The 62,714-nt window shown below is 39.6% G+C and overlaps 1 protein-coding gene across 1 annotated transcript; it reads right to left on the bottom strand.

Moving 5' to 3' along the window:
- Positions 1 to 2,387: 2,387 nt before the first annotated feature.
- On the bottom strand, positions 2,388 to 53,078 carry FAM171A1 (family with sequence similarity 171, member A1). The gene is made up of 12 exons (XM_010084045.1): positions 52,952 to 53,078; positions 52,531 to 52,599; positions 51,892 to 51,940; positions 41,641 to 41,666; positions 38,038 to 38,262; positions 32,522 to 32,614; positions 26,604 to 26,762; positions 21,632 to 21,808; positions 8,119 to 8,235; positions 5,562 to 5,676; positions 2,624 to 4,928; positions 2,388 to 2,550 (listed from the first exon to the last, which is right to left on the bottom strand). The coding sequence occupies exons 1-11, from the start codon at positions 53,076 to 53,078 to the stop codon at positions 3,236 to 3,238; spliced, it is 2,850 nt and encodes a 949-aa protein (XP_010082347.1). The 3' UTR covers positions 2,388 to 2,550; positions 2,624 to 3,235.
- Between the last annotated feature and the right edge of the window lie 9,636 nt (positions 53,079 to 62,714).

The raw sequence follows: 62,714 nt of genomic DNA, 5'->3' as shown, positions 1-62,714 counted from the left end.
AGGAACAAAGTAGGAGCTGGGGGAAAACCATGAAGTGAATGGACTCTTCATAACTACCAACAGGCCCTATGATATAAATGGACTTTGGAAAATATAAGTTTTAAAAATTATCTTTACTCTTTCACTCATTAGCAATCTGAAAATCCTGACTGCTGATAGATTAATTGAAGAGCTGTCCCTAGTATTTTGTAGAGTCCAATATATTTTCATTAGTTTTGTAAGCTTTGTCATTATGATATTTTATATCTTTTTCCCTGTTAATATTTGCCATCAAAAAATAAGAAAACGACTGCTTTTCTAGGTTATCTTCTACATGGACTAAGATCACTTGGAGCTCCTGATGCCAAGACCTACCTATTCAAGTTATACTTTGCTCTCTGTGTTTTATTACCTTTATTGGTAGTTGCTTCACTGTACAACTGCAAAATATAAGCAAAAAATTTCTTCATATTTTACCAAAGTATCTTCTTCAGTATGTTTTTGAAAATTAAAACACAGAACTTGTCACTGGACTGTAAGATTAAACAAAGTGTGTACAATGGACACACCCTAATCTCAACCCATCTGATTGGTGTTACTCTCTTCCAGTTTCACTCAACATGTGGCTCAGATGTGTTGGATATACTGAGAATTACATTCCATAAACTATATATTCTGCAGAATTAAACTACTACATGGCTGATGATATCACAGCAACTTAAAAAATGCTTTTTTAAAGAAGATTTGCAAAATACCCACATTGTGTTTGTTCAAATGTATTTGCTGTATTAGGGACACAAATCATCAAACCATCAAACTATGTGTTTCGAACACAAAACCAACACAAGTAAAGAAACAAACCACTGCAATTTAATAGCAACAATCTCACTTTACAAGATAATAATGATGGAAACTTTGCAAAGGAATCTGAAAAAGAATGTAATTAAAAATAACAGATTTAAGACAACAAAAAGTTGAAAATTAAACAGCACAATAATTCTAGTATGCGGAAATTTTAACCAGAACGTTTACTTGATTCTGATTGCAGCTTTCTGATTAATAAGTGACACTTTATTACGAGCACTTACTGACATCTGATAAATACTATTCCTTTAAAGCAGTATTTTTCTGTTCAGTGACCTTGCACAGACTGACAATAAGTAACCCAGACCCCAGAGCCAGTTCACGTGTGGTCAGTAGCAAAATTCCTACACAGAACAGGAAAGGACCTGGAATGCGTGTGATTACTAAAACTTAACTTACTGCTAATATGGTGGTTTCAATATTCAATGCACTTCACAAATATTATTTTAGATTTAAGACATATACCACTTCCAAGCATGAAACAAAGCAAAACAGAGGCAGTGTGGCTTTGTGGATGGAGGGGAGCACTGGACTGGGAACTAGGAAACTGGGATTCAGTTCATGGCTTGAGGCCAGACTCCCAGGTAAGACATTCAATAAGATGGAAATTACAACACTGACCTCCTAAGAAAACTTTGAAATCTACCGAAAAAAAGAACAGTGAATCCAAGTCAGGGCTTACTATTAAAAATTAAACAGAAACTGTATAACACTTTCCCTAATCACTTTAGAGATTACATAATAATTAACTTTATTAAGCATGACTGCTGCTAATGCTGCATAAAAATAATTGAATGAAAGATGATAAACTGAATGTATATGAAGGATTCCTCAAGAGTGGAGGTCACATACTTTCTCTTCTTGGAACCCAATTCATGAAGAAGTCAGAAGTGTGCAATAAGTGCGGGTACCTGCAGAAATCTCAGAAAGAAAACTGGTCCCACAGTAAGTGTGACTCCATAGAGAATTTTGGTGATATTAGGTTTTCATTTCCAAAGTCTTCAGTGATACTTAAGCAAATAGTTATGTATTTATCGAGACAGGAAGGGGTCTGAAAAGGGGTCTAAATTCCAGTATTGACTGAAGCTCATGAGAACTGCATAGGAAAGTGTGCTCGTAAGTCACACAAGCATAAATATGCACAGCAAAAGTGAAACCGAAGTATTTTTCTTATTAAATAATATAAAATAATTTGATGACCACCAACAGAGGAAAAAATCCACAAAGATATTTTTTGCAGTTTATTTTCAATTATAATTTTTGGATAACCAAGCAGCTCTGTATGGAGAAAGCACAGAAGAGTCATTCTGGCACTTTTGGATAGTACTTTTTTTTTTTTTTTTCCCAAAATTTTTCTAGACACATTCAGTCCACTTGCTCGGTCTATAGTCCATTTTATATGAGCATGATTAGCTCATATGATTCCAGAGGAAACTAACAATATATACAGTCAATGAAACTAGCTTCTTGGCTACTCTGGGCCGTTTAAAATGTCTTCTAAGTCTACCCTGGCTAAACAGAATCCACAATATACATGATAGCTACAGAATACACTGTACTGAAATGAGAAATGCTCAGCACAAAATGGGACTCTTGGCATGCAGCTTAAAATAAAAGGTAGAAGTTCAGAAGTTTATAAAATCCCAAATGGGGTTAATTAAAAGGAGTTAGCAAAAGAAGGGTCTGTTCATTGTTACTGTAAAAAAGGCACTTTGAGTAAATGGGACCAGAATTGGAGGAATCTTAGTCGACACAAAGTTCAGTTTGGTTTCATAAAAAGGCTTCAATGCTAAGGGATGCTACTCAAGTTTCCTGCAGTTTTACATTAAAATAAATTGCTGAGTAGTTTATAATAAAAGACATAAAATGTTTACAACCAACTCGTAAAATTAAGAAAAGCATAGTATAAGCAAAATATTACTAAAAGCAGCAATGCATAGCCTTTCATTGAGATAATGCACAATTTTGGACACCAAGTGTCAAACGCTTGTTTTTAAGATACTTTCAGTAGCATTATCAACATAAAATTGGCCTACAAAACAAAAGCTTTACCAGCTCCCATTCATAAGGAGATTGAGGTCATAAACCAACCAAAACAATTTGTCAGTATTTTCAACATCCTGGATGACCAATATCAAGTATATGGAATAACAATCACACTCTTTGTACAGCTATCTCACTGGAGGCAGCTGTTAAATCAGAGGAATGATTTTAATTCTTTTCTAACATTTACACAGTAATGCTTTTAAGTTCTTTCAAATGTTGCTCACTACAGTTTGTTTTTCTCTTTTCTCTCAACAACAAAAAAAAAAAAGAAAAAAAATCAAGCACTTCCACAGAAAGAATATTTGGCAATTTTATACTCCACTGAATGGTGGATTTTCACAATAGCTCACTTTAGATTGAAAGTCATTAGTGGTCTTTCCTCTCGTTTCTGCCAAGGACTCTTCTTATCTTCACCTTGGTCATCTTCCTCATCCTCCTCATCATCTTGAACTGATGTTCTGTGTTCAGGACTAGTTAATGGCTCTGGTTTGGTATCCACAGTTCTTGTTTCCTCCTGCAGGCTGGGCAGCTGCACGCCACTTCTCTTACTAGTGCCTTCTAGTAGGCATCGTAGAGCATTGTCCTCAGGGCTACAAACTGCTGTTCCACACTCGCTGCCACTTTGGTCCATATCATCCAAGTACACAAGTTGTGTGTAAGCTGTGCTATCGGAAACCTTCCGCTCTCTCTGCTGGTGCTCCTGCACTGGTGGGTGACTCTGTGGTGCAGACAGATGATCTCCTCTTCCCTTTCGGGCAGATTTTGGTTCATTCATGTCAACACCAGAGTCCAAACTGGCATCATTACTCCCATTCCTACCAGCTCTTTGGAGATCGATGTATGAATGTCTAACATGAGCATTTGAACGTCCATCTAGAGAAACAAACCATGCTCGAGGATGAGGCAATGGCTTTCCACCTCCTAATTCCATCAAAGCCTTTTCTGTAAGAAGCTGCACTTCACTATTCATTTGAGCCAAGGACGCATCATTAAGTGAGGCAGGAATGGAAATAGATTCAGACATGGAAGCGTTTTGTTGACTCCACTCAGCTGCACCTGCATCTTGCAAATGTTGCTGAGATATTGCTTGGGATGCTAACTGTTGGGGTTGCAGCTGTTGTGGGGGGTGTGGAAAAAGCCGTGCATGAGGGTTAGGGAGCTCAGCTTGAAGTCTTTCTATATCAATCTGCTGGTCAGCTGGGACAACCAGTGGCTGGCTAACAAAAGGGTGTTCTCCTGGCAATTTCATGTAATGACCTGGGATGACCAAAGCAGGCAAAACTTTTCTGTAAACACTGTCATTGACTTGGTCAACAGAATTGCAGCAGATTAACTGGCCTGGTCGAGGGAAGGATGTAGGTCTTTCAAGGTGATCAACTGAACGAGACATCATACAATCAGTAGGTCTGCAGTCCAGCAGCTCTTTTTCAGGGGCTGAAGGTGTGGGGTATATTTGTTCCTGAATATTGTATTTACTTCCAGTAGCAATATGGTTCATAGATACTTGAATTTCTCTCTCTTGCTTTTCAAATAAAGGCTGAGACAGCATAGCATTGTAACTTCTCCTATACTCATCTTTGATAGGGGACTCATAGCCTTCAGCTGCTTCTGTAGATGTTCTTGGCTTTAAAGGAAAACTATCTGCTGATTTGTGGTAGTCTTTTCTTAGAGACCCGCTGGGAGTCAGGTCATCCAAGGAAATTCTGCTCTTGTCTTTCTCCTTGTCAGAGAGCAGTTCCTCTCGGGAGCTAAACTCCTGGGAAGTACTGAATGAGTGTTTGAGCATAGGTGTATGCATATCTGCTTCTCCACTAGGTGACACCATCTCCATGTGGACAGCGCTGATTAATTCTTTTGCACCTGAGTTTTCAGGCTGTCCATTGCTTGCAACGGACAGACCACCAGGAAATTCTGACTCGCGACGTGAAAATATTAAATTTATATGGGACATAGAGGTTGCTTGATCCTTCTTAGAAGTGTCCAGTGCTGTGGAAAGTTGCAATTTCTTATGATGCTGACGTGGTCTTAAACATTTTCTTCTATAAAAGCCAGTAACAAAAGAAGTTACACATTTATGACTGTTGTACACAGAAACAAGAGCAGCAAGTGTGTCTTAATGGGAGATTTTAAAGCAGTGATCAGTATTAGGGGAATTGAGCTTCTATTACATAACCTAACAATTAAAAGCTTATCCCAGCAGTGTAGATAAAATTAAAGAACAACTAATGTCAATTGGGAAATATCTCCAGCACCAATTACAAATTGGAGCAAATGCCTGGAGGAGGCAAACACAAAATCACTCATTAATATACCCTTGCTGATAAAAGTTTAACATCCATTTTAATATGAGAGTAATAAAAAGATTACATGCAAGTGCAGAACATGTACAGTGACACGAGATCTTGGACCTATGCCCACCTTTGACAGGAGGTTTTAGAACATCTTACAAGGGAAACACAGGTACACGTGTGTGTGATTCATTCAGCTACCATCCCACCAAAGGCAGGGATTGTATATGCTCCATGCAACCAGGAACATATGAAAATCTGATCTCACTGTTTCTTTCTCCTTCAAGCGCTTGTTTGCTTTCCCTCCCCCCAAAGCAAAAAAGTTTCAGTACAAAAGCTTTGAATTTCATAAGCACAAAAAAAGCCTTTATGGTGAAATCTTACCTGCAATAATACAAAAGCAGACACAGCAAGACTAGAAGTATGAGAGCCATCCCTCCCAAAATTGCCAAAAGAAACATTGTGTGATAGCTGGTAATGTCATGTGTTACAACGGGACCTGGAAGGCCAGAAAAGATAATTTAGACCTGTAAAACCTGCAAACAGGAAGAGGAACAACACTTAAACAAATACAGGGACATCGTCCTCTGTTATCAGGGTGCTAAGTGAGCAATGCTGCCACTCATAGCTCTGGTGCCTATTGAGCAGACCGCCTCTGGAGAAGGGAGCAAGTTGTGCAGAAAGCATGTGCTGGTTTTCATTACTGCAAGTCCAAATAGATCCCTCTGTGGAAGAGCAGTTAGTTTCAATGGGAGCATGCATCAGTGAATGCTGCCTTCCAGGTTCTGCTGCTGACACAGTGTGCCAAAGCTCTCATCAGTGGAGAAAAGCCATCACAGCATCTTCCAGCACTGTAATGCATGTAGCAGCACTGCGGCCAACTATTTCTCTTTAACAACATTTGTGGTGCTTTGCACTAAACAGTACATACAGTGCAGTACAGGATTAATTGGAGGATGCACTGGTGTTCTTAAGTCTATCAAGCGAAGCCAAGCAGATCTTCAGTAGCTTTAAACAACAAGCCACCAGTGAAAGTGTTGTGACTCCAGGATTCAATAATGCTTAGTACATGTTCTAACATACAAAGGAATGCACACATGTGGACAGCATCTGTTCACAATTAAGCACGTGTAACCCTCTTGGTTTGTAAAATCCTTATCAGGATTTTGAAGTAAAGGCCCAAATTTTCATCTGCAGGCAAGGAGGTACAGCACCAGCTGATAGAGTAACATGCGTGTACTGTGACGGACAGCAAACTTGGCCAGCATTGAGGTTCTAGATCACGAGGTTTGTAAAACTGTATCTGTGGATCTTGAGTGGTCTGTAGAGCCACTGCTAGGAACACCAAGTTTATTTTTTTCAATTTTTTTTGATAAAGAAATCAAATAGATTCAATGAGGAGAGAAGCAAAAAGTCAGGAACCTGATTAAAAATAACATCAAGCATTGGGGAAATCTAAATATTTATACATTCTGTCCTGCCACTACCTTTATATAATAGATTGATACTGTTGCTTCAGGACATTAAGCAAAAAAGAGATAAATCACTTCAATTTTTCATGGAAATGTTGTTCCTGTTGCAACAGAGTTGCAGATCTAGACAGATCTAGCCCTCAGAAAGAAGCAAGAGTAAAATACAAGTAGAAATTCTGCCATGCAAGTTAAACGGCAAGGACAAATAAGCCTTCTCCTGTTAGAGTTACAGGCACAATTTCATGACTCGTGTAACTTCCTTGCAGTTTGGGGCAGAGCTGTACTGGGAAACGTTTGTCTCAGAGCAGTTACTTTTTCTTGAAGCACAATTATTTTGTAAAATTCCATTGAATTCAATATGATAGCTTATTCAGATCTGCACCTGCCTCTAATCTCCGTTCCACAATGAATCAGCTGAATATTACAGCAGTTTCATTTAATATAACTGCAAATAAAAAGCTTGCGTAAGGTATAACGCAGCAAAACCCTCCAAATGCTCTGCATATCATGAAACAACTTCCTGGCATATACAAGTAGACTTTAAAAACAGTACTCGTGTTAGAGTTTGTTTTTTTGGTTAGATGTAGTTTATTTAGCTTGCACAGCCAAGGCAAGATTGTTTTCATTTCTACTGTATTTGGTTTTTCATCCAGAAAACCTAATAAAAAAAATCTGTAAGAGGAATTTTTTGTTTGATCAATTGGCTCTTTTATACACAGAGGCATCTCTGATTATTGGTGGCTGAAGGACTAATACTAAGAAGTATGAGGCAGCCACAGACAGAAAAAGGGAAGAGCAAGCTGCAACATTAATAATCTCCACAGGCACAAAAGTACAAAGTGATTTTCTACATTTATGCCAGGAGGCTTGCAGATGGCAACCAGTGAGCTCATCTAGCAATGCCACTCTGCTAATACACTTCCTAGAACTTCTACGCGGAGTTAATCGCAGTGTAAATTAATCAGTCACCAAGATGATGCAAAGCATACGTCAGGGCAAAATGGGCATCTCCAGTGTAAAAGAAAAAAGTTATGATCAATTAATTCATTAGTAAATGTCTAAACCACGACAATGGTGGTCTTAGATCAATACTTTTCTTTGGGAGACTCTGTACAGAAACTTCACAGCACATATTTTTCTACCTGCTGGAACAGCAATACACTGATGTTGTAACTCCCCTCATTTTCTAGCAATGGCTCTACCAGGTAGTGGTGACATAAATGCATCAAATCAGGAACATTTTAGAAAGTTTCACATTGAAATGACTCAGAGATTTTGAGCACAAGAGTTGCCCCCCACAAGCCCCAAAAGATTTTAGCCCTTTACTTTCAGCTTTCTGTTTTCTAATAATCCATTATTGATCAAGCTGTGGCATCTCAGATGAGGTCATTCTGAAAAATATAAATGTTATATATGAATAAATAATTACTTAATGCTGGGAATATCAATGAAATTAAATTTCATCTTACCTGGGATAGTAGGTGACATAGCTGCAACCCAGTAGCCCAGCTGAGGTGCAATATAAGTCCAAGTCAACTGATTTCCTTCTTGTTGTACAAGGCCCAAACTACTCTTCAGCCATGTCCCTGTAAATAAAAAGGTTGTAGGAAGATGTTACAGATACACCCACACCTTCCTCTGCAAACAAGTGGAAAACCGAACAGTAACAAGACCTATCAATGTGCTCTAGGGCTTGCGTGCACTGCTGTGAAGTGGGAGATCATGCCTTTTTGTCACCGGCATCTGAGGGCTCCCAAAAGCAATCATCCCTGTGGCCTTCTCAGAAGCTTTGTACACAAAAAAAACCCATTTAAGATTAAATAAAACTAATAAAGCTTCAAAAAGAGTTAAAGAAAATAATTAGAATAATTATAGATTCCTCTTTGCCAAGGATTCTCCTGAAGCTGATTATATGTAGACGGCCTACTTAAAAACTGCCTTTGAAGAGGCATCACATCTCCCAGACCACACTTGAGTTATGCACACCACCTTTCTATCAGCTCTGGCTGTCAACTTCTGGAAGGCTGAAGAAAATGCTTCCTCAAAATGTTGTCTTTCCTATAGAGAAAACAAGCTTATGAAGGCTACTGCCAATAAATACATAATTAAGTTGCACCATCACTTCGATTCAGCAACGACAGTCATTCAGAATACGTATACATCCAGGAATACTGTTTGGTAATGGATGATGAGTTTTAAAAAACATGTTTCTCAAAGGAAATAAAACAGATTTTTCAGAATTATCTAATATCACTCCAAAATAAGTAAGAATGACAATTTTAAAGGACTGCGTTCAAGTTAACAAAACTCCTAAACAGTCCGGAATGACAATCTGCACTACTTGAGAGTTGTTCTATTTGCAGAAGATACATTTTGTTGCAAGAATTGGGCTACAAAAAAACCTTTACAACTGAATCAGCTGGACTGGACACTGAGAGCGGCTGCTGAGAAGCCACCCCAGCACCAAGCACGTCCCAAAGCCGCAGCCCTGGCTTGGCATCACCAGTGGGTGCCGTAACAAAGGGCATCAACTCTCTAAGGAGGTTCTTCACACACTTTGGTGGCCACTACCAGTATGGCTGATCTGTGTACAGAGAAGGGATAAAACCCTCAGTGCTTCTGCAGAGCAGCTCTGTACTTCTGTGCAAAGGCAGGACAGAATGCTGCATTTACCTTAGCTTCAAATGCTCGCTTTAAAGGGAAGTTGCATCTTGCATCTGTGATTCCCTTTCCTTTAAATAGCCTCCTGCACGAAATTCCCCAACGGGAGATTTTAATCAGACGTTGCTCAGGTCTAAGCATGAGAATTTGTGGATGACAGTCATCTGTACAGTTAGCAGTGAGTGCAGAGCACACAGAGATGCTGTTCGGGTGGGGTTTTTTCAATACCACTGAGATCCTGATTATTTCCTCTGTGTTTCTTGAGTATTGCTCTGTGCAAACCCTGTGCATAAGAGAATGGCTTTTCTGAGTATTTATTATCTCTCTACTACTGATTTTTCCTATGTAAGTACACTCTTAAAGTCCACCACTGTCAGCTAAATAATAAACCCATCTGTATATAAAGGTGACGTCTGAGAAAACGTCTAGATCTAGGTGATTATCACTGCCACATAGAGACTCTATTTGAAACCAATCTGAACTTGTGGGCAACAGGGGTAAGGAATTGCTGACATAATTTTCAGTTTTCCAAGTATCATTTCCAGTCTATAGCAATAATCTGTTATTAGATCTGTTAGACCAAAACATGTATGCACAGATTTGCACATATGACATCTGTAATTGTCATATCAGAACACTGTGATGTGGCTATTAGTTTACGTCTTTTAGGGCAGCATTATCAAGAAGAATAGAACTGAATTGTCCAGTTATGTGTGAAGTTTCTGGAAAAACTAGGAAAAGTAGATTAATTTTCTCCTCCAAGACGGCCACCTTCCCTTCATGTTTTCTACCCATATATTTTTGAGGAAAATGTCATACTAATAGCCCTGAACCACAAGGTGAAAAATAGCCCATGGGGTCAAAACCTGCTTCTATTTTGTGCCTAAAAAAGCCATTTGGTAGGAAAACTCCTGTTAGCTTAAACCTCACTTTTTTTTTTTTCTTTTTTTTTTTTTCCCTGCAAGGTCTGTTCACCAAATAATCTAGGCCGAGATACAGGGACTGAGAAAATTGCTGCTTCAGGCAGTGCGCATATGCACCAACTATTCAAATACACAACTGCGTGGAACGACTAAAAGAGTTATAAAAATCCCTGATTTAAAAAAAGAATGGAAAGACCTGGGTGGTGAATTCATCATACTTCCTATACTTTCCCATCTCTAAGCCCTTTAAATTCACACACAAACAGAAGCACATACAGATGTAATATAGCAAAGTTCCTTCTCTTCACAGTCTATTTTTAGTTACCTCCTTGATTAGAAGCTATTATTGATTCCCTCACTAGGGGGAACTTGTGTCCAGCTTGCCTTATTCACACCACACTGCATTCTAATGAACACCGCCCTCCTAATGCCTCTTTAAAAGCCTTTGCTCAGTAATACGCTGCTTGCATAATGCAGTGATCAAGAAGCTAACAGAGGTTGCACTCTTATCGCTGTGGGCAGAGCTCAGCTGCCATCCTGCCAAACAAGCAGCAGCTCAGATTGCTCATATTTTAGCAATGAAAGGAATCTCTGTATTTGCAATGGGATCAAACAATAGACTCTACTGCACAAGGTCAGTCAGGTTTCATGCTTGTCTTCTGCTCATTTTGGTTATCCGTTTTTGCAAACCATTGGATATACTTGAGAAAATGTACTGGTCTGTAGAACACTAGGGGAAAATGTAATTCTCTCTCTCTATTATGGACAGTTAAGAATTTCAAAAGCGTAACAGATATATATGATATCGGTCAGAAGAGTAATGAAGCTTTTGTTGACCATACTCTACACATCAGCATATGATGACAGCCAGAAAATATTTACATGTTAAAAGGCACTGTCCCAAATTCCTTCACCCGGACAGGTTTCACGGGTTTCTGGGAACCACGGGTACACCATCTCAGCAGCTACCTTGTTTAATATTTTCCTGGTCCAACATGTTGGTGATAAACTCACCTCTTATATTTCCACTATCTCTTACCAATAGTCCAGTAATAAAACAGAGCATTCTTTTGCATGGTGGGACGAAGAGAATAGAGAACTCCATCCTTCACTGGATGCAAAAGCAGGCTGGAGTGGAAACAGTTGAAACACAAAGTCCTGTATTGTTTCTTGTGCAATCAAATAGCTGAAAGCCAACATAGTGTTACTGGGAGGGAACTGATGGGTCTTCAGTATTCCACAAATCCATCCAGGTGCTTCCAGGTCTCTTTCACATTTCATCCTTTACAGGTTCTAATATCCTGGTCACTTTTCAACTATCATTAAACACCCAGTAGTGTTCTTGTAGCTCCCTACATCCAATGCCTTGCTGAAATGACTAATGTTGGACTTTCTACCAAGCAAAACCCAATCACATTGCACTTACTGGCTATGCTCCTCCTAGTGTTTCAAGCTGCTTTGAGTAAGCAAGAGTTCATTGCTGCGCAACCTTGAGAATGAACTCCCTGTCTCTTCCCAGATTCTTCCTTGCAGTGGGAAATAAAATGTTTTCCTGTTCTAAAAATGCAGCTAATTATTCTCTGTGTCCTCACATATTTCCTCTTGCAAGCAAGGGAGGAGACTAAGGGGCAGTGAATAAAGACCTTAATCCATTTTTCTATCCTTTCATGTCCACTAGTTTGCAGACGGAGTAAGGGCAAGCAGCATTCATTTTTTTCTGTGCTGGCAGGATTACAACTGCAGAAGAACTAAGCAGAAGGATTAGGAGAGAAGAGAGGTCTCGGTTGTTATGATAATTTAATTCGTTATTCTCCAAATATCCTATAACATCTACTTCCTCCCCCCACCCAAGTCAGCACAACCAACTAGCTTCACTACTTATTAAGTTTTATACATGATCTGCAATAATTGTTAAGTAACAAGCAATAGAGGATTATAAATAAAAAGCAGTACAGATAACTGGATGTAATGGAACTGATAATTTTTCTTCAAGACTGATTGTGCAGTTCCAAAGAAAACATGTCAATGCATCTTTGGAGCAGAAACAGCACATTCAGTATAGTTTGTAAGCACTGCACGATTTGGGCCAATTTGCCATTAATTCTTAAAGAGTGTCTGGTGCTTCATGGAAAACTTCTATATATAGAGACGTTCTTGCTTATAGATCATTTTTACATTTCTCTTCCTCTTTTTCCTCTATTACTGCTTAGTGGAGCCAACACACTGATCCAGAATTCAAGTCAGGGGAGCTGTCTCCTGGCTCAAACTAATGGCAGGGGGAAAACTGAGAAGCTTCTTAACTCTTTCCTCACCAAAATTTTATTTAGTGTTACTGACTTTTTGGGATAAATGGCATCATTTAACAAATTTCTTCTTAAAAACCCGTTAAAACAGCTGCCCAGCACTCCTTCATACATATAACTTAAAAGCAAGGTAAGAGAACTGTCATTATTGAAACTACGAAGAATATAAAAATGAGAGTACTTTAAAAGAAATACAAATCAAAAATAATCAGATAAAGCAAGCTGAGCTCCATCTGGCTGCAAAAATACACAAATATCAGAGTCAAGTTGAAGATTTCAGCAGTGCAGGGAAAATAAATTCTGCTAGAGAGATGCATCTTATTACTTCGCAGTAACCGTGATTCTGATGAACACGCTTATTTATCTCAGGCAGTTTTTAGGACATGTCCCCTTGCAAGCAGGGGTTATCATGAGTAAATTTAACAGCAAAAGGCTTGCACGTTAAATCTCTGTTTCAACACACATTTTGCACTAAAAATGCTGTTTTGTAATTTAATTTTGCTTACTCCTAAACCAGACTGAAAAATGGCACTTCCAGTAAGGAGTGTCCAGATGGGCAGCTATTGCAGAAAAGCCCTTTCAGAACAGCTACTCTAGACTATTTCTCTGCACAATCAGGTCACTGCTCATACAGCCAGTCTGCCCAGAAAAGAGACGTCCTATTGTCTTCAAAGACACTACTCAATGTGACAAGTTTGCTGTATCCAGGCTGCATGAACGGATCTGCTTTTGTAATCTAGATGCACGATGCCTCTGAGTAAGGCATTACTTCCATACATTTAAAGCTAGACCCTATTATTTTAAATTAATCAGTAGTGAAAAATCCAGGGAATCTTATGCCTCTCTGGCATCCACGTGTGTGACCGTGCATGCTGACAGTCCTGCGCTGCTCCAGCTGAAGCAAATGGCAAACTTCCTACTGGCCTACGTGAGGCAGGACTGCTGCATCGGCCGTCTGCTCCAGAGATACGCACGTGACTCCTACAAAAGTCAAGAATAAAGGAGACAAATTCCCCTCTCAGCCGTGTGCGCTGGCTGTGAGGGGAGTTGGCAGGGTGGCACCCCAGTGCAGAACTCGTCTCTCTGGGAGGATGTATACTGCTTACTTCAGGTTTAACTTTCCAAGCTGACCATTTCAGAGTCTCTCAAATCATTACTGCTACAGTGACTTCTGCTGGCTTTGATTGTGTGTTCTTCCTATCACTGATCAAAACACTTTAGTAAATGACTGTCAGAAGAGTGTGCTGTAGCCAACAGCTTCCCCTCACGACAGTCATAAAGTCTAAATATTGCTAGTGTTTAAATACATGGTAGCTATGTTAGTTTTTCTCCATAAATTACTTTTATGTGTGAGCTTCCATTGACCAAATACTGTTTTCTTTTGTTTCTTTTAACTGGCAATAGGATCATCCAGTCCTACTCAATCAGGGAACCAAAATTATGCTATTGAAAGCATGAATTATTTCCATCCAACAGGTTTGACAAATAAGAAGATTTAATTAGCCAGAGAACAAATTAAGCATAATCCCATTATATTAATTGATTTTTATTCACAAGATTATCTTCCATGGACAAAAGAGTTTTGGAAAGAAAAGAAAGATACTTTTAATTGTACTACTTAATAGCATCGATGTTTAAAATAAATATTCCTTAATGAGAAGTAGTTTTCCTTCAGTACCGATCTCTTCAGTGATGTCTATGATGTCTTACAAGATTGGCCTGCTTAGGCAGAGATTCACAGTTAAATGGATACATGTGTCAAAAAGAATGAAGCTGGTTGTTATCAGACAGGGTATGGGACAGCAAAGGATATTCAAAACATTCTAGAAGTAATTGATTTAGACATGTCAAATGGCAATGTTATTATGGAGAGTTAATCAAGGGCAAGTTTGTGAAAATAACTTCCTAAAGCATGTTCTGACATACACAAATTGTAGCTTTTCATTCTATCAGCCAAAAGCTGCTTATCAGATTTCTTCTCCCAACCAAAAATCACCTCTAATCTGCATCAGCATGGGAAGTTTTACTACAAAAGCGTGGATTTTTGGGTGTTAGTTTTTTTCATTTTCTAAAAAGCTAGAAGTCACTGAAAGTGGAAGTTGAAAAATTCCTTCCTAAATATTGGTAGAGATTACTCTCCCCCAAAACACATGGGTTTAAAAATTCACAGTATTTAAGTAAATATTACAATTTTGGTTTTGGAGTTGCTAGGCAACACCAAAAAAGAAATGTCCCTGCTCTGAGCTCATACTGTCATTATTCTTCCACTCTTACACAATTTGTTACACAAGCCTTCCAGGGCTAAATCCTGCTACTGATTCAGCAGCAGCACCATTATTTAGTATACTGTAAGGGAAATTTTTTAACATCATACCTTGAAGATTTTTGCAAGGAAGTCTAACAGTTCAGTTTATTAGAAGTGTCTCAGAAACTGTAGTTTTTGCTATCTTTACTCATTTTTCCTCTTAAATCACCTGTCAAGTGTTTAACAAAAGAACACACCAGTTTTCATTATTTAATAATTTTAATTACATCTGGGCAGAAGGCAGGGCACATTGTCCAGAGAACTGCTTGCTCTCCTTTTGGTCCCCTCAGCATTTCCTTCCAGAATGCCAGAACAGAAGAGACTCATTAAAGAAAATGACTTCCATATGTAATTACTGGTTAATAATTATATTTCAAAAGGGAAAGCTTAGTTATGTTTGCTGGACCACCATCAATAGTTAACAGTGTACGTGAAAGATACTGCCTTTAATATTCGCTTTATCACATTATTAAATCACGTTCAGTCAGTTATTGACAAAATTATTAGAACAAGTAATAAATAAAAGCACAAGGCAATTCAAAACACTGCATGCCTTTTCCTTCATTCAGCCTCACATCACACTCATGTTCAGTTTCTATGTTTCAATCTAGAAGTGGAAGCAGATGCACACTAGGATATGATCTACCACCCCAAGGCCACAGAGGTAGGTTGTCCCAGGTCTTCCTTGACCTCTTCCAGCCCCACCCAGACACTTCACACTCTTGCTCTATGCACTCCTCCCTGTATTTCCATTGATCTCCAAGTCCTGTCCAACTCAAGCAGCTGCACAAGGACAGTAGTCTTTTCTGCACTTCCTGAAATTTTGATGCACACCTTCCGTAGGTGAAGATACAGGGCCATCTCCACGATACACTGTTTAGTCCATTATCAAAATCTGTTCCCAAAAGGCATACTATTTGTTTCCAGTTTTATTTTCTTGACCACATAATAGTAGATTATTTGCATATATCACTACACTTTAGCATCAATCTGATTCCTTCAACATCCTCTCAAGCTCCACCATCATGCCATACCATCTGCTTTGCCACAAATGCAACTCAGACAGTATATGAAATAGGCAGAGGATCAAACAATCCATTCACACCAGTTTCACACGTCTAAGCCACAACATCTATTTTAAAAACAACATACATATTAACAAACAAGCACAACTGCCTCCTGTGATCCACTCACTACACCTCTCCAGAGTAATCATGATAGTGAGAACGTACCTCCATGAGCTACACTGTGAAGCACTGGAGGAAGAGCTTTTTTTCCTTTCAATGCTGAGGTCTGTCTACTACTCTGCAATTATATTTGCACCTATTATGTAGACATCATATATGGTAAAAAGCTGGGTTTTATAGCTGCCATTTCTATGGCAACACACGAATTACAAAATTCTTTGAGAGCAGTTAGTTAAAAATCTGTATTCCTCCGTGTATTTAGTCTTTAAGAATAATTTAACCTTCATAGCTGAGATAAAAAATGAAGTAAAAATCAAATTGTCAAGGAACTTGTAAACTACAGAAATAGTGTAACTACAAACTTCGCAGAGGCTTGGTTCTCTCCTTGCAATTTGCAAATAAATCTCCATATTACCAGGGAATCTGATCTAGAACCATATGTTTTGGATCTGATCATATTAAGTTCAAACTCTGGGGGGCAGGGTGTGTGTTTTCCTGAACACGTCTATGTCTCACACGTAGAAAACCCAGGAAAACCCATGGAGAAGTGCATGAAGGCCCAGGCCAGGCGCGCAGCTGCGTGTAGTCCAAATGCCGGCCATCTATCCAAGTTCAGAGGCAGGTACTCATGCCCAGTGTCATATCAAGCAACAGACAGCAAAAGGTTTTGTTAAATGATTATCTTCTGTCTGTCATGCAGTGTATGAATGTGGTGGCAATAAGTTAGCCGAATTCACAACAAAATGGAAGACATTTTACTTTTACACCATGAAAATATAAGTCAGTCTTTTCTTTGGGCAGATTATCATTGACACCTAATGGGAAGCTTAAATCAGAGACTTTTACAAATAATCTTATTTACAAATAATGTGCCGTGAACTAGGCAGGTAGATGTACAGTAACCCACTTACATTTTTTGCCTGACAGTAGCTGTCGCTCTCCCTACAAACATTATGGACAAAACCCAAACATCATTTCACCCCCATGAAATACAGCAAAACCATACTGCAGTAAAGTTTAAGTAGGGACTGATACAATTTATACATAAGTATATTCTCATGACTTCTTTTGAGTGCAGAAAAGATTATTTTCATTTTGCTGAGGAAAGAACACCAGGAAATTCTGACTCTACAAAAATCAATGGAAATTTTACCACTGAAGGCAGGACGTCACCCAGAAAAAGTAAGTACCAGACTTTCAAGTGTATTTAGAAATCTATTATGGCATTAAATGAGAAAGCATTGACCAAGCACAGCAGAGTACATAAAGTATTGTGCTTTATAAAGCTATAAAGATGGTTCCCCAAGATACTCTTCTCCATATTCTGCCATCACTTTGCATTAATACATGGTTGAGATTTCAGGCACTGGGGAAACATTCTGCTCTGTGAAGAAGCTAGTAATTTAAAGACAACAAGGTCACGTCAAAGATGTACATGAAGTGTTCAGGGAGGAGGAAGAACAGAGAAACAGTAGTCTCAACTTCATTTACACATAGTTCACAAGAAATAACACATTTTAAGGAGGAGGAGCAAAAGGGTAGAGGTTTAACCCCTTCACTACAGAGTCCTTTGCCACATAAGGATGAAAACAGTGTTGAAAATATTTTCCTGTTATTCGGTGGGATTAATAAACTAGCAGATGCATTGACATTGTCACTGAAAAATAAATCCAATTTCTACATTATGAATTCTGGAATATTTGTTAATATTTAAGTCCTTCATACAGATCTAGATGTGGATCTAGAGGTCTAGGCGCAACATGGGATAAAACTGAGGACTTAAAATGGAGAATGCTAGTCTTACAGTTTTGCTCACTGAATTAAATGAAAAACAGGCACCTTAACATAAAGCATAAACCATTTAAATGGGGGCAGAGGAGAATACAGCTGAGCAAGTGCTGTGTTATTCAGCCCAGCTGGCAGGAGTTGGAAACCATACAGGAGGTACAAAGTTTCATTTCTTCTGGGACCTGTAGTATTCATTTCTGACTGAAGAGGACAAGGCTAGAAATAGGTCTTGGACAGAAATATGGTATCCAAGAATAAAAGAGACTTATTATATTGCTGTAAATCCTACTGACATAAAGGCAAATATAGAGTGAGGAAGTAATGATCCCAACCATTTGTTTACAGATAAACAAAAAAAAAAGAAAAAAAAAAAAAAAGGTTTTTCAGCCCCTTCAGATTTTGAGGAAAACAAGACAGCACTTGGGAAAAAAACAAGGACAAGAACCCAGAAAACCCCCTGAGCAATCCTGATTATAAAAATAAGAATCCATCTCTCTTCATGTTCAAAGTTTTAAGTGTGTGCTACGAAATAAAACCCCTACAGTTGTGTGAAACACAAGAGAAATGGGTATGTCAACAGCATGGAATGATTAAGTTGCGTGTTAGTGTATATGTCTCCATAACATCAGTGCATCTGTGCCTATTACTACCAACACTAAGCAATGCTGTAGAGAAAGGTGGTGGAGTGCATCTCCAACACAAGAACAAGGTTGGACACATTCATTTATCCTAAAACTTCTCCAGGGCATAGTTAGTTGCTTATCATTTTATTACTTATTCAAAAAGGTATTACTGCTTTAATTTGCTTGCTGTGCACGCAGGGTAGTAAGTTTTTTTTGTAATGAAAAAAATCTCTGGAACAGTATAAAATAGATGGAACAGATTGTCTTATTTTGACGTCAGCCTGCTTCTTCTGGCTGTGTGTTTCATCAGTGTCAATGGAGCCACCCTCAGCCTTAAGTAGACTATGCTGCTTCTCCCCCTTCTCTCCCCAGTTCTCTCTCAAGGACAGAAACCGTGGTAATGAAAATACAGATTGTTTATGGTAAACATCCTAAAAAGCTATTCATTATTTTTGGCTCACATAACACGCAAATATGTGTAATTTCTGTAGAAACTATGAAAATCTCCACTTCCAATCAGAAGCCACTGGATTTATATTAGTAAATCATGATTTCAGCAAAATGTATGCGATTCTAAGGTTTAAAACATACTTGCAGTATTTCTGTCCCTTCTCCACTCCCTCCTCTAAAAGTGAAAAGTATTTCTGCTTTTTAGAGCAGAAATTATACTTCATTCAGTAATGACAACAACCACATGGCCTCTGAACACAAATAATGGCTTGCATGAACGAGTACCCACTGTACTATCAATATGCTAGAGAGAAGCGCTGCATTATTGCCTGGTAACAGTCATAGCTTTCCATCTCTGGCATTTACCCAATTTTCAGAAATAGATGTGAAAATTTAAGCCACCAAAAATCTATTAAGGAGAGACCACAACATAACTAGCACTGAAAAAAAGACACTCCTGAATTGAAAGACAAAATTAGAGTAATGAGGTTAGAGGTCCTATCCTGACTAGGCACAGATCTGGCAGTGCAAATGGGTTACAACAACTTATTTGCCAGTTAAAGATTTCTCCAGCATGGAGCCATCCCAGTCATCCATTCTTCTCCCTTCACAGTCCAAGCACAAAAGGGATGGGAAACGACAGGGTACCACCACGTTCATGCTACGTACAGCTAGTTTGACAGCCCTTAGGGTGCTAATGTAGCCTGCATAAGATAAGAGTGGCCGCTCTATTTATTATATCAGGCTACTCTTAATTTAAATTGGTTGGGATGTGGCCAAAATTCTGCTAGAACTGGCATGCTGCAGTCAGGGCTTAAATGTATCTTTGTTCAACATCTTTGGTTGCATGGAAAGATGCTTTCTTCAGCTCAAGTGTGAGCTGGAGCCTACGCATGACATCTTCAATACCTTCCTCTCCATGGCTTTGTGAAGCCAAGTGGCCTGTCAAAGGCTCATTTTGTTCAGTGGTCCTCATGCTTTCCCCTCCCAATAACACAAGTGCTCCAGCAGTTTGTCATGAAGCAAACAAGGTTGGACTTGTCTCAAGATTGGGAGCCTTAAGCTTGCAACACTAATTAAGTAACCCATATTGATCTATACTAATAAATACTGCACGCAATAGGGTAACTAGCTCTTTATATACAAAAGTAAAAACCATAATCCATACTAAGAGAGAGCTTTTGTGGCCCCACCACAGGGGCATGGAAATTTGGCCATAAATGAGAAAGCTCCATAATCAAAATCAGAACCATTTCACTAGCAGTGAGGAACTGGCAATGAGGCAGGCTGCAGCTATAACACAGCTGACAGGAAGAGTTGGGGATGGACTGCTTCTTTTAGAGAAAGTAAACGTGAGTCAGTCTTCTGTGTCTTTTTTTTTTTTTTTTAACAAGGGAAAACAAAATAGTTTTTAGAATCACAAATCAAAACCAGTTTCAGTAAGAATGTAGAGAAATTTACTGCCAGGGCACCACAGGAAAAAGTGCCATTTCCACAGCTAAGGGAAACACCGAATCCATTAATTGTGCTCTTTTTCTACTCAATTTTATATCATATTCAAGTTTATTCTTAATTAAATCCTACTGCTTTACTCTCTAATACAGCCAACTTCTGACAAGAGATTTATAGGCATGCTATTTCAAAATACATCACCTTTTTCAGCAAACAGAGGCAGGAAGGAAGCAAAAATGTTATCCCCCCTCCCCTCCCTTCCTCCAACATGCTGGTTTCATGCTCGTTGCTCTACTTCTGGATGTGATCATAAACTGGCTCAAAACATTTGCCTTGCAGTGACAAAACCCCACCGACTGTCCAGGCAGATCCACATTTCTGGCTCCTTTTTCTTCCTCTCTTCCTCACAGCTTCTACCTTTCTCCCCTTCCATTCTTCTTTTTTCACTTCTTTTTCTTAACAACCATCTGGTAGATACTGGAAGGCACAGTGCAATAACTGAAAGGGAATCACCATGACAAGACTTACGTACCCCTTAATCCTTTACACTGCGGAGGTGTAAAGGCCAGCATGGTATACCAGCTAGCAATGAAAAAACAAACCAAAACAAAAATAGAGAACTTAAACCACATATTTCTGGAAAAAATCCTATTCACAATAGCAAATGTTATCCTGCAATGTAAAAAACTGAGTGCATTTTACAGCTTATGTTGATTGGTCATTCTGTCCTTTCAAAATACTCCATGGATTTTGCTTGCTTCTATTTTTTTGTTTTTAAATCATTTACCTGTACTTTCCTTCTTCATAGTATTAGTTAATCTCAAAGTGATTTACAAAGGAAGTCAGTATTACGTTTCCTATCTGACAGGCAGGAAAACGAGTTAGAGACAAGAGACTGACCAAAGGTCAGATAGCTGGCTGCTGGCAAAGATAAGGCTAGTTTCCATTTCTCCAGACTTCCAATTCAATGTCACAGTGAATATGTCTCTCTGCTTCTGTCTCTGGGTGAAATAAAATTCTCTCAAGGTAGGTTTTACATAAAGTATTTAATAATTGCAAATGGTACATTTACAAAAAAATTTGTCTGGAAGTGGCACACAATGCTACTCAAGTATATTTGCAGATATATATTACTTGATTAATAAAACTCGGACTTCTCTCTTTTTAGAGAGAAAACAGATTTCTGTACACTCCAGTTAAGACCTCACTATATTAACATAATAAATACAGTGACACATTAGTTTCAGACAAATTAAGCCATCTAGGGAATCACCATTAGATGTTACCTACCAAATTTTTGGTCAAACCTCCATGCTGGAACGTGTGCATTGTGCTTCAAGTTGCTGTTTGTTGGCAGAGGCACTGTTACATAGATGGGGCCATTCACGGCGATTGGAGTCCCATCGCTGTTGAGGAGATGAACACTGACTGCAGTGACGGGGGTGAGGTCATACCTAGTGCTGTTTCCTCCTGAGAGAATGAATGAACATTGCGACTACAGAATTTCACTGAATTTAAGATACACCCAGGTGGTTCAACGCTGCAGTACTGGACCAACACACTTCCCAAGGGATGGTAGTAGCAATCTTCCCTACCTCACAAAATTGACCACAACCAAGACATCTACACTTCTGGATTTTTCACAAGAAAACTACAATGCAAAAATCTCCTGCATATATTTTCTCATCTTTATTCATCTTAAACTAAATACGTGAGTATCGAAGCCATAATCACAGATAAAAATATATCTCACAAGCCTTTATTTGTATAAGCCCGTATCATAACTAACAAACACCCAAACATGCAGTGATACTGCAAGGATTATTGGTAGTATCTTCAAGAACGCCAGTATATATTTCCTTTGGCCTTTCACGGGAATAAACCAAGCTAAATGGATTATTAGGATGCACACTGTTATCTTCTTGTCTATGTAAGATAATTCTTTACTTTTAAACTGCACGCCAATGGACACTACTTCATGACAGCAAGATTAAAAAAAAAAGTTTTAATCCTTCAACTATTTAACCAAGTGAATCAATGACAGGGAAGAATAACAGAGACATATACGTGCATTCAGGGGAAAAAAAGCTTTAGGTTTAAAACCAAGAAGATCTGCAGCTCAAAACAATAGGTGTAGTGGTTTGAAACGGAGCTTCCAGTTTCGCAAGGAGCCTGAGCTGACCCAGGTCCATGCCGCTGCTAAGAGCAGCTGCAGCCCTTGAGCCTCCTTCACTGTGGCTCTGGGGATTCTGCAGATGCTCATCCTGCTGCGGCACTAATCTGAGAGAAGGGACAGGGGCACCTGGCTGGCAGAGAGCGGGGTACTGCCCATCCTGTAATCCTGTAAAACCACATTGGCACCCAGCAGTGCAGGTAGTATACCACCTGCTACTCCAAGACACAACAAGGTTAAAAAGGTGTAAAAAAGAAAACAAGGTTTAAGAAAGACAAAACTCCTCAAAACTCTGAATTTTAAATTCTTTTAATTTTGCAAGAGGCTCCAAACTGAAGACATGGAAAATAACTGGAAGTAACTTTGCACGTGGCTTATTTACTATAGCATCTACTCTGATGCACATTTTCCCCAGTTCTCAAGGACAGTGTCACTGTTGCACAGCTGACAGGCCAAGGATGGATGAAAGCACACGCAAGGGGCACACAAAATGCTTTGAACTACTGTGAACTGCGGAGCAGAAGCCTATCTTCCAGAAGGATTAAAGTGCTGAGAAAAGAGGCACTCTGACGGTTCCCATATAAGATAGCCACAGAAGAAACTGCGAGAAAAACCAGAAAAATAAGGTTTGGGAATTCAACTAGGGCATAGGGGAAGGTTCCCAGCATACTCGAGCATTAATATTACAGGCTCCAATGGTGCATAGTATCATCCCTTACAGCTTTAATGTACAAAGCAGAGAGATAGAGGACGGAACCAGTGGGGAAAAGGTTGTTCTTTATTCCTGATTGTTCAATCCACTGCCTCCGCCATGCACCCATAACTTTCACCAGATTGATTCCTGTCCCCAGGTCACTGGACTTGGGTCACTGAGTTTCTCAGGCTGGTATGAGAGAAACAAATTCCCATTGCTAAGTATCATAACCCAACCACATTCTGTCATATACAAAGTCCTAATGATAAAAGGTATAACTTCAGATTCTAGAAACATTAATATTAAAGATTAAATTATGTTTTACATTTTACTTATTTTTAGATGGTGAATGTTTTGAATTTTGCTGTCTTGATAAAGCAACCTGCCTAACACCTGTAAAAACGAGTTTTCAGCCCCAAAAGCAGCACTCCCATGGTGAAACACTGTTTGCATCTATTTACTTAAGAAGCACTGACACTTTGTTCAGTACTGAGTTGAACAAGTTATATTAGAAGATGAAAAAATTTCTGACATCCAGTGACCTCTGGTTAAGAAGAAATAATCCTTCAGTTTGCCATCTTGCACAGCATGTAAATGCTCATTAAAAAGATAAATTTTTCTCTTTTCTGTTGTGAAGGTTAATTAAAATCAGTGCTTATGAAACTCTCACATGCTATAAAACTGATAAACACATGCACAGATTAAGTGGGAATGGACTTCAATAAATGTCAGCTTTCGTTTATTTCTTGTCATATTTGACATCTGGTGACCTGTAAAGAGCTCTACAAGTAATCAGAGAAAAATCCACTGTGACTTAGACTTGACTCTTTATAAAGAAACAAACAGCCTACAAAACCAGCAGGAGTAATGGTTATTAGCCAGCTTGCTCCATTAATGCAGACGATGGAAAGTTTTGTTTAGTTTGGTTAAAAGGACAAGATTTTGTGAAACTATCTTACTGCTCTCCAACTAGTGATTAATACAAACAATAAGCTAACACTATACAGGCTTGTCACTACTTGCAGCTAAATTATTTGAATTTTTATGTTTGGAACATGCTGATTCATGCAATGAATTTTCACTGCTCCATATTACTACTTCAACACCCAGATGGGATTTTGTGAAAACTGTTAAACTCATAGAGAATAGGTTTTAGCTAAAACAACTGTAAAGTCATTCTGGATAAATACTAGCCAGAGAACTCAGCTGACTGAAACAAATGGGAGGACCTTTCCAAAACTCTACAGACATATTAAAAAAACAGTGAAAGAATAAAGGAGTAACGGAGGGGGAGGAGAGGTGGGAGATGGAAGAAGGTGCAGCGTTCGCAAACACTCCAAAATTTCACATGCAATTAACGCTAAGTTTTTTTTAGAATTCTACAATTTGTACGTATTTCCCTTTTTCTCTTGGGAGAAGAAATATTAAAAAATCCCCAGGAGATGGTGATCTAATTTTTTACTCCTTCAAAAGTTTTTTGAGTGAAATTTTCAACAAGTCACTTGGAGATGAAGAAAAGGAAGTCAATACAAGCTTAGAATTTTAAAGTTTTATGTTTCCACAGCAGAAGAAACTTCTACTAAAAACAGAGAATATTTCACCTATAGTACAGTGCACATACAAATATATTGTATTTGTAGTCTGTATTATACCATACTGAATACTACCGTGTTCAGAAAACAAAGCTCTTCTTAGTCTCTTAAACTCCATTTCCTTGCTGGTCATTTTAGTGTTTTGTGACATACTTTTACTTGAAGGCTAACACAAGTCAAATCCAGGCCCCTATGCTCAAGCAGGAAAGTTCCTGTCATGCAAGTGTACAGAAGACTAAAAAAAATCAAGGGTGCATTAATCTGTTTTGTAGGCTAGGAGGTAAAACAGGAGAAAGATGATGTCCTGGTTGTGCAGTTCCCAAGGGAGGTGATAATCTGAAATCTTGGCAAGACCTGTTTTCGTTAAATAAATGCAAGGGTGGAAAGCTGTGTTGCAGCATACTAAGGAAAGATTTGGGAGAGAGGAATCCCACACACATTGTCAACAGTTTGTTCAGTGGGTTTAAAGATAAAAAGAAAGGGGATGAGGAAGTAGACAGACGAGTGAGATCAAGTGCATTCCTTTGTTTTTAAAAAGATAAAAAGATAATTGATCATGTCTGAGTATGAAGAGCCAGAGAAAACTAAAGGTTGAAGATGAGAACAGGAAAATGACAAAGAAAGAATAAGACAGGATGAGATGTACTCACTGGAGCAGACAGGATTGGAGTAAGGTAGCAGCCACATTTCTAATTGTCATAGAAAAGGAGATATTCAGATTTCTACAAAGGGCAGGGGAAGTTTATTTTGCTTTTGTTTTTTTAAGGAAAAGCTAGCAAGCTCAGTACATACCATTTATACACACAACCTAGCATTCAAAGTCACCTAGATCAACACATCACAGGTAAATGCATCTTAAGAAACAGCAGGGAGGGACCTCAAGGGGTTATTCAGCCTGCTTCAAAGCAGGCTCAGCTATGCCTATGCCATCCTCACAGGTGATTGTCTAACTCTGTCCAACACCCTCAAGCAATTGATTCTACAGTTTAAACTATCATCACCACAGCAAGGTTCTCCTAATCACTAGCCTGAATCTTTCTTGCTGCACTGCAAGTCCACTGCTTGCTTTCTAACCCAACACGGACAGAGAACTTATTATTCTCCTTTTCAAACCAGTATTTTAAGAATTTGAAGACTTCTATGCCAAATTCTTCTATTTTTCTCTACACAACACCAATTATTTCAATCAAGACTAAATGAGAAGTGGAAGAAGAGTAACAGGCACTTACCATCACAAAAACGTATTACAGCTTTGAACTTAACACTGGTTGTGTTTCTACTATGAATTTTCATTGTTCTCCCTTTGGTGCTAGATAAATTCGTGCATTTTTGGCTGAAGCTAGATTCAAAAGTATTAACAAAGCCATTGAAACAACACTTAGCTGAAACAACAGAGTGTTAAATCCTTGCTATAGAGGCATTTTATCTATTTTTAGAAAAAAAACTGAACAAGAGTTCAATTGGCATCCTCAAGTTCTCTTTTGTCCCTTCACATTAATCCCCACTCTTGTACATGCGTGTGTGACACATTTGGAGACTTAGCTCTAAACTACAAGCGTAACAAACTTTGCTGATCTCCCAAGGCCAAGGAGTCTTCAACTTTGCTATCCAGGGGCCTCATTTAAGGGATAGCGGACCTTGCTCTCTTGCTTATTGGAACAGCATTTTGATAGGGAAGTTGAACCTACCACGTCTCCCAAATTTTAAAGAATGTTTGCCAGAATGGGGAATGGAAAAAATGATGGTCAAAAGTCAGTCCCTGAACCAATATGAAATCAGAAGAAAACCGAAGTAGTGGGTTACCTGTTCCATTTCCATCTAATCCCTGCAAATAAGGAAAACTGTCCACTTCCCAGGGTGAACTGGCTGCAGTCAGATATGCTGTCAAATCACTGTAGCTAGTGTTCTCTGGTAATTTCACAGATCTTCTCTGAAAGTGAACTTGTGGCTGAGTCCGTGCACCTAAAAAAATTAAAAGTTACTTTATATCCAAGGTGGGCAGAATGTTTAGGTGTTCATATTTATGGAGACACATTTACAGGTTTTTTTAAAATTTATAAATTGCAAGACAGAGACATCAGAAGGCTATTACGGAAGAGGGGGAAAACCAGTATTTTTACATTTACTTTGCAGTTGCCATTATTTTTCCCATGTATCACACAGCAAAATTGTGAAGGCACCTAATATCAGAAGCTTTTCTGACTATGTTATTTTCCCAGATCACCTCTAATTTCATTACATACCTCTTTTAATGAATATAACTGAAACTAAAACTGAGCTCAGAGGTAAGGTATGTGAAAGCTTAGAAAAACACCCAGTTCACCATATTTGTTTAAATTTTGTTTTTCCTAAAACAGCAAGATAAATGTAGTTTATACTCTTTAAAGTTATTTTCTAAGAGACAATTCTACCTGTAGTCCCAATTAACTTGTGCAATTTCTGTATTTAATTTTTATGAAGCTTCGGCCACATTAACTATCTCTAGTACTGAGATTAGACTCACTTTATTTAAATCACTGTATAAAAAGATTCATTTGACAAAGCGTGGATGACAAGAGGTTCCATATTTTCCCACGCAAACACCACATCTAAGCAGAACCAGATTGCTTGGCATGTAAGATTTCTGTCTTTTCCTCTGTCTTGTACAGTTTTAGTGTTTTTTTTCAAGATCACTAGGTGTTAATTTGAAGAATCTTTGCTGCAACATGATTTAAGTCTGTTTCATGTACTATGGCACTTTGTGTCTCATTTGAATCCCAGTTCATAAAGCCAAGAGTCTCTTTCAGCGGATGCTCACCGTTAATACTGTTTAGCAACACACAGCAAAACTCCATCTGCAAGTTTGTGTGTGCAAAACGCAAATTATTTTTTAAATCAAAAGCTTTTGTATTCTCCAGGGCTCATCTTGAATACTCACAGAACACTCCCCACACAGCACAAAAACAAGAGGCAAGCAGTTTTTTTCTTAATTCATATTTGACTACGCAGTTCAAAGATGTTAACTCAAAACAATTTTGCTTCTTTTCCCCTATTAGTTTCTGACAGCACTTTTAGGTTACATGTAACTTCACTGCAAGAAAGATTAAAGAGCTTCACTCAAGACTCCTAAGCTTTATAACTGCCAATGTCATTAACTGGGAGACTAGAATCTTTTCGTGCAGCATTTTCTAAGAGGAGCTCTAGCTATGAGAAAACATACAATTCCACAGAACTAATTTTGTATTGGCCAACAAAAATTGCTGTGTAGGTGGTCAATTATCACCAAAGAGCTGATCATTGTTCAGCTGTCATTTCTTCGGTAATTCTGCAAGAAAAAGCAATAACACCATTTTTTGGTTTTAATTTCTGAAACATTTAAATATTTACAGCAGGCTCTCAAGACTAGCAGTATCCTTAAGTGTTTAAGACAGTCATTAAACAACACCTGTATGATATGGGAAGAAATCTTCCTTGCCGAATTTCTACGTCTAAACGGAAAACAACGTAAAAGACTACATAAATTGACTGCAACAAACTTGGGGAAGATCTATCTCCTGTGTACTCTGCAATACCGTAGTCGTTTGCTGTATGTACCTCAGGGACAGATCTGCTCAAGCACTCAGGAACCTCTGACTGCACTGCTGGGCGGGCTCCTCCGGCCCGCAGGGATCAGCGCCCACAGTAACAAAACAGAAAAACAAAACATAACAAAGAAACTGACATTAGGATTATCACTAGCAGCTCAGTGTACAACTGTAGGATTTTCTGCTGTCTGAATCTTTGGTTAAAACTAATTATTCAAGTTGCTAAGAACTAGTATTATATTTCTGAATAATAAGATTTAAAACCAAAGTAACTGTTGTTGAGCCTGTAACACTGTAATTTACGGTGAGGCTCTGGTGTTTTCTATTAAAAATTGGTTGTTTTGTAGCACCGGGAGAGCCATGAGATGCAAATTTTAACCAGATAGGGAGGACTCAGGAAGCCAACCTCAGTTTCTTCAATCCTACAGGCAATGTAAAGCACTCCTATGACTAAGCCCCAAACCTGGCAGCAATCAACTCGGATAAAATTTTTAAGATAGAAGAAACAGCTTCCTCCATAGATAGTGCACATACATACAATACATCAGTGCAGAGTAGTTAATTCACACCCTAGACTAACAAACTCCTTGATATTGATATCCACCCGAAACCTGCCCCTCAGCTCACCTCCTCTCTTAGCTCCTCAGCTGGGTCTCCCCAAACCCACCAAGAGACTTAAAAGGGGCAGAAGATCAGGAGCTACCAGCAAAAGGCTTGTGAGGGAGGCAGCTATCAATGCTTTCGTCTTCTCTCACCACCTTGTTTTTTAAGACAGTCCAAAGTACTCCTTTAGCAGAGGTCATTAAGCATTCTGGGGCTTGTTTGGGAACAGACTTATTGGAGGGAATTGGAAATGGTACAATGGAGAGAAAGACTTTTACTGACCAGACTCTTAAGAGTATTTTTCCACAAGTCACCACTTGCCGCTGGGAGTAGATTATTACTGTTTCTTCTGTTATTGAAGATACCCAGTTTTGACTTACAAAACCCAAATGCATTCAAGTATAAAATTGGCATGTGAGCTCCCTCCCCTTGCCATGAGGGGTGCCTTGGTTTCAGCTGGGACAGAGTTAATTTTTTTTCATAGCAGCTGGTAAGAGGCTATGTTTTGTATTTGTGCTGAGAAGAAGGCTGGTAACATACTGATGTTTATAGTTGCTGCCAGGATAATCAAGGACTTTTCAGCTTCTCTGCTGTTCTCATCTGCAGGTGCCAGAGAAGTGGGGAGGGAGCACAGCCCCAATTATTAGCCTAGGATTTGACCTTATGTTTAAGATTGAGACCCAAATTGGCCAATGGTATATTCCACATCATAGACATCATGCCATAATAAGAGAGAGAGAACTTCAGGCAATCCTTACTCTCTGGGTTGCCCCTCTCTTGGGGTCAGCCCTTGATCTCTTAGTTGCTGCTTGTTCTCTCGGACACTCAGACTCTTACGTCTTTTCTGAGATTGTGGTTTCTGGACTCTCCCTGCTCCAAAATCATCAACCAAGAACAGGCTGAACCTTGGTCATCAGATGGTGAGCAGTTTCATGGTTATAATTAATATATAAAAATATACAAATACATAGATTACTGTTATTATTATTTTCTGTTTTGCTGTAGTTTAGTTATTAAATTGTTCTTATCTCAACCCACAAGTGTCTTTTTCCTTTACCCCTTTAACTGTCTCCCCCATCCCCCAGAGGGGGAAGGGTGAATGAGTGGCTGTGTGGTGTTTGCTGCCAGCTGGGTTTAAAACCACAACAGGGGAAGAACTTCTGAGCACTGATCTTATCTTCTTTAAACATCCCCTTGTCAACAGACTGGCCATGATTCAAATGCCATCAGCTCCAGTTTGCCAGCATGCAGCTGAACATGCAACCACCTCAAGGAGGTCCTGTAAGGCATCTCCTGCCATGCTGGATGTGCGACTTGTGGCACCACACCAGTATTTGAGCTTCAGTCTATGAAGTAACATCAGAAGTATAATGAATTTGTGCTCTGATTGCTCATATGTCACAGGCAGACAGAGGGTACCAGTACAGCGCCCATCGACTGAACACTGAACTTCAGCTCATCACTGTGCCAATATTAAATAACATAAATGACCCAGAGGCTGGCAAGCTCCATCCCTCGCAATTACGGACAGAGCGCAGCAGTGGATTGTAATGCCATCATGAAAATTAAGCTGGTTGCATCAACTCAGACAAACATCTCAGTTCCATAGTAAGTCCCTTGCTCGATTAATTATTCAAAAGCAATTGGTAACTTATTATACTAGACAGGCCTTTCTTTCCCTTTGACTGGTGCTTCAAACACCAGTGTTCCCAGTCTGTTCCTGGTATAATGAGTTTGTTTTGCTCTTGTTTTTGCACTAAGGTTACTCCTGATCAGTTCTCTTCATAAAAGCTCAAAGTCACTGGGAAATAAATTGGAGAAGTAACAGAGAAAAACTAGGTCACAAGGATTTTGGATCAAGACTAGAAAGGCTCCATTCAAATGCTGGTACAATATACAGGCTGCCTTTCATTTAAGTTTCATCACAAGAGAATTCCCAAGAAAAAGAGCGTGGGCTGGTCCCATAAAATTGTTTTTACTGTGCAAGACAAAGAGTCCAAATTCCAACTCTTAGAATACTATGGGTACCGTTTTCTTCCTTTATCCTCTTTCTCTGCTACACCAGCAGAACCAGTTATACTATTCTAATTTAAATATGTTTGGAACGCTCTAGATCAGTTCACTGAAGGGAGCAAGACTATGTAGAAAATATTTGTAAGTGCCACTTGGCTGTTAATGTCCCTCTAGCCCTTTAAGATCTCCTGCTTTTTTTGAAGAAGGGAAGTAGTAAACATGAAAAGATTGTTCTTTTTAAGTTAATTGCACAATATTAGCATATTGGCATAAGAATAAAAGTATTTAATACACCATGCTCACAGAATACTGTGGGTAAACAATGCTTCGTGTTTTGTGCAATGGAATCCCTTGTGGTTTAACACAATTCACCGTCCATCTAATTTATCCCATTAGATAATGTCAGCTCTCAAATTGCAGAATATACATACAGCAGCTGTGCTGTTCTCCAGCTCCTTCTGAGTGTTCCATCAGCTACTTAATCTGTTTAGTGTTTTTTCAGCTCCAGTCATATCTAGTGCTATCATTAATGAAAAGCCTGTTGTGTCTGGATGGTTTCTAACTGTAAAAAAAGATGTCAGGAAGGCATCATTGTATTATATTCCCTCAGATAAAACAAGGTTATCTTAGAATATTATTGTAAATAGTATTCCTCTGTTTATTAATTATCTGTTAGTTTAAAATGATAGTAATCATAATACATGTGAATAAGACACAGTTTATGCATAATAAGAGTGTTCATTCACAGGAAGGACGTCCCCTTGTTTTGGTTCAAAGTATCTTTAAAAACTTCTGTTCTTTTGTTAACAGACTTACCTCAGCTACCACATCAATTGGGCTAAGTTAGGTTCAGATGCCTAGGTCAGATGAACATTTCTTTACCGTGCAATTTAGAAAACACAGCATTCATCTGACACTACAGTTGCTTTAACTTCTGTGTTTGTATTAATGAAAAAGTGATTCAAACTTTATTCTTTTAATGCAATGGGTTTCATCCTGTAGTATGTGGGTTTGCAGGCAATCTGATAAGGGCTCCACAGGAAGTAATTGAGAAAAGCAAGATTATGTAAGGTACACAACAATGCAGATATGAGAATTTTTTTAGTTTTTCTATGCCATAAATTTCTAAGGCATTCACAGTAGGAAGCAAGAAACAAAATAAAACCAGATAAAATTCTTAGACCAATAAGAACAGCAGAAAATATTTACTGCAAGGATGGTTAAATGAGGGTAGATGAAAGAAACACCCAACAGATAGCAAAAGAAATTTAATCTCTAGCTCTCAAATGACACACTGAAGTCCAAACTTATTTATTACCAAGTAACTTTATTTCCCTAGTCACAGCAGTTATGGATGAATTTAGCTATTAACCAATTTGGTAAAACAATCCCACAGAGGAGCATTCTTCAGGGAACTCAGAGGAACTCCACACAAAATACAAGTCTCACCCATGGGACAGTGTTCAGAAAGCACCGGGCTGTCCACATTTTTGTTTAAAGTGTCATTCAAATTTCAATTCTGGCTTCCAAAAACCAGCATACCTTGAAATCCTGAGACTATCTGGACTACATCATCATAGACCATTAGAGTAGCTGAACGTTCAGGAAGAAGGCCGAGACTCAGTGAAGAGAACACTGTGGGAGAGAAGTGGTTTAAGTGGGATGTATTTGAATTCTTACAAACATAACTCAACAACAACAGCACTTACTTTTTTCTAAATTTTTGCAAAAGCAGGCCACCCAAACTATTACAATAATACTTTATACATGACAGAAACCATGTGCATTTTCTAAACCAAATAATTAAATTGCCAGGGTAATTATTATTGAACTAAACATTACATTTGATGCTTTGACTCCTGATAAAGTCATGCATGGTAGCTCAAAGTACAGAAGAGTGCAGTGGAAAGCAGGGTTTCAAGTTATAATTCCCAGCTCTGCAGAAAGACTTGTCATTACATAAAGAGGAGTGAAATGCTAACTCAGTCTGACTGAATTATCTTTTCTGCAAAACAGTTATACTTCCTACTTCAGGAACATTTTAATGAAATTTAAATTTAAATACTTTGAGATGCTTACATAAAAAGTTATAGAGAAAGGCAAAGTATGATGAATAAGTCTGAGTAATTTGCTTTAAAATACAGCATGTTCTTACTGAGTCACCACCCATACTACAGAAGTGCTATATATAGCAGAACTACCGTCATTCTACCAGTGGTGCAAAAGGGGACAGATAAACAGTATTTGCTGCAAGAAATCTATCTGCAAGGGCCTCCCCTGCCACTGGGTACTGACATTCCTTACAGGGGGATGTGTAGGTATGCACACACATCTTTGGAGAGTAAAGAACATTATATAATTTAATTACAAATTTTTCAGATCCAGAAGACCAGAAATACGTATGGAATTAGCCATTAACACCCATCAAAACAGTGAGTAGATCCGCTTGCAGTCCATGCATGGCTTTCAAAGATAGAAGGAGAGGAGGAGATTAATGCAGTCTAGTAATTTTTGGTAACTGGGCAGCATCTCACATTTTCACCTGGAAAGTATTAATCTCATTTTGAAGTGACCACAAGCTGAGGAAGATATTTCCAGAACTGATTAATAAAAGAACAGTACCAGCTCTTCTTCTGATTTTTGGGAGATTTTTAAGTTTCCTCTAAATTAATACGTATTACTTGATCCAAGAGACCACACAGATGTTAGAAATTTTTCCCCAGAGATGTTAGAAACCAATCCCAAGACTGTACACTCTTTCTGTTTTAAGAAATCTATTCCCCCTTTAAAGATCAGAAATTTTAGTATCTGGGAGAAATACAGGAGAAAGGAGAATAAACTTAAGAGAAACACACTGATAAGAACCATAATGTAGAAGATGGTCTTAACAGTATATAACAGCATTAGAAAAACTAAAATAAAAAAATCATGTTATTGTAATTACAGCTGAGAATTTTCTTTCAAATGCTTTACATGTGAAACTGATCTATACACCAGACAACATAAGTAAGAGTGCCTACTGTGTAAGTAGCACTAAGGCCACAATTACAAAATTAGTTTGTCTTTACTCCAATAACTTAATTTCTATGAAGAAAGCTAATATAATTCAGACATCCTGGGGAGCTCAATACAATAAACCCTGCCAACATCTTGTTCCATATATGCCAGACTATAATGCATATATAACCCCTAAACTTCCCTTGGACTTGTCTGCACAATCTTTTCTCAGCAGGACAAAGGCAGAAAGTCAGTTTTTAAGGCCAGAAGGCTGACTATGATGATCTGGTCTTTCTGCTGTATAACTACAGCCTTCCTTGAATTAATTATTGCTTCAGATCCAATAGCTGTGCTTAAACTAGAAAATACGTTGTAGAAAAACAATCCAATTTTCTTTTAAAGGTGTCCAATGCCGAAGACTACCCCACAACATGAATGTTCTAGTAAATAATTATGAGGGCAGTTAAACTATATGTCTTTCTACCCATCAAAATTTATTGAGGTTAGACTTCCAGCCATTTGATCTTCTTTTTATACAAGCCTGCTAGACAGAAGAACTCTCTCTTACCCCTTTCCTGTTCTCTATGCAGGTACTGATGGACTATGATCAAATTACCCCATGAACTTTCTCTCTGGTGAACAAAATAAATTAAGCACTTCCAGGTCTTTCCCTGTAAACTGTATTTTCCAATCTTTTAATCACTCCTCATATAACCCTGCAGTTTCAAACATTTTTCTTGAAGCATATATCCAGAACTGGACACACATTTCTGTGAGTGGCTACACTGAGGACAAGTTCTGAAATACCATACTCTGCCTTCTCAGTCTTTACCTTATTTTACAGCTACGGATCAGACTACTCCTCTTTCTTGCAGTGCTGCATTGAGGGGTTATTTTCAAGTGTTCATCTACCATGTCTCACATCTTCTGCAGAGTCACTGCTTTCCAGTGACTCCTCTCCCAGAAATACCACGAGCATCCTCTGCTAGAACTACATTTCACTGCAGTGAATACCACAGTTTGCTTTGACTGACCCTACCAGCTAGTCTGAACTGTGCTGCCTCAGCAACTTCCCTCGCTTCATTGCACACACATCTCCAAAAATGTCTTCTTAAATACGGACTACCACTCACAAATTTTTTTTCTTACAAATTATTTACAAGGAAAAATATATGCATAGCTAAGAGCAGAGAGAAGTGCACATCTTCCATCATGAACACGTCAACAACTCAAGTGACGTTAAATTAATGAACTGTTAATAAGTGGAGTCATGGCTCTGCTGATAAATAGGTTAATGGAAAAAGAGATCTTAATCTTTTCCTCCTACCATTTATCACTATATAAACAACTAATCCTCCTGCATAATAAGACTTAAAGAGTTATTAATTATTTTGGTTAATATAAGAAAAGTTCATTTCTGCCTAATTATGAGAAAAGAAAACCCTCGATGCTTACTCCTGCTATTACGATAATATCACAAGTTCCATGGCTGCACAGCTTTTCAGCATGAGATTGTAACTAATGAACATTGACCGTGATGGAAGAATCGTGATCCTTTGGCTAAGTCTATTACAGCACTTTAAACATTACCACCCTACAGCTTTCAAACCTACTCCCCACTTGTGGTTATCATTTCCACATTGAGGTGTTTGAAGTAAATGTGTCCATACTTCATTCACCACAACACACAGGACAGCACATTAGCTTAAACCAGTGCTGTGGGTGGACTGCTGCTCAGAATGGCGTATCTGCTTTGTGGCTTGACAACTACTTGTACTGTTAAAAAGCATTTTTGGGAAATGAGGATCCCACCGTATGCACATGCCCAGAGTGCACACTGCAAAATCAGGATTTAAATATGCTGCCTGTTCCCCAATATTCAATCTGGTTAAAAATAACAGCAGCAAAACTCCCATGGATTTCAAAACTTCTGTATTGTGCTGGTTCCAAGCACGACAGGTATTTAAATACAAACAGCTCTTGGAAAGTTTATTTTAAAGACTATAGGCATCTTAGCTAATACAAAAAATAACCGCCTAGGTATTTTGGGCCTGAACTTTCATGTCATGTCCCTCTCAAGGAGTAATTCAAAGAACAACCCTATTAAATTTACATGGGGCATATCAAGTTGTAACTTGTTGTTTCTTTAATCAAAGAAAGGATTATGTTTAAGGTACAGAAAGCGAAAGAAAGGATTCTACTTCAAATTAAATCAATGGCAAACTATCTACCAGTTCAACGGGGGAAGATCAGAGGTGAAAGGAATCTATTTTCTGAGTTAAGCTCACATTTCAGCCGTGGAAATAAAGATTTTGTGGAAACTGTATAACATTACTGCTCTTTAAACTTCAATGACTTACCAAAACAATAATGCCATGTTTGATTCCCTTCCCTCAAAATCAATATTTAAGAAAAAGCACAAAACCTAACCAAACAAACTCCAGACCCTGGAAGAGTAGGTCACATTCAAAAGATCTAGAATACACGTCAGAAAGATATGAGACACAAGGCAAGAAAAGGTTCAGGCAAGATAAGGTTATTGCATGCTTTAATCGTACAAGATTGTGTCTTAACGAAGTACATGAAGTATGCTGAAGAAGCTGCACTTCATCTTATTTAAACAGAAAAAAACATAATGGAAATTTCTAAACAGAGTCACAGGACAATTATATTTGGAAGGGACTTCTGGACATAGCTTGCTTCAAGCAAGCAGGGGGTGTCCACCTGAGTTTTGAATATCTTTTAAGACAGAGATTTCACAACCTTTCTGGGCAACATGCTCCAATCTTTCACTATTGCTGCTGGAAAGAGTTGTTCCCTTTTATTTATTTGAAACTCTCCTTGCTGCAACTCATTTCAGTTGCTTCTTATTCTTTCACTATGCACCTAAGAGCCTGGCTTTGACTTCACTACAGCTCCATTTAGTATCTGGAAAGTGTGGCAGAATACAGTTGGGGAAATGTGGAAGAAGTCAGTCTATCTCATCTGAAGCAAGTGAACGCAAATAAGTAAAGAGCATGTTGAAATGCCCAAAGCATAATTCTGGGTTTGAAGAAATTCAAGTTCCTTTCCCCATCTGAAAATACATTTGCTGCTTGACCTTGTGGCAAGTCAAACAGTCCCTCTGGCTATGTTGATATTAATAAATAAAATGGAGCCAAGGCATGGGATTGAACATTGCCCTATGATAATTTATACTATTCAAATATTAGTGCACTTAAAATCTGGCATGGCTTTTGTCTGGGCTAATTACCAAATCTGAGGTGATATTTAGGTATGATTCGGGTATAATACAAGCCTGGGACCATTCCCAAACTACTTGGAACCTAATTGTGGCTGGGGATTAGAGGAAAGGCAGATGAAAACTGACAATAGGACATTCATCTAGATCTCAAGGTCTGAAAGCCACCCCCAATCTGTTCTATCTAGCAGTACAGAAATACTCTTCACGACTCAGTTTCCCCTCCTGTACAACAGTCTCCCACTTCCCATAAAATTTTGAGGCTTTCTGATAAAAACTAACATGCAAGTATTATTGTCATATTTGTTTGTCTCCAGAAGAAACAAACCATGTTAATTAAGTTAGAAAAAATTCTTATATCTGGATAACATAACTGCAGATTAAAACTGTTCTATGGACATGGCCAAGAAGCAAAAGGCCAGGACTTGTTTTGTATACTACTGCCTATGGTGCAAGAGTTGTTGCTACACCTTGGGAGAGAAAGCTGCTGAAACAAAGAACTTGAAAATAGAGTTCCCATAAAGAAAAAGATCAGGAATAGATTTGTATTTTCTGTGGAGCTGTAAGAGCACCAACAGTTGTTTGAAAACTGACACAGCACTGTATGAAGGACAGCCAGGAGGAGAACAAGTCTCTGCACAGCTCTGATGCCACAGTGTAACTGAGAAAGAAACATTGCCTTTTTTTTTTTTTTTTTTTTTTTGAAACGCACAGATGTTCTTCCATCCAGGATCACAAGCATTAAAACACACCATACAAAATTGTGTAACTTCCTTTAGATGCAAAATCTTACCTCAGAACAAAAATAAAGATCTCTTACCAGGCAATCTTACAGGTTTCCATGGTGCAGAATTTGGCACATATGCATGTTTACTAGCAGTCACTATCAGCTGATTGCCCAACTTATACTGAAACTTGAGGAAGGCAGTGCCATCTGCTCCTGAGGTTCCAGATGCAATGGAGATCTGGTTGGTAAAAATCTCAATGAAGGCTTCGGTTACTGGCTGATGTGTGGTGGCATCGCTTACATGGACCTTCAGTGTTACTTCTGTAATGACAAACAACCGCAGCAATTATCATCCAAAAAACTTCTGCAGGAGGCAGCAGTTAGAACATGCTAGCACACCAATGACCAAAAACACACAGAGCTCAGGGCTAATCTCTGACACCGGTGCCAAGTACAACCTCTTGTCCTGGCCTGCAGTTCTCCATCTTGCTCTTTAGAGACACTGCAGATTCTGCCACAAGCCTGACCAGGTCCTGAATTATTGCCCTACTGGTAACTCCAGGTCTGAAGACATGTATATTCCACCTACGACCCACATGCAGACGGGCAGCACATTGCCAGGGGCATGCAATATTCCCTTCGATGGGGAACATGTCAGTCTCACAGTAGCATCATAATTCTAAATGCATGTGCTACCAAACATCACAGAAGTCACTGACAGCATGGTATTGCAACTCTCCATAAGGTCCCTGCCTTGCCGTATCTCTGCTACAGCCAGCCTTCTCCACCAGCGGTAGGGAGAGGGAAAGGCTGGAAGCAGGCTGTGCTCCCTAACCCCTTCCCCAAAACATTTCTCTCTTTGTGTGGTAAAGGAACAAAGGAAATCTGCTGTGACGGAAGCCCAGGAAGAAAGTGGGCAACAGAGCAGGCTGTGTTACAGCTGGAGTTTTTGAACCCTGGTGGAAGAGACTGCCCCAGCTGGTCCAGGACTTCTCTGGTGATGTCTTAACCAAGGTGCTGAAATCTCACAGGATCAGGTTCTTCTCAAAGCACAGGATAACCAGGCAGGACACGGAGTGCTAGCAGTGAGCGAGAGAGGAACACCTCCCTCAGCCCCCCTGTTCACTGGTTCTTTTTCCAAAGGGGCAAAAATGCCACTGCACCTAGTGATATCTCCTTGTCAGTCCTGACACTACTGTATTACTTGTTCCCACATACAACTGGAGGGTATAAGAAGCAAAGAAGGGATGGTTAAGGCAGTCAGGAGAATCATACATCTTGTAGACACGCAATCAGAAGCTAACACAATGGACTACATTTTCCTTGAGTAATTTTTTCCAGAAACTAATTACTTGCTTAAATGTTTCCAGATGTACAAGATTTGTCCACTCCAGGGCACTCCTATGACTAAACCACGCATTGTGTCACCAGGCTTTTGTTACATAAAATGCAGCAGCTTGTGCAAGACAGTCCCTCTGGAAGGCATTCCTCCATATCTATAATTATTTTTCTGCCCCTCCAATAGTTCCTCTGCTTCATGCTCTAAAGTAGCAGCTGTTGTCTTTCTTCAACAAGTATGACTTAAATGCAATGCTGTTGAAAAGACCCAGCAATGGTCCAACGCCTCCACCAAGCCACTCCTTGGATTTTTTCATTTACAGTCACTTTGTTCTCCTAAACGAGTACCTACCTCCCTCTTTGTTCTCCCACTCTCCCCTTTCTCTTGTTCTTGCCCTCATATTTGGAAATTCTGTTGTTCGTGCATGACGTCCCCTACCTCAGCTTACTCCATTCCCCACGGTAATACAGGATATTTTGCCAACACCCTTTTTGTGTCAGGGAAATTCAGCCGCTAACAAGCAAGACGCTCACATTCCACATGCAACTCACTTCTTCATGTGCTGCCCAGAAGAGTGCATGATGGCCTCTTCATATTTATTTAAAAACAATACATTAGTTTCTACAGAGCATCACTGGTGATACAGTTCTGTTATTTTACCACTGTGCGTTAGGATTTTAAGAACTTATTTTGGTGTAAGCCCTGAGCCAGCAAGACATAACACCAAGAACAACACAGAACTTAACAAAATCTCTGTTGTAAATTTCAATACTGCAATGACATAACTGAGTATGCTGAGAAACATACTGTAACAATATAAAATTCCAAAAGGATGTCAGGATCTAATACAAAAATATCAGCACCTCTGTCCTAAGGGCATTTCATCCAGAAAGATATCAGGCCCTTTTATAAGTGTAGACCTTCTGTCTGAATTCTACAACACAGAAAATACAAATATCAGGCAGTCCTGAACAAAAACCCCATTAGAGAAATTCATCATCATCGCAGCCCTCACTTTAGAACTTGGCAATGGAGGATGCCAATTTAGAAGGGATCAGCATGAAATACATTCTAGCTATTAAAGATTCTGGACTTGTTCCCAGTTTTGCATTTAGTAGTCAAAGAAAACAATGTATACTGAACAATAGTGTCCATACACTGGTGTACATGTACAGAATGCCTCCTCAGAAACCTTGCCTTGACTACTAAGCAACTTGTGAAATCTTGTGCATGTGAAAGGCAGCCACACTAATCAAAGGAGGAATGCATGTGTTCATGTATTTAGAAACCGTACAAGTATTTACAAACGTGAGGGCAAAAAGCAATATAAGTTTTTATTTTCAAAATGGGCAGGAACAATACACTTAGATCCAAAGCCAGATAGTTGTGCTGTTAATGTCTCCCACTTTGAATTGCCTAGTAAAGAATGCTGATGAACAGATGCGGTTAAGAATAATGGGTCATGCATTAAAGAAAAAGCAAGGAAGCAGGACAAGCTGAACATTGTGGTTAGCAATTTCAGTAACATGAAAGTTTAGCCTTTTCTAAAACAGCCCCATATAAGAAGGAACCAAGAGGATCTGCAATATTAAATACTAATAAGAGGACAAGAAGTATCAAGTCTACTTAATTCCTTATAGTCATCCAAAATTATAGAAAAGAGAGTACTACTAAAATTGATTGAGAGACAAAGACTGATAAACAAAAAGTTTTCTGTATACACAAATCCAGCTCTCTCTTTCCAAAAAGGAGAGCTAGCCATCGGTACGTCCTGCAGGAAATTCCTTTATCCTTCACTCTACAGCTATATAAGGGCTTCTGTCTGCATCTTCCTCTCTTTCTGATAAGGATGGATAAGGGCTTCCAAAATCCCGTTTCCAAACAGAAACAACAAAGGCCATCACCCAAGATGGAAGACTGATGTTCTGAAAGGCAACAGATTTGAACTGCTGTTCCAAACCACCGTCCCTAGATCAGACACTGGGCTTCTTTTCTCCTCCTTTAACATTTAGACTTCTTTTTTTCCTGAGAAGATAGAGAAAATCCTAGCAGCCTTAACAACCCTAATTCCTTTTCATGTGTTATCTTCCCTAACATACATGTGAAATGTATACAGCTTGTTTAATTCAGGGCTTTCTCCTACGCAACAGCTCCTTTTTCTTCTTATCTAATGCAGCAGTGAAGTAATGAACACTAAACCTGCATTATCACAATAATTTCCACACCAACAGAATGATTACAAGCTTTAAACTGGAGGGAAATTGTTGAAGAAAACCTCCTCTCAAACAGTGAGTGAGAACAATCTACAAAGAGACTACTATGAAAACTTAAAGCTGTACAGTAAGTTTCAGAATTGCTAAGCACTTCTTGAGGAACAGGAGGACTGAAGAAGGGAAAGAAGAGAGCAGAGTAAGGACATCAAGTGATACAAGATCTGTCTGACCTCAAATTAATAGGGAAGTCTTAGACTGAAGCATTAGGTATACTAGAAGTACTAGAGAAAGCTGCTCACAAGACTCATTATTAGCTAAGGAATAGAGTCTTTAAAATGTCCGGCAAACTTTTTAGCTGGTAGTCTCAGCAAAACTGGGGGGATAAAGCAGATACGTTATTCTTGAGTTTTACAGCCTACCACAGCAAGGAGTTCACACAGAATTAAAGACACATGGACTCAGAAAAGGAAGAACATCTGCAGTACATGGGGAACACGATGGAGGCAGGGAACTGAAAGCACTGCAGAAGATGAACTCTGAGAACACAAAGCATGAATGTGAACATGAAAAAGAAGCGTGCTTTATTCTTCTGCAGATTTGTGACACCATTGTGCTTTTTATTATTTACTACAGCGGGAATATTCAGTTACTTTGCTCTATCCTGCTAGTGAGGTCCTGAAGGAAGGAAGGGGATGTAACGGTGCACAATGCTGATGTTTCCTCACCACAAAGCAAAGCAGAGAGGGCTGAGGTGACAGACCCTGGGCTGACCAATTCACCAGGTCAGCTGTGATCTCTCTCACCTCCCCAAACAGGCCACCCACATTCAGGACAGCCTACACTCAAGCTGACAGCCCTGTCTCATATACTCAGCTCCTGACTAGCCTGGTTGGAATGTGCTTCTTTCAGACCTGGGCTGTCTGGCACGTGGCTCCCTGTTGGCTTGCAGTGCCACCCAGGCAGGCACAGGTAGAACCGGGGGAATTTGCCTGCACCACTAGCATGTGCCCTGCCATTATGTTCCTACAGGAACGTTTCATGTCCAAAGCAAGATCTACTTACGGTAACTTAATTTCTAGCACAAACCACAGGCAAAGATATCCTGTCTGGATGGGCAAAAAGACTTTGCGTCCCTGTCAAAAAGTACAGCTAGGAATGGACCACTTGCAAACATTAAACAGTGTGAGCCATCTGGGAAACCCTGCAACTCTATTTCAAGAATCCCAAAGCACCACGGGAAAAGGTTAGTGGGAAAACAGCAAATATAGGGTTACATTCCACAAAGAGATCAAGGTTGCTGTATGTGTATGCTCGAGCAAGTAAGTCTAGCCTAAATCACTTTTCTTATAGATATATTTCTTTGTCTTCTTTCTGCAATCACATCTAACTTGTTTTTCAAATGAGCACAAACCAAAACTACTAGTTACAGTGAAAACAGCTGTCTAACTGTAACTCCCTCCCAGTTTTCTACTACTAAATTTATTGTCAGCTATGTAAAAAACCCCAGCATCTCCAAGGTTATGATTTGGGAAAGTGAAATAAAAAAAGACAAAAAAACCCCTTACATGTTAGCATTCCAATCCAGAATCCCATCTGTCTTCTTAATGCGATTTCTGATACTTTACTAAGTCTAAACTTTGTCTGAGCAATCCTTCCTGTGCCATCTGCTTTATGAACCATACTGACTCTTCTGAAATACAAGTAACCTTAAGACAACTATTTCTACCATCACAACCCCTCTTCTTAGACTCATAACTGTTCTTTATACTGCTGTAAACTCCCAGTTTGGTTTCCTTCAGAACCGGTATCATCAGCACTGTCTTCTATAACCAGATTCCTGAAAAGTGAAAAGCACTGTTTTTTTTTTTTTTAAAAAAAAAAACAAAAAAAAAAAACAAAAAACACACCAAACAAACCAACCAGTAATGTTACATAGAAAGAAAAATCCTGAGCAATCTGAATGATGGCACACTGTCAGATCTCAAAGACCAAAATAAACAGAAAAAAGTTACAACACAGATTGGAAGTCAAAGATTACAAACTTATTTAGATCTCAATCCTGCAATTTGGTTCCTGTGCACACACCCCTCTGTCAGGCAGACTCCCACTGATATCTGCTGGACAGATGATCTCTTTTGGGAACAGGCAGACACAGGCAGCCGTTATCGCTTATCTTCTCCTCCGGGGGTCCCCTATCCATGGACAATGTCAGGATATTGCCAAAGTAAAAGATATTTAAATTATCTAGGTTTGATTAGAGAAAGAAAACTTCCTGCTCATTTAAAAAATGCCATTACGAACTTTATTTAAAATAAAACTGTATGCACTCTGAGCTTACTGGCAACATGCCTGGTTTTGAATCCCACATGCCAAATGGATAAGCCTTTCTGCTTAACCTTTCGCCCATGTGCAAGGTCACCTCTCAGCCAAACAATAGGATTTTAATTTATCTAAAGGAAAACATTTTCCTAGAAAAAGGAGTGTTCCCCAGCCCCTAGCCACAGATGCCAACTCAAGCATTCACATATTGTCGTATCTTTCTAATGTACTGCATTAAGAAGGCTCTACAGACAACCAAGCTTCAAAACAGTATCAGAGGAAGTTCATATGAAAAAAAGGATATGTGTATGTAAAATCCCTCCAGAAACACAGACTCTGGTCTTCATTGATGTGATCACCTGAAAAGTAAGTTCACATTACCACCTCAAATGGCAAACTAGGAGTGCTTGTAGAAGATTCACAGCAAAGACAGTGACTTCCTCTGTTTGGAACAGGCTCTGGTTCATGTTACAGGCAAACCAGTGGTGCTACACAGCCTTCCCCTCCACCACAGGTAACCAGTCTTGAACTGGGGTGGGCATCTGCCACTGATTCCCAGTGAACCTGACCACACAGAAGGTGGGATGCAGGAGGTCTGCTTCTGCTTGTTGCCTGTTCAGTGATTCTCAAGATTACACCAGGGCTGCTGCAGACCTGCAGAAAGGTCCTTCCTTCTGCTCCACAGCACTGGTTAGACCTCTAGCACACAACAGGGCTTGGTTCTCAGACTCAGACTTCAAGGATTTAGAAAGCAGAGCCACATAAAAAAAACAGGGGATGGACGCAGCCTTTGGACCAGCCATCTGAAGAACCAGACCTCTTCAGTTATTGCGAGAGAAGGCTGGATCAGTGTGCATAACGGGCCGGGGGGGAAGTCAGACGAGGACCTTAGTCCTACTGAGAGAGGTACAGTATGACCCAACAGCTGTACACTGAACTTAAGCAAATTCAGGTGTCATGTCTTAGCAACAAGAGCACAGCTTACTAGATGGCAGATTCACTCATGCTGACAGAATATGGGAAGATTTATTTTCTTTTTTTTTTAAAAGCTTTAATTTTAGTTCTAGGTGTTCTAATTAAAGCTTACAATTAATATTTAATTCTGGATTTAATAGAATTAACACTTGATTCTAGAACACTTATGAAACCAGACCAAATGGTTGTCTGAGGTGCTTCTTTTTAGGACTGCAGTCTGAATTTGGTAAACACTTTCCTGCTTTACAGGTCATGGAGAAGATTATCTGTATGGTCCTCTGCACACTCGGAGCACTTGTATTGTGCAGACTATAACTCTCACACCTCGGAAGTCAAGAAGGAACTTTTTTCCCCAAATGCACAACTGATGGCGATTTCTGAGTTTTTCTTTTATTCTTCTCCCTTGCCCTTCCTCAGAAACAGCAGAGAACAGGAGCTGCACAGTCTGGTCGCTTAGCTGGTGCAGAGAAGCCCCTCTGTGATGCCTGATCAATGCATCTTCTCACCTCGCCTCAGTTGATAAGCAGGACCTGGAGTTGTAGAGGAGCCTGCTCTCAGGTGGCACTTGAGGCTTTTTTGCCCTTCTCTGCAACACAGCTTGATTCATCTGCATTTCTCATCTAACATTCCTTGCCACTGCAAGCACCTCCTGCATTGCTGGCACTGTGGCTGGTTCCTCCAGTGCACAAGAATTTCTTTTCCATGGGACTGAAATGGTTTATCTTAACTAAAATAACTAGATTCAATCCTCCATATTCAAATAAAGCACAGTGGTCTGTGATATGAAGGTCAGACAGGTGCCCTACTTGCCTCTTCAGGTTTAAAATCTATTAAAGCATTTAGAAACTAAAATGATAAATACATGAGTTTATCTCAAAATACATTATCTCCTAGTGATAAGGCATACAAATTTTTAATAAAGTGTCACAAAAGGAACTCTAGTATAAGAACCAGAGCAAGTTATGCCATCTCCAGTGACAACCAGGCTACTACATAACCATGTACTCAATGGGGAGGGACGGGCAGCTAAAGGATAATAAAATAAAGACATTCATCACACAACTGTCCAACATTTGAAAGAGGATTTGCATATCTTGACCCGCTAGAGCCTAGAGCATTACCATCAAAATTAATTTATTGGAAAAAAGGTAGGAATTTGCTTTAATTAAAAAAAGTAAGAGCTATATGCATAATGCCCAGATGAGACTCTGATACCCTATTGTTAAGTGATTAAACAAGCATTTATAATTAACTTGAAACTCACACGGCTGTAAAACTCATGAATAGCAATAGTTGCATTAACAGGTCTGCCTTTGATCACTACTGGAACTGTGCATGATACAAACTAACTTAATTTCCAAACCTTGCCTTTTAGAGATGGAATTATATAAAGATACTGTCACAGAGCACAGATGGAAGTTGAGTTTCAAAGGTTTAGCTTGCCACACGCATAATGCATTCTTTACAAGACATGAAAAAGTAATCCCTGCTTAAAACTCTCTTTTTTTCCTAATAGAGTCCTTTGAAACTCTGTTTGGAGATCAATATGGAATGAAAAGTTAATGCACAGGTATTTTTCAGTTGCTGAGCATTAGAGTTCTCCCCTGACTCAAACAAGACCACAGCTGATTTTGCAACATCATTTCTGAGGATAACAACACATTTAGCTCAGCTGCTGCACAGTTCACAGGGATTTTAACCCAACTTTACACCTACTGCATCATGGGTCTAGTTTCGGATAAGGCAGAAAGGGAAAGCTTAGATTTGCTTAGCTATGAATGGATGTGTTACATTTTCTCAGAACAACTTTTTCCTAACTCTACTAATAACAGTATGCATCTGATGAAAACAATTTAAAGCAGATGCATTCTACATTGAAGTGAACCAGAGTATGTGCAAAGGGGTAGGCAGGAGACAAGCACTTTTTTTTTTTTGCTTGTTTCTAACTAGCTCTAATCTTTAATCTCTACTTATTTCCAAAACCTGTTGTGAAAGCAAAGCTAGATGTCATTTTGGAAGAGTGTATTTTCACTTGAGTTGTCTTTTTTTAAATAAACTACTGTAATGATTCAAACAAATCCAACTTAAGTGATGCTCTACATACCCATAGCAGTAAACTGACTTCCACTTTCATCCAAGTACTCCACTGACATGAGCTAATACAGGTACAAAGGCAAATTATTGCATTAAAATTTTATTAGGCACTTGCACATTCTCTTTTTTTTCAAAAAACTAAATAGTCAATGTATACTCCATTCCTTGAAGAGGTTATGCCCAGCTGGCAGACAGGAAAATTAAGCACAAGTGAAGCTAAAAATAGTAACAAACCCATTCCTCCAGCCAGCCAGAGCAGAGAGCTCCACAGGGCAATGAGGACCTCAGCACTGCTGCTCAGCTGCTCCAGGGCAAAACCAGGAGCATCCCCGCCCCTTCCACCTCTGGGGCCCAGCTGTGGACTCCTGCTCCTTCCCTTGTGCTGATCTGCTGCTCCTTGGACCTGTCACTGTGTCGGTTCCATTTACTAGCCCAGCATTGCACCAGCCTAACAAAATGAATGGCTTGTTGCCAGGTTGTCAGGTTGAACTGCTGAAGCAATGCATCCTCAAGTGCCAAAACCAGCAGAACGGGCAGGTGTGGGGGTGGAGAGGCATCAAGCCTTCTGGCCAAATGCAACACTGGTGAAGGAAAAGAGGGGAACTGGGACCACCCCTGCTGCTTTGCGGGCAATTAGGTCAGCTCAGCTGTACCACTGACCCATAGCCCTAGAGTCCTCCCCAAGTAACTGCACCCCTACAGTCGCTTTGGAAGGATGCCTGTCCCTCTCCTGACTTAGACAAGCTTTAGACCAGCATTTGAGATGAACAGTTGCGGTCGACCTTTATTCTGCTTTAATCCCAAATAACTGAAGGTTGGCCACTTCTTGACTATGGCACCTGTACCACTGCATGCCGGCACCACAGCAGTGAAATCCCCTGGCTCCACAGATAGGATACTTGTGACAATGCAGGGGAAGGGTGTGATCTGGAGCAGTGAGGACTTTGCACAGGCACTATGCAGGGTTTACGATGGCTCATCAACACCCAAAGCACTCTACAGGCACAGCTGGCATTTCTGTCTGGGTGGAGGGAGGAGGTTGCTGTTGATTCCTCCTGACCCTAAAAAGCATGCTTTTACTAGCATCTCCAGGTGCCAGCTGCCATGACATCTGTTTTCTCCTCACTATAACATTAGGATTAATCACCCTCCAACTTGCCTATATTGAAACTTTATCTTCCAACACTACTTACTATAATTCCAAGTGTTTGAGATTTTTCTCTTCAAAACAAAGTTCATATTTCCTCATTTGGAATAACTGAAAAAAAAAATGAACCTGTGATTTAGGTCTTCTTCTAGATAATGAAGACTTTAAACCAAATAGGATCCACGACAGTTCCCTTCATCCTAACACTGTAAAGTATCCCCAGTTTGACACACAGCCATGTCATTATCCTTTGTTTACTCCTTCATCCAACCTCAGTCACGCAGAAGAAGCCTTCTTGTCCAGGTCAATTAAGTTTTCAATTAATGTTTTTGAACCAGGCTGCTGTACTGTCCATATTTCAAGCTGTGATGACTGCATATAAATGCAGAGCATAACTGACTCAGCAACCAAAACTCGCTTCAGTTTAAATTATCCTAACAGCCATGGTGATCTTAATTCTTGGCAGGGGGTTAGTTCTAGGGCTGTTAAGATTTCATGAGGAAAAAAATTTCTAATCAGACTAAAAATCATGAATTTTAAAAAATTGCTTTCTATTCTCCTACACTGGAAGTCAATTATGTAAATCAGAAGTTATCGGCTCTTCCACAAGTACACAATCATAATTGGAAAGTACAGTTACAGTTACATTTGCAACATTCATCTTTAAGACTCATTTTACATAAAAACCACAAAGTGACAATGACCAGGGTTTTGATATGCTGCTCATCCCACTTATGTTGCTTTCCACGACTGGGAAGAGCACTGGAGTATACTTTCGCATTTCTTGGTCACCTGGCAGCTCTGATTCCCTGTGGTGCTTGTTACAGTCCCATGACTACAACTGTATTTAGGAAACAAAGGTTTTCAGCCTGGTGGTCTGCGGCCCAGGCTTTGGGAATGCGTGCAAGTGACTCGGAGAAGTATATTCCTTTGGGTTGTATAATTGCCTGCCTGGGGGGGACTGAAGGGGAGGGCACTCTGCCAAAGGATTTTTGGGGTTCACAAATTTGGGTGTTGAAAACTAACAAACCACAGCAGAAATGGCTGATCAAACAAATCAGTGAATTATCTGCTCTCTTTAGAGATAAATCTCAATGTAAAATGCTGTGACTGGCCAATAAGTGATGAAAGAAGACTGAGGGGAGATGTGCGAGGGTGACACGCCCTGAAGCTCAAGGAATAATTCTGGACAGCTGCTGCAAACAGAGCTGACTTAATCTTAATACAAATGGGACCCGAGGGTGGCCTTTATTTTAGAAGAACAGCTATATCAGTTGAGTGGATCAACTGACTAAACCATAGTTGAGTGGATCAAATTTTTCTCCCCAAGTTCGTTAAGAGTGAGACGTCTCCCAGACCAGCATGGGGAAGGGGGTATATAAATGGCTCAGTGCAGCACAGAGCATAAAAACTGAACGACTAACAAAACACATAAGCAAATTGGAAGAGAGCAATGGGCTCCAGCTGGTTTTAACACAGGTTATCCTTCCCGGTGGCTGTTATCGCCCGGTGTCATGATGGTGAACATATTACAGAGATCAGCAACAAGGATCACACTGATGGTGTGATTGAACTGCTATTGCCATTGCTGTATTTCCTGACTGCTAAGTGCAAGTTACATTGGTATTATGATTTCAGTATATTTTATGTCACTGTACTAAATCAAAAATCCCATGTAATGTTAAATATCTTCAAATAAGTACATTTGATATTAAACATTATACCCTCCATGTGTGGCACACGTAAAAGAGCCCACTCAGAAAGTACTGGACTCTGACAAGTGCTCATATTATTCATTAGTTTGTCCATCTGACAACAGAAAGGGGTTACTGCTTACACTTTGGCATAACCCATTTTAGATATCTATAGATGTAAACATCACTCTGCTTAAGCTCACTCCCACAGCACAGAATCCCTCAGATTCTTTCATTTCACCTCTTCTGTTTCTTACATTCATGCTGCAAAACACACATCTATTTAAAAGTAACACTATCACAAAGGTTGCTGGCATTCTTAGGTTGACAAATTGTCCACTTCCCATTAACAAGCAGATATGTAGAACTGAAAACGTTCCAGTGGTGTTCTCTGCTTCCTTGGCACAGACAGCAACATGAATATTTTGTAGGCCATTTAGTCTATGCATTAAGCAATCATTTCAAAGTATTATATGGGTTTAAACAAACAGCTGTACGTTTGGAAAGTGATGTGCTGTGTATAAGTAAGGTTGAAAGGGGAAGAAGGAGGAAGGAATTTCTAAATAACCAAATCATAGGGATGCTAAACTTACATAGAGAGGCTGTGTTAACAGAATGTGCTGGGGAAATTCACTGGGAAGCAAACGAAAAAGCACATATTACAAGAACAATAACCAACTTCTGAAAGGGCAAAATATGCTCTATTTTGTTGTGCCTAAGATGAATATATGGTTAGCAGATGAAGCGTTCATGTATGTTATGCATACATGCACACACACATATGCTAAATTTAACTGAAAATACAAGGTACACCAAATCACACTAAAAATGGGAGCATTTACTTAAAAGTTTCTCCAACACTATCAGTCCATATCACTGCCCTGAAACCCATTCTAAAACGGGTTCTTGAAGTTAAGAAAAATATGCATTTCACACAGAGGCCTTGGCCTTGATAGTTCTCTTGTTTCTGCTGCCCAGGCTACATCAGAGGGCATGGGGAAAGGGAAAGCTGTACTCCAAGACAGGAAGCCTCTCTGTCAGGCAGAGCAATTGCAGAGCATCCACCCCAGCCCAGGTTCCTGGGGCAGCGTAAGGTGCTCAAGCTTGACAGTCTCCCCCAGGAATCCTGGTCTGGGTTGTTTCCCACCCTTGTGCTGAAGTCTTAAAACAACCTTGGTTTAAAACAACCACCTCTTTGGCCTGACGAGTTACTACTGAAATAACCTGAACAAGATTACAAGATGAGTTTAGTAGCTCAGCTACAAGTTTTCAGAGCTGTTTGTCAAACACCTTGCTTCATATTTAGGTACCTTAGCCCTCCTGTCTTCGCTCTCCAAAACTCCATCACTTACTGATATATATGTTTTTAAAAAGAAACAGAGAAAGCTCTGCTAGAAATGACTTAAACCAAGCAATTAAAATTAAAAACCTGAAATAAATGCATTTACACTACAGCAATAAATCTTGTTTAAGCTTAATTTTACTCAAATAGCAGCTATAGCCAATTATAGCAAATACATTTAAATAGCAGTCCTGCCACAGTTAAAAAAAACTCCATCAGAACACATGTATTTTACTTTTGGCTCTCTTTGAAGAAGTTTGAGACAACTCATCCCAACTTTCACATGAGATTGTACCAACCTGCAGAGAAAAACAGGTTTCAGAAGTTCATCCCACAAAGTGCACAGAAATTTTAAATCGCTTTTTAAATTAAGACTACTCTTTCAACAGCTTAATTGCAACCCTTGCTACTTTGCTCCAAAAAAGAGTCCGCTTGAAAATATCCATCCTTTTTGGATTGCTTATTTCAGTGACAGCAGGCAGGCTGATTCCAGCAAGTGTGGCAGCTCAGCTCTGAAGTTCCCATATGCAATTAAATCCAAAGTTAAAAGCAGCTCACAAAATCATGTAGCACAATATTTTGCATATTTGGAATGTGGTATGACCATGAAGCTCAGAGCAGTGGGAAGGCCACTTGGTATACGAGACTCCTGGAAGTCCCACACCTAGGGTAAGGAAACACAGGCTCCTGCAGACTCGCAACAAAAGCAGCATCTTCCTCTCATTTTGTGTGGGCAGCCCTAACTAATCTTGCATACCACTAATTTGCAACGTTTAACAGATAGGTGCTTGACCTACTCCCTTTCAAGGAAAGCAATCACCTACCAGTCTATTTTGTTTTTCATGGCAGTTTTTTCAGACTCTGTACAAGGCCCTTGAACACACAGATTACATCAAGAGATTCATGAACGACACCTGAAAAAGAGCAAGTCTTAAAAAAGCAAGCCATGAGGCTTCCCAGTGGTACACTGGCATCTTTACTGTTACTGGATTTTAAAAATATTTTTAATAGGATCCATAAAAGCAAAAAGGCTAAAAAGTTATTGCTGAATGATGAAGGAAGCCTATTAAGATGGTAGTAGGTATGCTTCTTGGTCTGGGATTCTTAAGAAGCAGGTACTCACAGACTCTATTTAGGCAAAGGAGCTCCAAACTACGAGAAAGAAAAATAGTGCAACAATAGAAGGTGAAAATACAATGAAGACAGAGAAGCATCTAGCTTCCACATGAGTTAAATTAAAGCCTATGAATAAATTTATTATAACAATTTGTTAGCTTGCAGAGGATCTATACAATGCTATGTGTTCACTGGGACTTTCACCTTCTTTTAGATAACAAAAGATGAGTGAATGTATCCTTGTGGAGGGAAACACCTTTGAGCCAAGTCGGGGTGGGGGGACCAAGAAATGGAGTTTAACATCATGGGCAGAGACAGCTAACACAGCTGGGAACCTGCCTGGTTACCTGCCATGTCTGTCAGCTTGGGCAGGATGGGATGGGATGACATAGGAAGAAGTGGACATTCTTCATCCACTGCAACAAGGAAATGAGAACAAGGAGAGATGCTTATGGTAAAGTCACAGGTCTGCAGATGCTAACCCTCCATCTTGCTGGAGTATTAAAAAAAAAAAATAAGAGTTTTTCTCCCTGAAGACTGGACTGTCCTTCCTTTATACGTCCTTATCATATTCCAGTAATTCCCATCAGCTCTAGACTGACTGTTGCAATTTTCTCTTACTTGGGACTTGCCTTAAAATGGATCCAAAACTATTAAGAGAAGAAAGATGCAGAGAAAATTTTTGCTTGGTGCAGTAGTGAGAGAATAACATCTACACCATGCCATAGGTCCTGCTTGCTGACACACCTATCAATATGCTTTCCTCACCTGCCAAGTTCCTCAGGATTGAGGTGTAAGGCAGCAGAGGCAGCACACAGCTATGCTCCCCACAGACAACAAAGAGCAGCTGGGCTTCCTTAGTATTCTGCTGGGGGGGAGGTGCTCCATCCCCCATAGCTGGACCTCCACACTTCATTGACATCATCCAAGATTCACTCCTAGCACGTCCACCCCAGATACAGCCAACATCTGCCTTGGGCCAGAACACCTTGGCCTTTTGACTCCCATTTCCCCTTTCTCTTTGGGATAATTTGCTATGTTTTATTTATTACAGCAGCTGGCTATTCAAGTTTAAGATCTTCCTACGCATGTAGGGTTTGCGTATCATCTCCCCCTGGATGTCGGAGTGTTGGGACCAAAAAAAAAAAAACAAACCACCAACCAAAAAAAAAAAACCTACAACATTGAGTATTTCAGGCCGCTCCCTTTGATTTGCACAGGACTACATTACTGCTGTGTCCCAAGATGCTTCAGCCCAAGGGCTGTAGGCAGCCGTGCTGTTGCAGAGCCAGGTCACCGAACTGGGCAGCCCTGTTCAGCAGCTGGCATACTCTCCTGCAAGCCCACCAGGTCATTTTGGCCTCTTACCTCCCACAGATGCCACCCTCACCCTGCCATCTCAGGGCTGTCAGCTAGCTGGTAAGGAAGTGAGGTGGAGAGGGGAGAAAAAATAATCCAAGGCTCTGCCTCCTCCCTTCACAGCAGGCAAGACAGGCTCTAAGAGATACAGACACTTCTCTACCCATACACTGTGCTCTGATGCTGCTCAGACTGCAGGAATATCACACCCCTCTCCCCATCTCTCCCTCCTTCCTTCCCCCCAGAGACACAGGGTGACTCATACAAGTACTGACTTCACATCACGCAACCATCAAACCCAGCAGTCGGGTATCGGGGATGGGGGAAGGTATTTCAAACAGCGTGCCCTGAGAACACCCGAGTTGTGCAGAAACACTAACTCCAGCCTTCTGCTATGGGACCCAGGGAAATTTTTTGGCTTGTGGGTCTGCATGCACTACTTCAGCTGATCCCAGTCCTGTGCTGGGAGGCGACCTAGGAGTATGCCATCCGCTCGGACTCCTTCAATTTGCTTTCCACAAGATGACATTTTGGAATAGCTACAAACCATCTGGGTTCCACCCTGGTCAGAACGTCAAGGCACATGACGGACCCCTCTCCCCCCGCCTCCCAAAACTTTGGCATAGCTTGTGGGACAGCACTCAGCATCTGGGGCACTCGTAGCAGTTTGCAAGATAAAACCGGAGCAAGTTGCAATGAGAAAGGCATCTAACATGGCTCTTGCAAACACTTAAGTAAACCACACATTAAGAAGCTAAGTAAGTGCTAGACGATGATCTGCACATTGCTTTATGAAAAAAAAAAAAAAGTAAAAAGGAACAGATTTGTCATTTGCAGTGATGAATGGTGGTGGAGGACATCTATACATCTTTGAAACACATCAGCAACCAGATATGAAGCAATACCTAAAGTGAAAACTAGTAAAAGTAGTATGTTCAAATGCAAAATGTGTCATAGCTGCTTTTTTTATCCCACCTTAATTCCAAAAATCTTTGTGTTTTTTTTGAATGTTAAATGACTACAGATTATGATTTAAAAAAAAAAAATTAGTCTAATCATGTTTCTCATGGCCAGTAAAATTTTCCACTATAGTTTTATTTGAAATGCTCACTGGTGCTGCAGAGGACAACCGCAGGGCTCTCTCACTTCCAGGTAAAGCTACTTCAGAAACTGCAAACTTTAGCAAGATGGAAAATGAAGTCTGTATACATCTCCATGATTCCAGAGGCTGTAAGGATTCACGCTCCTATGTCACCAGCATACTTCTCAGAAACAGTCAGGCAACCCCTGTAGTGAAAGGTTAGGCTCCTATTTTTGAAAGCTCTGGCCTGCATACGTCTAACAAACTAGTTCTGAACTGTTCAAACGTTTGGTACAGGAAGAAAATAATTAGTTCTTAACACTAATCCAATTTTACTTTGAAGTGCCAGACACCCCAGAGAATATAAAAAATGTTTATCAGGGAGTTGTTTGGTTCTACACCCTACTCACATCCAGCTGCCAGAGTGTTGTAAATGAGCACCCAGGAAAGCAAGCTTTTAAGGTGCAAGCAACATGGACAACACCACCAAGGTCAACAGCATTAGAGCAATGAGTAGCATTGCCTGTCATACGTACATTCTACAGACTCACAGGCTTAACGTAGTATTTTGGCTTTTGCTATACTAGGATTTTCAAGAGATTCAAAAGCACCATTAGTGAACAGCTTAACAAAACAGATGTAATTCAAGCCTTATACACTCCAATCTGAAGATTTAATTAACCTGTGTTTTTAAATAGAACACACAATAAATCCATAGCTTACCAAAGAGCTTCAAAAAAAAACCCACACAGAATAAGATATTTAAAATTATTTTATCTTATATTTGGTCTGAAAAATCCTATACTCACATTCACAATTTACATCTAGTAAAAAAAAAAAAAAAAAAAAAAAAAAAGAGTCCTTTCTTCATATAATTTGATTTTTAAAAATAATAAAAACCCTAAATTATCTGATGTGCATGAAGCTTAATGCCAAGAATACCACTTTAATAGCAGTTTGAATGTAGGAAAACCAGCTGTGAAATTCACCAAGTGACCAGACCCCTCCAGTTCTGCCCAGGCTTGGAGACAGAGTCAGGTAGGAAGGTAACGGTGAAGTTTTGTAAGGAAGAAAGGATGACAAGCACTCCTGGGGTCTGAGGGAATAGATTATGGGCAGACATAGGAGTAGTTTCTCAGTTCTAGATACTCCTCATGCCAAGGAACCTGGCTGTATTGCATGTCTAGCCAACATGCTCTTTCCCAAATTGCTCCTCCACGGAATTGTGACAGGTGCTACGGTACGACCCACAGGACCAACAGAGAACCAACCGGGTGACTGGAGGGGATTGCATGTTTCTATTAACTACTTTTTTTTTTTTTTTCCAGCTTTCAATAAAAGAGATTGATAAGGGCTTGACATTTTGCGAACTGCATGGCAATCACATGGAAGTATTTCACCACTGTGCTGAGGGAGAGACTGCCTCCCTAGCAAGTATGTTCACAATGTCTCTTTTATGCAAAGCTAGCTCAAGAGGGCTTGCAATGGGGTGAGTGGGCTGAGGATGTCAACCTCTTTGCGAGAACTAGCAGGGATCTGGTGACACACTAATCACTGCCTTGATTTTTCACTGCAAAACCCCTCATGTGCCTTGTTTTGGAAGCCAGCTCTCACCCTGCTTTGCTGCCACAGCAACACAGGAACCGTCATGTAGGAGTGCTCAAAATTGATTTCCTTGCATTACTGAAACCAAGAGACCCAGCAGCAGATGGCAGATCAAGAACCACTCTTCTACCACTTTGAGGGTTCACCACACTCAAGTCCTAAAGACACAGTTTGAGGCTCTTCTCCTTAGCCTTAAAACAAATACACACACACAGCCCTGCCCACCCCACCCCCCCATGTGAAAAATCTAAGTTGATTTCTACAAGGTAATGTTTTAGACTGGGTACATTTTGATCAGTGGCTATTGTCTGATTTATGGGCAAGGATCAGTTACTGACTATCTCTTTTTAATTTAATTGGGCAAAGACATCAAGAGAGTAATAAAGGAGTTACTCTGGGTTTATCATAAACAGAAACAATCATTTACGTACACAATCTCAATGAATCAGCCTCAGTAGCACATGGAGCCCAAGTTACACTGCAGAACCAGGCAAAATGAAACAGCCATCCCAAAGCCAAGGCCATATTAGGCAAGAAAAATACTCTTGACTTTCTAATCCTTTGAGGAACTCACTGCTTTCTCAGAAGGGCATTAGACTGACTAGAAGACCTACAAACTTACACAGACCATCAATGGAAAACAAAAGTTGCTGTCGGGGTTTGAGCTAGCTTTGTACAGAGATGCTACTGCCTCTATTCATTTCAGAAAAAAAAAAATGGTGGAGGACAAAGAAAGGCCATGCACAACACTGAGACATCGAATTATGCTCTGCTTTTTTTTTTTTTACTTGCAATAGACTTGCAGCTTTTGACAAGTCTACAAGCATACAGAGTTTTTAATTTTGCATTATAAACTTTCACAGTCAATACCTTGACAGCTAGTGAAACAGATAATAGGTTGCTGAGATCTTGCAATGTAGAAAATTCAATCTGTGGGTGGTGTTTTAAAAGTAGCAGTTTCCCTTCCCAGAAGGTTACTATGGCATCTGTGGTTATAGGGAAGAGAAGGCAACAGCTCACCACAGCAGGACATGCAGTAACAGCCCACTGCTGCACACCAAGTGCTTTTGTCATGCTCTGTGCCAGAGGAAGAGTAACACTTGGCCACCACAGGAATACAGTTTACAGCTATTAGTGATACTAGCACATTGCCTGTCTTAAAATTATATTTTTGCGCAGAAGGAAAGAATACTTAAGATTAGTCATTTAATGAAAAGGAAACAATTAAATAGGAAGTTTGTAATTTCTTTCAGCCTAGACAAGGTAGAATTGAAACATCTGAAAATTACAGTATCACTTAATTTCACTGCCTCAGTGTATTCTCTTAATTAGGAGATTATTTTCCTACAAAACTTTGTGGGTTTTATGTGTTACACTCCTTACGCATTACATTTTTCATAGAAGTATTGGCTCAGATGCATAAAGGAGAGGGAGGACTAACTCCCTTGCAGTTCAATCAAGAAACCACAGTTTCCACTTCATGTGGGCTTTGTTTCATGGCTAGAACACTTCATCATATGGTATTAATACAGCGCTAAGAAACCCAACCAGAAAGGCCTTAATCATACTACGATTTCAGACAAACTGTAGTTCAGCACTATTCAGCCTGGAGGTCATTTAATTGTAAGTGGCGAGCAAAAACTTATTATATCTGACATTCTGAGGACTGGAAGGTTCTCAGTAATGTAGCTCAAAACCAGGAATATTCATTCAGTACCATATGAACACAACATGCTTAAGAACTGAAATATGTCACATCTCAGGATGGATCCAGCAATGCGGTGTGGCTGCTTGATCACACCATCCACGCACAGCATGAACACTGATAAAAATTACCTGGATGCAAAATCCTACAGCAACAAAGCCAGATCCAGAATTCTGAAGATCCACTTTTCCCCCTTGTCAACCAGACACCATGTACCAGTGCTTGACAGACAGTGCCCTGAGCAGGACAATTGTACCACAACGGTCTTTGGCTACCCTCAGGGTCTACTGAGGTTGTTCCCTATAACTACAGCTCCTCTGGGGCTTTGGAGGTTCTGTCACCAGAAGGTGACAAGACTGTTCAATGCAGGACTGCTACTCCCTGGCATTTGACTTTCTTTCATCTTACTCTGACTTCTTTTCTTTGCAGATCAAAAGTTCTGCAACTATCAGACAAAGCTCCAAGAGTGTAAAAATCCTGCACTGAAGACATAATGGGTTTTTATATCATCTGGTTTAGGCTGCCAGAAGCATCCAAATCCAACACCTCTGGGGAAGGTCACTATTTCTACAGTGACAATGCAAAGAATACAGCATGCTTATTTTGGTGCTTCGATTTGCCAGCAAGTTAAATGCCCATACTAGCTTAAAATTGATATGGAAAAACATTCCATCTACCTACATGAAAATTTCTGCAGCAAAATCACATGGCAGTCACAAAAAAAAAATCCTACAGTCAAACTGTCTCGCCAAGAAGTAGTTGGTAAGCAAAGGAGAAAGGGAGTCTGATTAACAGAGCAGTGTTCCCTTTAGTTGACTTAAATTCAGCCGTATTCATTTATTTAACAGATGTCAAAGACAGCTAACCACTACTGGTCAGTTTAGAGCAATTTCACAAAACAATCTTTAGCCCTCCGTGGTATTATCTCCCTTTGCTTTCCGACCACTATAAAGTTGCTAAAAATGTAGTTAATCAGCCTGTTATCAATACTGATACCACTATGAGGGTGAAAGCAAGGCATAAAAACCACATAGTTTTTGATGAAAACCATCTCCTGATTAAGAGAATACACTGAGGCAATGAAATTAAGTGATATTATAGTTTTCAGATGGCCCAATTCCAGCTTTCCTAGAATCTTCATTAACTCAATCCACAAATTTACTGATAACAAACAAGCCTGTGTACAAAATTAGGACTCCATCATTTTATATGCTGGCCTCTCCTTTTAGTTACACCTAGAAAAGAATAGCGTTGAGATTTTACTTGAGACATCCCATATATTCCAACCACATTTTTTGCCTGCTGTCCACCATGTTTAAAAGAGAAAGCAAAGGGGATGCTATATGATATTATGTAGCAAGAAACATGCCTCACTCAAATTGTGCTGCAATAAATTACCTTATTCTAAACCATCTTGAAAAAGCGATCTTGCTGAAAGAGCGATCTTGCTGAAAGATGTCCTTTGAGAAAATACAGTGAAAGACTAGTATGGAAAAGACATAACACTAAAGCAGCCTGGAAACTGGTTTAAAAAGCAATCTGTTTTTCTTCCATGCTTAACAGAGAACATTATCATCATCAAGCCACTTTTAAAAAAAATCAATTGGATTCCACTTCTCCTTGGAGTGCTTTCATTCCTGATGCCTCCTCAAGATCTTTTCAATAATGACTGCATTTGTACCTCAATTTCATTTGACATTTGAGTTAACATACACATTAAACGTTAGTTGAAGGTAAAAGTACCTTACTTAACAGTTCCTAAATGTGAATATAATGGATATATCCCCTTAACTACAACCAATCCCCTCCTCCCAAACAACAACAAAAAAAGCCCAAGCAGGAGCCAGAGCTGTAACACTGCATTAGTTCACCATAGAGTTGGAAACAAAGGATAGTAGCGGGCAAGCTTTCAAAATACAAATTTTTTTACTGTGAAAGTCATCCTGTTTTCAATCTGTTACAGTTAGATGCGCATGCTCATTAAAAAGCATGTTTTGCACAAACAAGGCTTAAAGAGCAATGAAATATTCACTTTCAAGTAAAGTTAGTATGGTTGCTCACAAGTCAACATCACACAAGCAAGTGAAAAGGCAACATAGTGATGCAAAACCAACACCACTTACCTGCCAAGAATAACGTAAATCAAACCCACTTTGCTTAATTGCATTTTTCCAAAATACTGCAGATAATTGTTCACATTTAGCCAACTTAAATTGGTTTAGATCACTACCTTGTTTTTTTGTGTGCTTTTTTAAAAGTTTCTTTTTTAAGGCTGTTAGCTGATTTAAGCATTATAGTAAGTGACCAAACCTTCCACAATTTCAGTAAATATTTAGGGAAGTTATTGGATGGATGCCTTCAATTAGACTTTCTTCCTGAATGTAGAAAAGGCTCACTAAACACATTAGTGTGAGCTTACACAGTACATGTAAATTCAGACAACCTACTTTTGGAAGGAGGAAAAAAAAAGCTATGCAAGTGAAGAAAGAGCAAATTTAAATCTTCAGAAAATGTCCTGAATGATCTGCACAAACATTTGACTTAAGGGATATTTTTCCCTGGGTATACAACATAAAAGAATACTGCAGCTCTCAATCCCTTATCCCTCATCTGCCTTTGTGCGTTGGGTTGAGGAAAGGGACAAAAGGAAAGAATGTGCACTTTCCTTCTCCTGGGGACAGAAACCTCCTCTTGGCATGCACCACTGGAAAACAGCATTGATGCAATTATCATATGGAGACAAAGCACACAGGATTTTGAGGTATAATTCCATTACTTTCCCATTTTTTAAACTTGATGACAGGTAAATACAGACCTCATTGTCATTTTAAGCAAGCTAACTTGTAATGGACAGAACTCCATAGTCAGCTGTACCAGAACTATTCTAAGTTCCTCCTGAAATAGCACACAGATGCCATCCAGTTCGGGACTCCAGACCAGGCAACACACACCACAGAAAGGATGAACACCAAGGAAATGAACCATTAAGGTAGTCCTTTTCTCTAGAGGAAGTTTGATTAGAAAGATCTAGAGGGTCTGCAGGTCTGTCCTTCAGCACATCTTGCTCTGCAACTTTATCAATGCTACCTGAATATGGCTATACTGTCTGGATAGGAGGAGAAATACTGCATTAAGAATGTTAATATTCATGGATACTTTAAGTAAAGACATTTCTCCTTGTAGTAGCCACATGATCCTATGAAGTGATTCTTCAACTTTAAAAGAAGTAATGCTATAAGGAGAGTTCTACATCTTGGATTCAGAAATGCCAGTTATTACTTTTTCCAAGCCCTGGCTTGTTACTAAAAAGAGTGTGAGTGTGTGTGTGCATGCGTAGGCGGGGACAGGAGGGAAATCTGCTATGAATACTGATGCATGATCTTCATGAGGTTCCAGATGAGATTCCAACTCCATCTAAAGATCCTTCACATTTTCCAGATAGAAAGATCTATTTCCTCTCTCTTCTTATGTTGAACTCTAAGCTATTTTTTTCTACTTCTTAGCAATATCATTTACATAAAAGAGCAGAGTCAAGCTCTTTCTTGGTTTTACTTAAATTGCTGCGTCCCTGGTGTCGATCCTACAAATAGAGTCCAATTTCTGTACTTTAGGCACATACGTATTACCAAGAGACAAGATGGGGCTCAGTATCACTGCAATATTTACAGTATATCCACCCAAGCTACAAAAGAGCCAAACAGTTGCAAGGATGGGCAGATGAGCAGTCATTACAATTGGCTTCAGTAACTTTCAACTCATACCTTTGTCTGGTTATTAGACAGAGAGGAGTCTGAAAAAGTATCTGATGGACTGCACCTTTCCTGAGTTATACAGATAAGAGTATTTCAACAGCCCACACATGTCTAACTCTGTAGTGTCATGACCCTGTTATGACCCATGACAGCTGTTTTAGTGACTTTAAACACCAACTTTTCCATATTCCACACATCTTGCCAGTGAATATGGCTTACGGAGGTTAGAGCACAAAATGAACACATTTGCTGGTGTAAGGAGACAACTGGACATCCCAGTTTCAGTCACTGAACCAGAGGAAGGTTATAGCCTCTCTTGAGCCATAAGATGTTTGAAAAGCGCATTTTCTCAAGATAAGAAAACTATCCCCCAGGAAGTTCTAGGAGTGTATGAAATCAAGTTTGATGTAAGTCATGGTCAAGCATGGTAAGTTGTATCCTGACAGCAAACATCTACAATGGAGCACGAACTATCATCAACCTCCTCAAATAACCACTTAAAATCAGATATCCTCTTAACTGGTTTTATATTTGTCAAGGTACTAACAGAAATTATGCAAAATATTAAAACTAAACCAACTTCACTACGGAATTAACTTTTTGAAAAATAGGACCATATTGTCCCCAACAAAACAAACATTTGCCAATTATTCCCCTACTACAATGCAGGATACAGTGTCCTTTAACTGACAAGAAGCAAGGCAGATAATTGACTAATCCATTGATTTCCGTTTGTGTGTTTGAGATGGGTTTTAGCCATACAAATTCAGGGTTATCCAGAGCCAGAGGGCAGGTACAGTCCACCTGATAGATCCTCTGTGACAGAACTCAGTCAGTGCTTTGACTAAAGCTAAGTATCAAAGCTGGGAAATGAGGCTGAACCACTAGAACATGCCTTCTGGCAGTGTGGGTTATTTTTTTATGGTAGCAGCAAATATTACTTTACAGATCAGGGACTCCTGAATGATGTATATGGGCTCAACTTGAACCAGTGATCCTATAAATTGTGTTATCTTTTGTTGGGTTCTG

The sequence above is a fragment of the Pterocles gutturalis genome, unplaced genomic scaffold, assembly GCF_000699245.1.
Source record: "Pterocles gutturalis isolate BGI_N339 unplaced genomic scaffold, ASM69924v1 scaffold22955, whole genome shotgun sequence".
Taxonomy (NCBI): Eukaryota; Metazoa; Chordata; class Aves; order Pterocliformes; family Pteroclidae; genus Pterocles; species Pterocles gutturalis.
This window is presented reverse-complemented; position numbering and strand designations above follow the sequence as displayed.

Coding starts and splice junctions, on each gene's coding strand:
- FAM171A1 (XM_010084045.1), bottom strand. CDS start 53,078: ATGGGGGATGGAGCACCTCCCCCCCAGCAGAATACTAAGGAAGCCCAG. Junction 41,667..51,891: donor ATGAAAAACAAAATAGACTG/GTAGGTGATTGC, acceptor TCCCTTCTTCAG/TCCTCCTGTTCCTCAAGAAG. Junction 26,763..32,521: donor GATAGTCTCAGGATTTCAAG/GTATGCTGGTTT, acceptor TAATTTTTTTAG/GTGCACGGACTCAGCCACAA.